Source organism: Myotis myotis, unplaced genomic scaffold (genome assembly GCF_014108235.1).
Source record: "Myotis myotis isolate mMyoMyo1 unplaced genomic scaffold, mMyoMyo1.p scaffold_m19_p_7, whole genome shotgun sequence".
Classification (NCBI taxonomy): domain Eukaryota; kingdom Metazoa; phylum Chordata; class Mammalia; order Chiroptera; family Vespertilionidae; genus Myotis; species Myotis myotis.
The window spans coordinates 54,305,602-54,364,100 of NW_023416379.1; the positions used below are offsets into that span (position 1 = coordinate 54,305,602).

Consider the following 58,499-nt stretch of genomic DNA (forward strand, 5'->3'; position numbering starts at 1 on the left):
TAGTTTGGGGCACTCATTTGCTTATGCCTGAGTCTTGTAATATCTCAGACTCTGGCCCTGTCATTACCTATGCCCTGGGACAAGTTATTAAACCTCCCTGGGCCTTGGTTTCTTACCCTACAAATTGGGGGCAATAATAATTACCTTCAAAAGTTGTTGTGAGGATTAAATATTAATGTTTTTTAAGTCCTTCACACATGTAAATACCTTAGTATGTGGTAATTGTTATCATCTTTCAACAATGGGGTAACAATAACCGCTATCCTATCTCACAGGTTCTTATGAGAAGAATGTGCATGAAAACACAAAGCACTATACTAGTATAAACGTCACTTCCAGCTCCTACCTAGACAATCAATGAGTATGGATTGCAGTAGTCCCGCACTATCAGAGAGCTCAACACGGAGGAGAGTGTAGTCCATTATACAACTCTAAACAAATTGCTGCTTTCTCATTAAAATAGCCCACACTGCTCAATGGAAACAAATCCACCTAAGTCTTGCTCGAAAATGTAACTTTTCAACTTACTGGAAATTGCTTTCCAAGTTATTAATTTTAAAGCCACCAATATAGGTTAATGAGGAATAATTTAAGGATGTTATATTAGAGTGGATAGATTTTGGGAGAAGTCTTTATGGCTTGTGTTTTCTTCCATTTTAATTTAATAGATGTTGATGCATGTTGGTCCTGAGTACTGTGGTAATTAATGCTTTTCTGCATTTCCAAAGAAATCCTGGGTTTGGGTATAAACACAAGAGGACTCCCCCACCCCTGAGGCAGGGAGTCAGTCCTCTAAAGACATAGTTTTCACAACTAGCACATGCAAGTGAGTCCTTTTTGAATTATTTCATACAGGGTTCCCAGAATTTAAATTTTATCCTATTGAATTTGAGGAGAATTGCTTTTTCCCCTCCAGAGCTATTGTAGCTCACCGAGTACTCTGCTGGAAATTAGTCCACCTCTCCACAATGGGAATGATCTAAAAACATGTCCCTTTACTTGTTTTCATCTGCAACAAACACTAACATCATTACTTGTCTGATGAAAACATGAATAAAGTCAGATACAGAAGTTTGTTTAGACTTCTTCCAAGAAAACTTTTTCCCTCGTAATCAGTTTTGAGCCCTCTCACTTTTCTCTCTCAATTAGACTTGGAACTCACTGAAGCCTGGAATGTGCTTTGGAATATTTTTATTTTCCATCAAAAGGCTCAGAATAGTACCAATAACCAGGGGTCAATAAATGACTTTTGCGTGAATTTATTTAGTCTTTGGAACAATGTCTTTGGTAGTGAAGTCTCAGTTGAAGAGGATTACTTACGAGTTGTTTCCCTCGGAATAATAAGATTGGAAGGTGTTTTCTTTCTTTCTGGAAGAATAAAATCTGCTTGTCCAGGTGCAAGTTTAGGAAATGTAAAATTGATGTATTTTTGAAATGCCATTCTCGTTTCTTGTAATTCCTCCTCCAAGAAATCTTTCCAATTTGTCATAATTCCCAGTTGTTGTGCTACCGACACCAGCTCGTCCTGAGTGTTCACCAGTTTATTCATCACATTTCCAAGTGTGGCCTGATGGGCTTTCTCTGCTTCTTGAAGCACTTCCTGGACTTCTTCCTGCTTCTGCCTCTGAGCCATGCAATAGTAGATGTTCATTTCATGTTCTTTTTCCTTTACCAATTTGCTCACACTCTTCCTCTCATCCTTAACAACGGTCATACCAGCATTTATAAATTCATCCATGACCTTCCTACAAAAGATAATATGGGTTTTTAAGTTAGACGGACTAGCCACTAAAAACAGAAAGATTTTGTCTTTTCAGCACGGTTGTATGAGAATTTATTGCATTGTTTAGGTGAGACACCAGGCTGAGACAGGCTGGTAGAGATGGGCTTCTGGATTCCATTAGCTGTTAACAATCAAAAAACATTTTTCAGAGTAGGGAGGTCGTCTATGGACTTCCCCCACTGTGGGCAAAGGAGAGGTCACCGTTCTAGTGTCTGGCAGTAACTTTAGGAACCCAAGTCCACCTTGGCCAGAAAAATATGAGTGCAGCGTGCTTGAAAATGAAGATACAGCCTTAGCCAGTTTGGCTCATCGGCCTGCAGACTGAAGGGTCATGGGTTTGATTCCTGTCAAGGGCATGTACCTTGGTTGCAGGCTTGATCCCTGGCCCCAGTTGGGGCATGTGCAGGAGGCAACCAATCCATGTATCTCACTCACATTGATGTTTCTCTCTCTCTGTCTCTCCCCCTTCCGCTCTCCTCCCTTCCACTCTCTCTAAAAATCAATGGGAAAAATACCCTCGGATGAGGATTAACAGAAAAGAAGAGGAGAAGGAGGAGAAGGAGGAGGAGGAAGAGGAGGAAGAGGAGGAGCTGGGTCAAAGTTCCAAATCCCTGGAGAAAGTATTTCTCTTTTTAAAAAAATGTATTTTTTAATTAATTTCAGAAAGGAAGGGAGAGGGAGAGAGATAGAAACATCAATGATGAGAAAGAATCATTGACTGGCTGCCTCCTGCACGCCCCACACTGTGGATCGAGCCCACAACCCAGGCGTGTGCCCTGACTGGGAATTGAACCGTGACCTCCTGGTTCAAAGGATGATGCTCAACCACTGAGCCCTGGTGGTCGGGCGAGAAAGTATTTCTGTATATCAATCCAGCTATCTCCCTTTAGCCAGAAGGGAAACACTGTACTCACAAGTCAGGTGGAGCTCTGATTTTTATTTTATCTGAGCAATACTCTCTGACAGCTGACTCAAACCTTTTGGTCTTGAAATCTCTTTGTTCTTCAAATGACCAAGGAACTTTTGTTTATATGGGTTATATCTAGTGACACTAACAGTATTAGAAATTAAGAGTAAGACGAAAATATTTATAAATTCATATAAAGTATTAGTAAATCCATTCAATATTAACATAACTTTTCTGAAAAGTATATTTTCCAAATCATAACAACTTTTGGTAAGAAAAGTGACATAATTTTACATTTTTTAAAAAACTCTTTACTGTCTGGCTTAGTAGAAAAAAAGCTGGATTTTCATTTACAATCTGTTGTGATATCTTACATCAGAAAATCCTGGAAAATGCCCCTATAAATTCTGTAGATAATGAGAGTAAAAAGGTAAATAACACCTTAGTATTATTAAGAAAGTAGCTTTAACCTCATGGACCCCCAAAAGGGTCTGGGGACCACACTTTGAGAACTACTGCTGAATGAATTCACAGACCTGTAGCTACAATGTATGTAATTAGATATAATTTATAGCAGCCTACTGTACTGAATTCTTACCATGTGCCAGGCAGGTTAATGAGCGTCCTGTGCATATATATTGAGTTAATGATTCCTCAAAACAACCCCATGAGGTGGGCCTATTGTTATACCTACTTTACTGATCAGGAAACAGGCTCAGAGAGACCAAGTAACTTGCCCAATTTCATGTAATTAGTCAAAGTGGCAAAATGAGCACCGAGACCCAGGCAGTCTGAGCGGCTCCTAGCCACTGTGAAGTACTTCCAATGGGTGTCTCTGGATAACCTCGTTTGGTAGAACCACTAAAGATTTGAAAATTTAAAAACACCTATAAATTTGGATTTAAATATTAATGGTTGTTACTAAAAACCCTCCCCCTCTGTCTCCTAGACTAATACAGTCTTTCCAAGATTTTCATATTGTTTCAACCACCTCGCCTTTCTTCTAAAGTCGATCCCCCAAGATACAATTAGTTCTCATTATCTCTGATCTTTAAACTTGACTTTCAAACCTGACAGACTTCCCTAGTCTTGAGGTAAGAGGTTAAGGACAAATGGCTTAGTAGAAAAAAAGCTGTCCTTAACCTCTCTAGCTGCTATGCTATTTCTCCTTTTCCCAGCAACTAAGCTATATCCATCATTACTAACAAGGATTAACATTAACTGAGTATTTACTATGTCCCAGGGACAATGCTATATATTTTACATTCATTCCATTCCATTTAATTTTAACAATAACCCACTGAAGCTGGTATGATTTTTATTTATTATCTCTTATTAGTCCCATGTAACAGGTGAGAAAATTAAGGCTTAGAGATCTAGTTATTGTTCAATGTCACACAATTGAGAAGGTGGGATAGTTCCTGCCCTTCACCATTACCTGCTTCAATCATGTAAGAGGCCACTATAAATTTTATATAAGGGGAAGGGTAATACAATAATAATGTTTTAGAATTGTGATTCTAGCAATATCAGGTAAATCGAATCTTACATAGGATAAAGAGACCAATTTATACTACTATTTTGTAATATTCTGAGAGTGCAAAGTTAGGGTCTGAATGCATGGTGAAAGAGAAAGAAATAGGAAGAAAGAAAAGGATAAATCCAAGAAATAATACACAGTCGTTAAGTGCCAGAAGTTATGACTGCTATGGGATAGTGGAGGCAGAAAGAGGAGGAATCAAAACCACCTTCCCGATTCTCAGCTGGGTCACAGGAGAGCACGAGGCACTGTTATGGAAGGGACAGCACGACAGAGGTGGGAGTGTGCATCTGCCCACACCTTAGGGCAGTGGATCTCAACCTTCTGGCCCTTTAAATAGTTCTTCATGTTGTGACCCAACCATAAAATTATTTTCGTTGCTACTTCATAACTGTAATGTTGCTACTGTTATAAATTGTAAGGTAAATATCTGATAGGCAGGATGGTCTTAGTTCAACCGCCAAAGGTGTCGCGACCCACAGGTTGAGAGTCACTGCCTTAGAGTCTGATGTTTGATGAAATCTGCAGTATGGTGGGAGATTGTGAAGGTGATGACCAGGCCCTGGGGCTCAGACAGAAGGAACTAGAGCAGTGGTTCTCAACCTTCCTAATGCCGCGACCCTTTAATACAGTTCCTCATGTTGTGGTGACCCCCAATTTCATTGTTACAAATTGAACATAATTAAAGCATAGTGATTAATCACAAAAACAGTATGTAATGATATATGTGTTTTCCGATGGTCTTAGGTGACCCCTGTGAAAGGGTCATTTGACCCCCAAAGGGGTCGTGATGCACAGGTTGAGAACCGCTGAACTAGAGGAAGCTTCCTTGAGCCAGCCCCAAATCCCCAAGGAGGAAGCTGTGCTCTGTGGCCAGCAGGCCTGGCTGTCTCCTGGCCCCACAGAGGAGGTGTTCATCTATGAGGTTGACTCGAGGGCTCCACCAGAGATGATCTCAGGTAAAACTGCTCAAATACAGTGCATCTTAGGCGACTCCGACTCCTACCCTCCATGCTATAACCCACTTTAAATGACTTACTATCAAAATCTGTTCTTGCTACGAGGATCTGGTCTCTCTCTATTTTTTGGAATGCCCTTCTCAACTTTCCCAGCCTGCCTTAGAGCCTGAATTTTTGACCCTTTGGGATTCACACCTTTTGGTTTAAGGTCAGGAAGTGTCTGGCTTTAATTCTGAGGACTTCTTTGAAGTTGTGGAATGGAAGCCAGGAGGGAGGAGGGTTCAGGGCATGGAGAGGGGGAGGCAGAAGACCTGGAGTGTCCATTTATCTTTGTATCTCTCCTGCCTGGCATGGTGCCCAGTGTGTATACAACAGGCAACCAATAAATGTGTGAAATGGGTAATATAGGTGTCGTTCCCTCAATACTTTTTTGTATGCCAAATAACACCACATTTTAAAAGAGCTAAATTAGAGTATTACAAAAGCCTAAACAATTCATGCTTAAAAAGGATTCTCAGCATAAGCAAAATACTCACCATAAGAAAATAGTCAGTTCTTGTCATATATATATAAAATGGTTTTTTGGTTGTTTTTTTAAAAATATATTTTATTGATTTTTTACAGAGAGGAAGGGAGAGAGATAGAGAGTTAGAAACATCGATGAGAGAGAAACATCGATCAGCTGCCTCCTGCACATCTCCCACTGGGGATGTGCCCGCAACCCAGGTACATGCCCTTGACCGGAATCGAACCTGGGACCTTTCAGTCCACAGGCTGACGCTCCATCCACTGAGCCAAACCAGTTTCGGCTAAAAATTTTTTTTTTTTAATTTATATAATTTATCCACATTTTCCCCCTAAAAGTGGGCCTGGAAATCATACCATATGAGGAAGGACTGAAGCAGCTGGTTTACAAACACTTTTTGGCTTTTCCTTCCCTTCACACTAAAGCTTAGACAGTATCTCTCTCCTCAAGCATCTGAAGGCTCACCGTGCACTCAGGGAAGACTCGGCATATTTTGGATCCACTTTAGGAAGAGGTGTTCAGCATTGGAACCAACCACCTCCACCAGCCATAGCATTCCTATCGCAGAAGCACTTAGGGGGCTCCCCACGCCTGGCAGGCAGCCAGCAGGAAGGATGGCAGCTCAACTCAATGACCTCCAACGCTCCTCCCCAGGGGAAGGGAATGTCTATGCTTCTTTGTGTAGAACCTTTCCAAGCAAAGGTTCTTTCTTGTTTTTCCTTTTTTTTTTTTTTTTTTTTTTTTTTTTTTAGTATCTCCTAGATAATCTGTTTAGAATCTAATCACCTCAACCCACAAAAAAGTTTTCTGTGCATTTAACAGGTTTGTCATAATATGTACGAATTCTGAATCCTTACGTCTTAAGTGAAAGTTTACAGACAAATTAAAGGTCTACGGGCAGAATCCTAAACAGTGGATCTTCTGTCTATACTAATTTCTGCAATGCTCTAAAGAACACTGGAATCTGGAGTGGGTTCAGCTGACTGGAACATATCTGAACCTTTGCTTGATAAATATTTAAAGAATGCCTATCACATGCCAGGCTCTCTTCCAGGCATTTGGACACAGCAATGAACAAAATGGGCCTTCCAGTTGGTTATACTTAACAGGCATGGAAGTTCCCTAATCCTTGTCAACTGATTTAATAAAAGGGGGCCATTGAAAATCTTTCATTCAAACCTCACAGCGAAAATGGAGGGGGTGAAAGCAGCGGAGAGAGGGAAGGAGCGGAAGCTGCCGGTGTGAGGAGTGGGCCCGGAGGCTCCTGCAGGACGGGCAGGGCTCCTGTAGATGGAGGGTGGGAGGGACAGGGGGAAGAGGACGTCACTTTCCACGGCACGGGGCCACGCTCACTTGGGAGTTACCACCTTCCCTAACTTTCTCCTGAAATCTCTTTCACCTTCCTCGTCTCTCTCAACAATGATCCACGATGATTTATCGCCGAGGCAAGAAATGGCCACAGCTGCAGCCCTCAGTCCTATTGACCTGCAGAATAATAATCCTACAGGATTTTACCTTTGGCCCTGTTCTAAACAGTCCTAACAAGGAAGACTTTACCTGTTAATCATGTACAAATGGATCTATTTGTTAACTCAAGGAGCAAAGCCAAAGAGATAAGTCTGAGTCTAGGAAGCCAGATACAGAGGTTTCAGGCTTGTTCTGCTGCTACAGTTAAGTGATTTTGGGCAGGTCACTTAACATGAGGAAACTGGTTTTCTTGGTCCTGATAATCACTAGGGCTCTTTACTGCTGTCTTGTTTTAGCTCATTCCACCAAATATTCTTTTAAAAAATATATGCTATCTGATTTACGTAAAAACTATTTGTGATTGTGCACATATATAATAAGGCTGCAAACACATTAAAAGGGCATGGAAAGCCCAGCTGGCATGGCTCAGTGGTTAAGCATCGACCTATGAACCAGGAAGTCATGGTTCAATTCCCAGTCAGAGTACATGCCTGGGGTTGTGGGCTTGATCCCCGATAGGAGGTGTGCAGGAGGCAACCTTTCAATGATTCTCTCTCATCATTGATGTTTCTACCTACCTCTCCTTCTCCCTTCCTCTCTGAAATCAATAAAAATATTTTTTAAAATACAGGGCATGGAAAGACACAGACCCAATTATTTAAAATGATTGTCTCTGGAAGACAGGGAGAGTTGGGAAGCAGTGAGTCAGAACTTAGCAAATTTGCTCTATATATTTTCATAATGTCAGTTTCATCTACAATGTGCAATAAGATAAAAAAATGAACACATCCATAATAGTATACATTATAGGCTAAAAAATGTGAAGATTGACTTCTATGTGTTGTGAAAAAAATATTTCTCAATTCCTCTCCTCAGCCTCTTAAAACCGAGTATACAGAATGAAAAACAGTATTTAGGACAGTAGTTATCTTTTGAGAGGGAGGAGAGGAAGTGTTACCAATTTCCAACCCCTTCAGAGGGGTGGTTGGTCTTTGAGTATTCATGTTGTTATTTTTTAAACCACGCGCGTGCGCACCCTTTCTCCAAGTTGGTTTGGACAGAACAAGATACTAATTTGCAAATGTGATCTCTGGAATACCTTTTCTGGGCCAGGATGGCTTCCTGGGCCAGCTGCCTCTCTTCGTCCCTGGCTTTCGCCACAGCCTCGATCTTTTCCTTGTGGCACTCTATCATGATCCTTTGGATTCTATGGACCATGCGCTGTTCTGCAGCCAAGTTTTCTCTCTGTAGTTCGTCTTCTATGCTTTGATGCATCTCTAACTTGGTTTGAGATGTTATATTCTTAAACAACAGTAAAACTAGGTTTAGAGGCTACAGCTTTGATGTTTAAAAATGCACACTAAGAAGTTATTTGAATCATAGTTCAACAACCTGATGAAATATGTACTGAGAACACTGATGGTTTAAAAAATAGTGGGTATAATAAGGAAAGCTTTCAGTTATATGGCACTATATAAAAACCAGAATCATGCAAACTATATAGCATAAATATTTGTATAGACCGCTTTGGAAGGGAATATGCAGAAAGAGAAAATAATTGAATACAGGTATCCTTTTCCTTGATTGTATAAATATTCGACAGTGTCATTTTATCTTTACACACAATTAGAAATACATACTATGATTCTCCTTTAGGAAGTAAGTCCTGGGAAGTGGCAGAAATAATAACTATGTCTCCTGGGCATCTCATGTGGCTAATGCTGAACATCACTGTAGTTGCAGGAACCTGCCTGCCAATCCCACTGCCACAGGCGGAAGGACAGGAACAAGTTTGCACTGCTCTGTGGTAGAAGGACCTATGGACGCCTCTGACCTTACTTCATAAAGAGGACGGAGAGCACACTTGAACATTTCTCGATGATCCAGGCTAGTAAAGGTGAGTGATCGCACTCGGCTAAATACTTGATACTGCACTTAGTCATTTTCAATATGAGTTCACAGGGCTATCTGTCTCTGTTGTAAATGACCCCAGACTGCTTTGCTTTCTTAGATTTGATATCTCATTATTGTAATTTTTCTTGTCCTTCACATGCCATTGGGCTAAGTACTCCCTGTTCTAACTGGTGTTAGTGAGCTCCTTTTTGCCATTCTAGTTTCTGGCATTTAATCTATTTTGGAATTGCAAAAGCAAACAAACCACACCTATTGAGATCAAGTTGTTGAGAAAGTGTAAATACCCTTTGAATTAGAAATGGAGAGCTTCTGCTATGCGTAATAAATCTGATGTCTATCTTACAGTCGGAGGACATCACTAACACCTTAGAGGATATTTTAAATTATTTCTGGGTTTCCCCAGAAATAATATTTTTAGTAATTGAGATTGTTGAGTAGTTGAGCCTTACATGAAATATTATTAGAATGCATTTCTACTTGAATCACAGAATTTGAAAATGACATCCCAGGCCTTTATTTTGGCTGGGTTCTGAATTAGGATTCAGAGAATTAAACCCATTCCATCTTTTATACAATAACTTAGTCAAACCAAAATCATTTATTTCACTGCCTCGCAGAGCATGCAAAATATATATTTAAAGTTACAAAAAGAATTCAAGGAACTACTGCTTGACAGTGATCTTATTCAGTGGAAAGTCCCCTGATTAAATTACCTTTACTGAAATGCATTTAGAATACATTTAAAGAGATATTATAATTTTGACATATTGTAAGAAATGGCCTCACGAGATCCATCATATTGACTGTACAGATGTTTGACAGACACACAACGTCTCTCTCAGCAGTCTCTCTTATGTATCACACATAGGAATACCTGGGCCTCTCCGAGTGCCTGGTTTCTTTCTACCTCAGGGATGTAGGGATTCATGGCATTGTCCTCCTTGCACTGATTGCCGGAAAGCTCAAGGCCCAATTCCAGGACCTCATGGAATATGCACATTTTTTAAGTTTTAAATTCACCCGACTTCATTGTAATTCCTACTCTAATTTTTCTTTTCTCATTTTCTCTTAGCTCCCACTCTCTTTTACTTTTTGATATTAGTGTATTTGACTAAGAGAATATAAACATCTCTTCAACATACTATCTCCATTGAATCAGATCTTGAAGTTTTATTTAACATCAAGGATTTGAGACTTATCCAAATCCTTTACATCCTATTAGAGCAATACCTGGTGGTCTTATTCTTACAGATAAGAATTTAATGGTATTTAGTTCTAAAGAACTCGGTTTTCTGCTCTATTTATTGATAACCTCAAATTTTAATATGTGAGAATCACACAAGCTGCTGGTTCATAGCACTGCCAGTGAGTCTGTAGGTCAGGGGCCCAGGAATCTGCACACTAAGCTCCCAGGTGAGTAGGTTCTAAGGCAGGGGGTTCATGGACGCCCCTGAGCAGTACTGACATCTATGACAGATGAATAACCCTACACATCCCTCTTAGACAAATCACGCCTGCGTGATATAAAAACACCCCTGAGACAGCAGTGTAAATGTAAATTCCTAAACCCTCCTAGACGAATATTTTAGAAAGGTCAGTCTTTAACTTTTCCCTTTTAAATCTTCTTAGGACTTCTATTTTAACATTAAGTGCACCAACTCTACCCATAGGCTATATGGAGTACAATCTTTTACTTGAAGAACAGACATCACATTTAACTTATCTTTGTGTCTTTGCAACCTAATGCCAGGAGAGATACTCAAAATGTGTATCCTCTCGCTGCGCACTGGGGCGGCAGGGCCCTAGAGCCCCCTTCCACGTTAAAGCGCTGCCCCTTTAAACTGCAGGATTTGGGGAGATCCAGGGCCTAGTGGGGAACCACCAGGGTGATCGAAGCATTAGGGGGTCTGAGGGGTGGTCATCAACCAACAGAGAAGTATTTCAATACTTTAAGAGCCAGTGTGGCCGGACGGGACAGGCCAGCGGAGAAGCAGGCTTCCTAGACATGCTGTAAATGCTCTACGTGTTGAACTGAAAGAGGGGACGGACAGTGGACCAGCAGCAGCCAACTCCGCAGGGGCCCTGGCCCTGGAGCCAAGCCAGGAGGGAGGGCCCCACACCTTTAGGAACCGTGGAGCAGACGGCCCTCTCTCCTGGCAAGTTTTCTGAGGACAAGGACAGTCTATGTAATCTCACCTAGTACAGATCCGATACCTAGTAAGGTACAGCTGCCCAACAATGAATAAACGGGCCCCATGCCCCAAACTTATCAGTTATGTTCTTATTAACTTTGGCCAAACCTGGAGCCAGACCTCTGCCACTTTCCCTCCCGCCTCTGCCCACGAGTCACCGCATCTGTGCTGGGTCCTGTCCTGTCCCTCCTGGCCATATGTGAGAACAGTTCTATACCTTTTCCTCCAGCAGGCTTTGTAGCTGAGGTACCGAACTAAACAACCAGTCCCTGGGCCTCTGCTGGACATTTGCTTATTACCTACAGTCCTGTGCTTGAACAAGCTAGAAAGGGTATCTCCCCCCCCCCCCCCCCCCCCCCGCACTGTATGACCTCTGGTCTTGAAGAAAATACTTGAGAAACAGCTCAGTGCAGACTTAGGTAAAAGGATAGGATCAGAGAGTCCAGGAGAAGAAAGGGAACAGCCCATTTCCTTCGTTTAACCCTGTCTGAGCACTAAGTCAGACACAGTGCTGGTCACTGGGCCAGATGGTAACGAGATAGGCATGCCCTTGTGGAGGCTGCAGTCAAGTGGGGATCAGACACTTAACAAGTGGTCACACAATCCAATTACAACAGTGACCAGTGGCAACTGCTGTGAAAGCGGACGGGGTGTCAAGGACAGTATATAGGGGGGTAGGGGGCGAGGGGGCGACAGAGCTGGTGGGCAAAGCTTCCTGTGCGTAGTGATGTTTGAGCTAAATCTGAGGGAGCGCAGGGAGCACAACCCAGCAGGCACTAAGGTGAGAGGTGCACGATGTGTTCCAGTCCGAGGACCCACAGAAGGGCAGTGAGAGGAGGGAAAGAACAAGTGGTAAGAGATGTGGTAGGTCAGGGGGGCAGGGGCGGCTCTTTGGGGCCTGGAAACCCCTAAAGGTTTGGATTTATGACCCCAAAGGTTGTGAGATTCTGCACCAATGGAGTGTTCAGCATCTCTTCTGTGACAGTCCGGGACCTCCCAGCCAACTTCCAGAGACACCCGTCTAGATCTTACACATTATTCCCTTGCCGGAGCTTTTAGTCATTTCAGTACTTTTAAAAAGACAACAAGCCACTATAAAAACCTGTAATTTTTTTCGATGTTCCTCTTCCAGAATCTGAATGCTGATGTTATGTTTGTCATTTGCTTCTTCAAGTGCTTTCTCCACTGCTTGCTTTTGGCGTTCATCAGCCTTTGAAAGAAAGAGTCCATTTATTTATTAGTATAACTAGAGGCCCGGTGCACAAAAATTTGTGCACTCGAGGGGGAGGGGGGGTCCCTCAGCCCGGCCTGTGCCCTCTCGCAGTCTGGGACCCCTCGTGAGATAATGCCCTGCTGGCTTAGGCCTGCTCCCGGGTGGCAGAGGGTAGGCCCAATCCCTAGGTGCAGCCCCTGGTCGGGCTCAGAGCAGGGCCGATTGGGGAGTTGGGGCGCCGCCCCCTGTCACGCACAGAGCAGGGCCGATCAGGGGGTTGGGGCGCCGCCACTCTCACACTCAGGGCAGGGCCAATGGGGAGGTTATGGCTCTACCCCGTCACACACAGAGCAGGGGCCGTGGGGTTGGGGGTTGGGGCGCCGCACCCTGTCACACACAGAGCCGCAGGGCAATCAGGGGGTTGGGGATCTCCCCCCTATGAGGCACAGAGCAGGGCTGATCAGGGGGTTGGGGTGCCTTCCCCTGTCACGAACAGAGCAGGGCCAATAGGGAGGTTGTGGCCCCGCCCCCTGTCACACACAGAGCTGCAGGGCGATCAGGGGGTTTGGGCGCTGCCCCCTGTCACGCTGATCCCGGTGCCAGGAGGCCTCTCAACTCCGCTGATCCCGGTGCTGGGAGGCATATTACCCTTTTACTATATAGAATAGAGGCCTGGTGCATGGGTGGGGGCCGGCTGGTTTTCCCTGAAGGGTGTCCTGGATCAGGGTGGGGGTCCCTACTGGGGTGCCTGGCCAGCCTGGGTGAGGGGATGATGGCTGTTTGCAGCTGGTCACACACCCTTCAGGGTGGGGGTTCCCACTGGGGTGCCTGGCCAGCCTGGATGAGGGGATGATGGCTGTTTGCAGCTGGTCACACACCCTTCAGGGTGGGGGTCCCCACTGGGGTGCCTGGCCAGTCTGGGTGAGGGGCTGAGGGCTGTTTTCAGGCTGGGACTCAAGCTCCCAACTGCTCCTTTTTTTCTTTTTATTCTGGGCCAGCTTTAGCTCTGAGGCTTGGCTCCAGCTCTGAGGCCTCAGCTGCTGAAAACAGGTATCTGGTTTGTTTCGGTTCTATAATCGAAACTCTGTATCAACTCCAGCTCTGAGATCCCAGCTCTCTGAAAGCTGGTTTTTGGGGTTTTGTTTAGCTTCTATATTTGTTACAATGTTTTTTAAACTGCAAGCTCAGAGGCTGGCAAGGCAGGCAGGGAACGTTGCAGTCCTCTGTCACTGAAGCAAGCAAGCCTCATGTTCAGTTTAAGCTGCCTGGCTGCCGGCCGCCATCTTGGCTGGCAGTTAATTTTCATATCGCCCTGATTAGCCAATGGGAAGGGTAGTGGTCGTATGCCAATTACCATGTTTCTCTTTTATTAGATAGGATAGCTTTTTATGTTTACTGAAAACTAACTAACACCATGGGCCTCTAATTACTTGCCCTGTTCCCATCTCTCACTTCCCACAGCAAACTGTCAGTGTGGGCCAGATGCCCTCACACATCCCAACAGTGGTAACCTTGCAGTTTCAGGAACTTGCCAAAGGTCCCACAGGTAGCCAGGATTTAACACCAGTTCTGCCTGACTATATTGTTTCCAACAAATCCAAACAGTGAAAGAAAGGTTAACTTAGCTTGATTTGCAACTTTTTACCTGAGCCCACAAATCAGCTTCTGCTAGTGCAACACGTTCTCTGAGTACAGCCTCTTGAAATAGTTCTTCTTTATACAAAAGATCTGCCCCGATATCTGTGTATTTGAAGAGAAATAATTACAAGTGCCCACGGACATTTCTTGGCTTCCCTTTTCACTCTGATCGCGTTATTAGAGTCATCTCAGAGATACATATATATCACATCCTTTTGAGAGATGTCAATCTTTTCTTTAAAGATACTGATGAAAGGGGTAAGGTGCTTCCTAGTTGACTGGGAGGGAATGCATAGCACTGTTAGGCCTGGATGGAGTCCATGATGTGATGTCAGTCCACATGGTGGGCACCTGGAGAAGGAAAGTGGCAAAAAGGTGCCCATTTTGTACTCCTACAGAAGAATGGCAAGTGAATATTCAAGATTACCCAGCTCCTCTCTCCCTGCTCATATCTGGGTGTTGGTGTTTCCTCCACCCAGGCAGTGGCAGCAGAACGCCTTAATACGTCACATGCCTTTCTTCAGTGTTTTCTTGGGTTTAGCTGCTTCAGCTGTGGAGTGAGTTACGGGGCAGTAGTTTAGAGCTTCTCCATCAATGATCTAACTTAATTTCCAAATAATAATATTCTCACAATAACACCCTCCCTCCCCAAACAAGGAAATGAAAGCCTAAAGAGGTGAGAGGACCACACAGTATTAGATAGCTGGACCTCGAGCCACACCCCGATCACAGCGCTGGGCACAGCTTCTCTTCGTCTTCTCCTACCCGACTGTGTTGTCAGAGGTGATGACGAATCCTACAAGCGCTGAAATCACACACAGTGATCTTTCTCTCCAACCCAAACTCTTAGTGTTTATTCTTTATTCCGCTCATTTCTCACACCTAAGATTTGCTGAATTATTAGCTTTTCATGTGATTAGGTCTTGATGATCAACTTCCTAAAATGACAAAGCACACCCTACACTGCGGTATTCTCTTTCATCATGCCTAGCTTGGCAGTAAGCACAGATAAGACATTGCGGGCTCATGTGTTTGTCTGCCCGACATCTCCTCTCTACCTCTGGTAACAGGTTCCATTTCTCTCAAGAACTTCCCTCTCTCACTTCAGGATAGCTACATGATCAATTTCATGAAACTATACGGGGGGGGGGGGGGGGAGGCAAAGGGGGAAGGGGTGGCGGGTAGTGGGGAAGAGTGCATGGCGGGTAGTGGGGAAGAGTGCATACAAGACCCGTGCCTGCGTTAAATTTAAATGTATTGTCCCAATACCAATTTCCCAGTTTTGACAATGTACTAGTGTTATGTAAGATATCAGCAAGAGAATCTAGACAAGGAAGCATTTGGAAAAAACAGGCATGTGTTACACACTGCACAAATGGAAGGTGCACATGTTAGATATTAAGCATTAATAAATAATTATCATCAAGGATTTTTAAAAAATTTTAATCCACTGGTGGAGTTATTTTATTACAAACAGCACAGCAAACAAAACTGGTATAATTTGAATTTCTGATCATAATTACTATTTTTTTTATTTATTGCTTAAAGTATTACAAAGGGTATTACATATGTGTCCATTTTACCCCCCCGCCCTAGACAGTCCCCTAGCCTCCCCTATCCCCCAGTGTCTTATGTCATAATTACTATTTTTAAAATTTGTGAGTCTTAAACTATTTCTAAATAAAAGGCTATTAAAATATGTAAAAATATTTTTAAAAATATGCCCTGGCTGGGTAGGTCAGTTGGTTAGAGCATCATCCTGATAAGGTTGCGGGTTCAATCTCCAGTCAGGGCACATACAAGAAGCAATCAATGAATGCATAAATAAATGGAACAACAAATTGTTTCTCTTTTTCTCTCTTTTCCCCTTCTTCTTTCTCTAAAATCAGTAAATAAATAAATAAATAAATAAAATAATTAAAAATAAAAACAACACATGCTGAGGCCTGATTCTAAAGGTTCTAATTTAGTGGGTCTGTGTTAGATTAGTATTAAATCCAATGAGTCTATGTTTGGATTTCGTAGTAAAAACAAATTTTTTAAAACTTCTGTATTGTACTGCTAGGCTTGAGAACGACTGCCCTATGCAATACTCATTAGCATTTATACAGACATTTCAACATGCCTTTGCATTTACTTATAAAGAACATAGAATATTGACTCTTTTGACTTTAGTCAATGACAAATGCAGGTCAGGTCGCTGAAAATAAAAGATTAATTTCTAACTAGTTAGATTTAATGTATCCACTTAATGTTTGGATTTGATATCCCAGAAGGTATAAGGAATCAATCAATAAAAGCTTATCTAAGAATGGCTATCCACTGTCTTGGGTGTAAAAAGTAAAATAATTTTAGAGGTTATAGTTAATAAGTCATATTAAACATTTACTAAAATTAATCAGTTTTGGTATTGATATTTTTAGAGGATGATTCCAATTTGATCTCCCCCTACAATTTAGTTTTTTCAAAACACCCTCCATTCTCTAGCGTTTATATTTTCAAAAATCAGGAGTAAAATTAAATCGCCACTGGTTTACCATGTTAAAGGAAAAAAAAATCAGAGGAGTATTTTGAGAGTCCTTAGGAAAACATTTCAAAGGCCCAAAGTCAGACTGAAAACTCTGATGGGAATAAGGAGAGGGAAACCCGTTAATTACAATTTGATTTATTACAAGTGTATATGTAGTTAATATTCTCATGTTATCCACATGCATCTACCGTTATGTCACTGGCTACTAATATAGTTTCTTCAACCCATTTATTGAGGTATTAGGGATATTTCCTCTCCCATGTGTGTAGCAGGTGCCCAAGTATGGGTGGGCAAGGACATAAAGAGCTCCCACTTACTAGTATGTGCCAGGCTTAATAAGAGGTTTCAAATACAGGGTGGAGGGAAAGTGGGTCTACAGTTATTCATATGGAAAATGATATAATTAATTAAAAAATAATACAAGAATAAACTCTGTTTCACGGACTCACAACTATGAAACTACTTTTGCCCATAAACACTGTATTTCTTAAAAGCCTCATAATAAACCTGTAAGATACCTATTAACATCCCTATTTACATATAAGTTTACAGATTGAGAAGCTAAGTATCCTGTCCGAGACACACAAATGGTAAATGGAGAAGCTAGATTTCAACCTGTGTTCTCATGACAAACAGATACCCCTATAGGACAAGCAACTTTGATCAAGAAAGCTGACAAAAGTATATATAACAACAGGAAGACATACAATGCTATAAACATTAGAACAAAAGCAAACAGCGAAGTCACTTACCCAATATATCTTTGTGAGTGTAAAAGCGTGTCTTAAATGGCTTGTATTCATGGATCCGTTTGAAGACTTCCCCAAAAGGAGCTGGTGGAATTATTTTATTACAAACAGCGCAGCAAACAAAATTGGTGTAATCTGAATTTCGGATCATATTTAAATTTCAGATGTCTTTTACTAATGTACAGTTATAATACTCTTAGGAGCATAAAAAGTAGTGTTGAGAAAAGCTAGATGTTTAGAGAGGCCCAAGATTCTCGGACAATGCTAGAGGCTGGTAAGGCTTAAATGATTCACCATGACTAGGTAGTGGGTATGTGCCTGATGTGAAAAAATGCTACTGAAAGCCTCTGCATGTGAGATTGAGAAGACTTAAGCTGCTGCTCCCTCCCAGACACTAGCATTAAATTGTTAACTTACTTAGCAACTGTTGCTAGGTCAGACAAGCTTTGCTCATAAAAGCAACTAGAAATGACAAAAAGTGTAGCATGGTACAGCCATTCATTTCCCAAATACTTTCTGTATTAGTTTCTTATTGCTGCTGTAAAAAATTACCACATATTTGGTGGTTTAAAACAACACAAATTTATTCTCTTTGGTCAGAAGTTCAAAATGAATCTTATGAGCCTAAAATTAAGGTGTCAGCAGGGCTTTAGGGAAAATGTTTCCTTACTTTTTCCAACTTCTGTAGACCACCCACATTCCTTGGCTCGTGGCCTTGCATCCTTTAGCCTTTTCTCCCCATTTGCACGGTGACATCACCTCCTCCTTGGATCTTCTGCCTCCCTTTCATAAGGACCTGTGTGAGTATATCAGGCCTCCCCAGATAATAAAACCCTTAACTTAATCACATCTGCCAAGCCTCCTTTGCTATATAAGATAACAGACTCACAGGTTCCAGGGATTAGGACATGGACATCTTCAGAGGTGGGTGGAGAAGGGGAGCATTATTCAGCCCACCACATTTTAAGTGATAAAAGAATTGATTCCTTTTAGACCAGCAAAGGAGGGAGTTTAATTCCCCCCCCCCCAGAAGATCTATAATGTAGTTTTGATGCCATGGCAATAAAACTGGGAAATATCACAGTATTTTAAAGAAAAAATTACTTTCATTAAGTCAGCACTCAAAATTACTAAGCCTGGTTTTTGAAATCACATCCTATCTAATAATAGACAAGCATGGTAATTGATGATACCTTTGCTACGCCTCCCATTGGCTAATCAACACGATATGCAAATTATCCACCAACAAAGATGGCAGCTAATTTGCATACTGCAGGCAGGGCGGGCCAGGGCAAGCCGCCATCCGGGCCCCCTGTGCCGCCTAAGCCCCGCCCCAGCCAGGACCCCCATGTGCGGCCCTGGGAGGGCGGGACCCCCAGGACCCAGAAGCCGCCTTGCCTGCAGCCCATGATTGTGATCGTGATCGGAAAGCCGGGCTGCAGGCAAGGCAGCACCCCGGGACCCAGGAGCCCATCGGCGAGGTCTGCAGGTGAAGCAGCAATCAAGCTATGAGGGGGAGGGTGGGGGGAGGAAGGAGCTACAGGAGCAGCTCTGGCCGGAAACTGAAGACTCCTGCAGGAGCGAGGAGCAAAGACTGAAGGCTCCAGCCACAGAGAAGACTGTATCCAGAGCGAAGATGGAAGGCGGTGGCCAGAGTGAAGGTCTGGTTCCCGGGTGCCAGAGGAAAACTGGTGCTGGCAGCCAGGAGAAAGAAGGCCTATTGCACAAATCTTCGTGCAATGGGCCTCTAGTCTATATATATTCTATATATATAAAAGCCTAATATGCAAATTATCCCAACAGGAGTTCGACCAGGATACCGATCGCTCGCTATGACGTGCTCTGATCACCAGGGGGCGGCACAGAACAAAGGAAGGTCCCAGCCATCAGCTGGAGAAGGGAGGCCCCAGCCGGCAGCGGCAGCTGGGGAAGGGAAGCCCCGGCCAGCAGTCAGGAAAGGGAGGCCCCAGCCAGCAGCTGGAAGGAAGGCCCAGGCTGGCAGCTGGAAGGCCCTGATCGGGCCTGATTGCTGGCCAGACCTAGGGACCCTACCCGTGCACAAATTTTGTGCACCAGACCTCTAGTAGTTAAGTAATTTATGTAGTTAAATAATTTGTTGCCCTTGTTTTAAAATGTAAAGTCTGCATTCTAAGAACCCCCCTGGTGCCTGAAAAACTGGGACAGATTGGTTAACTATGAAAGATAAGTCTATAAACCAATAAATAATTTAACTATTTGCTTCAGGGAATTGTTGAAAGCTTGCTCCTCTGGGCAAATAACTCCTCTATCAGAACAGATTGATTCCCCAGGCAAAAAGGTCACTTGCCCTTTATTAATCAATAGTCTACTTACCAAGACTTGCTTCAAGACCTAATCTATTAGGTCTTGCCCAATCTCAGACAGATTCCCACATTAAAAGACCTCCTTTAACTGCTTGAACCCACACTCCAAAATGCTGTCAATATCTTGCCGTAACCATCCCCTTCTTGGACATGACTGACTTTGACAAAGTGGCATTTTCCCTTAGAGAATGAATAAAAACATCAACACATAGCCAGTCAGTCTTTGACACTCTACACACACAGACTGTGCTATAACTATAACCATCCTGTAAAAAGTATCATAGTTAGGTACTTGTTCCTAAAATTCAATGTGACTTTTATCTCACACTATTTTTCTTTCACAACCATGTGCCTCACCAAATCTACTGCCACCTTAGTTCATTCATGTGGACATCCACATGGCTCAAGGCTGTAGCCTGTGCAGTTCCTGCTACGATCTCTCTTGACTGTTCACCTAACTAATATCTCCCCCACCAAATATCAACTTATTTTGCTGAATACTAGAAGAATTCTAATAGATGTGATACTAAATATGTAAGTTGAAAACAGAATTCAAGTTCATTAATAACCGAAGTCTATAGGGAAACCATAATTATTAAGCAAAACATAGTACTTTACATTAAAAGGCATTTTGCCCTGGCCCATGTGGCTCAGTGGTCAGAGCGTCAGCCCTCGCACCAAAGGGTCCATTCCTGGTCAATGGCACGTACCTGGGTTGCCTGTTCCATTCCCAGCCTGGTTGGGGTGCGTGCAGGAGGCAACCAATGGATGTGTCTCTTTCACATTGATGTTTCTCTCTCTCTCTCCTTCTCTCTCTCTTGCTCCATCCCTACCTTCCACTCTCTAAAAATCAATGGAAAAAATATCCTCTATGAGGATTAAAAAAATGAAAAGGCATTTTATACCACCTAAGTGCAATTTAAACTACATAAAGTGTACCATATAGAGAAACATAGCAAAAAAATATTTTATTTAGGGCTCAGTAGTAAAGATTTAATTTAGTTGCATATAGATAACTCAATTAGCTAAGTTCTTTAATATCTACAAATCAGACATAATTGCATTTTCATGTGTCTTTACAAAAACCACAATAAAGTTTTGGAAATTAAAAATTTACATTATGATAAACTCTGCTTGTACAGCTGTTATTACTTCATAATACTAAATGAAACAAAATTTCAGAGATGAGATTTATTACTGAGCCCTAATTACAATGATTTAGAGAATGGGGTAAATGTCTAGAAATAGAACAGGTCCAGAACCCTTGTCAGAAAGATTTAAATTATATCAGGTAAACCCAGGACAGTGAGGAGACCTTCTTATCTATTGAGTAGTTCTAGTTTTTAAATAACTATAAGAACACCTGGTCTTATGTTTATCATATCATTGTAACATTAATTTACAAAAATTAGATAACTGTGGAGAGCAGCTACAGCGTTAGGACAGGATCAAGCCTCGACTGACTTGTGGCAAAGCCACATCCAAGTCCCAGCTTGGAGGGCAAAGCCCTCCCAGCACAATTATAGCCAAAAGGCTATGGTTGTAATCTTGACCTTACAGTCCGACCCTGCAGTCCTAGGTAGCTAAGGGATGTAGGCTGCAGGGGGCGCAGAAAGTGCTGCCTAAACAAAGCTTGATAGAGTTCAGAGAATGGTAACAACAGGAAAGAAGCAGATTTGAAACTCGCAAGAACATTGTAAACATCTTGCCCTTGTTTTGCTTTGTGTGATCTGACTGTAAAATAAAGCTTCTGCTTACAGGCTGTGTCACTGTTTCCTCATCCAGGCAGTGATCCACCTGGTCCCAACTGTATTCTCTTGTCTGTTTTCTTTAATCCTTCACCGCCCCTCCTCAGGTTCACCCCTGGCCGTGCTGGACGCAGTTCAGAAAACAGTTGTAGTAAAAAACACCACCATACCTCATTATAACATAGCTAAAACGAAAAGCCAAAGTATATGAACCATCTGTGACTCCGTAAAAACTATTTGTCTATAACACTGACAATAATATAAGACTTGACAATAATTTACAATTACTTCTTTTTCTTCACAAATATAGATTCTATGCCAGGTGGAAAATAAATATTTCCGTTGCAAATAGCAAAACAAAACTAAACCCTCAAAACAATTGCAAATGCACAACTCATCTTAAAATATTAAAAATACTGTGGAAATTTAACAATACTAGGTACTTTATTATATAGACCTTAATAATTAATAAAAATGACTTCCATTCTCATGGTACTTTTATAAGAGGATTTAATTTAAAAAATACATTGAGACGTTTCCTGTGGAAAAAGAATAAGATAATGGCTGCAGCTTTGAAAAGAAAAATTTTTACTATAGTGATTTGGTTGCAACTGTACAAGAAACATGATATTGTGTATTTATAAAGTCGTATCACTTGATGATTCCAGAGCCCTTATTTAGCTCCATCCATAGTAACCAGCACTATTAGTCCCATTTAGATGTCTTCCTCCTCATATAGCTGTGCCCCTCACTATCAATAGCTTCATAGAGGTCCTTTTTATTCTCTTGTGTTGCATGTAGATAACCGATATAAGCCACGCATAGTGAAAGGGTTATTAATCCGAAAGCCATTACCGGTTTGTTCTGTCAAAGAAAAAAATTAAAAAACCTCGTTAAGACTAAGGATTTGAGGAGACCCAAATATCTGTTGCATTTTCCTCTTGACAAAACAAGTTTTTATTACCACACTAGCATTCCTATGATATTCTGAATTAGAATAACTTTTCTAGTTCTTTATTCAATTAACCCAACTCCTGATAATTTAGAGATTGTAGAAGACTGTTGCTTCTCTTCTCCAGTCTTTCTTCTGTCTGTAGCCGGGACATCTCAGACCTCCACCTTCAGGAGGGTGATGTCTGGGCAAGGAGCAGAGGAGACAAGAGGCATGGAAATGGTCCGGTGCTCAAGTTCCCAGTGTTATCTGTGTGACATGGAGAAGTTGCTTAACTTCATTTTATTAGGAAGTGAGGGATGAAGTATACACGCTATTCTCTCCTGAGTGCCGGGGTCCTGCCCCAGCAGGTCCAGGGGTCCCCAAAGGCGTAGACGGAGTTGGCAAAGTAGGAAGGACACGGAGACAGTGTTCAGTTGATCAGCAGCCTAGCCAGGATCTCCAGCCAAGTTCTGGTCTGGATCTCCAGCGAAGTTCTGGTTAGGATCTCCAGCCAGGTTCTGTGTCCATGTTCTCTTGCTAGGTTCTCCAGGTTCTCCAGCCAGGTTCTGTAGCCATGTTCCCTCGCTAGGTTCTCCAGCCAGGTTCTGTGTCCATGTTCTCTTGCTAGGTTCTCCAGGTTCTCTAGCCAGGTTCTGTAACCATGTTCCCTCGCTAGGTTCTCCAGCCAGGTTCTGTCCAGGTTCTCCAGCCAGGTTCAGTCACCAGGTTCTAGTCAGGTTCTCTTGCCAATTTCTGTAGTCAGGTTCAGTCCAGGATCTTTTGCCATGTTCTCTCCAGCGAAGTTCTTCTGTCTCTAGGTTCTGTGTAGGTTCTGTCTTCTGAGTTCTGTGTCTTGCTGTCTTGTTGCATCTGTATTTATACCAGTTGATTCCAATCCTATCAATCTCTATTCCAAAGGTTAGGGCGTTTCTTATCTCCATTCCAGGGAGTAAAGATTATGTAGCTTAAGCATGATTGTTCGTAGTTAAAATGATTAATTACCCGCCTGGCACTTAGTTAAGAGGTTTTATTCCCTCCCTAACTTCAGGGGAAAATCCCTACCTGGGGATTCAACCTTTCTCGGAGAGGTGACCTTGGTTAAAACACAGCGCCAAGAAGGTGAGCAAACATATTAAGAACAGTATGCCATATATGCCAGGTCCCTTGAAACAGCAAGGATGGACCGGCTCCCGGCACTGAGTTCATCAACAACTGGCAAAAAGCCTTTTATGTCATACGTCAGGTAGAGCAAAAATGGCCATGTATATGCTCTCCTCTCGGAACCTATTCTAGCACCTCAGAAATTTAGTCACTGGAACAGATAGGATTCTGTTATAATGACCTTGATCTTCTACTGGGAAATCCGAGACCCTAAGAGGCAAATCAACTAGCTCTGAATTTTTAACAAGTGTTTAAATGTAGGAAAGATGTTCACATTTCCATAGAAGTGTTTATCTTTATTACTCAACTCAGGTGCTCGCATTTGTGTTCAATAAATGGGCCTTTCCTAGGTCAATGTGAGGGCAGAGTTGCTACACAAGTTTCAGTTTGTATTGTTCCTGTCACCATACCTGCTGTTTATACTATTTCAAATCTTAATCCAAAGAATAAAGGTCAAACTTTTTCACTTGGATAGACATCTAAGAAAGGCCACAAACTCAGAGTAGTTTATATCTGCAATTCTTAAAATGCATTTGACAATTAAAAAACACATTAAAGTTTTTAAAACATTCTACCTTGATTTAATGATTTGATTGTTAAATTGATCTATTTAACTGTCAGTGTACACTGGCAACTATGTTACTAAAATTCCAATTATTAAAATTCTAATCAAATTCAATACATTTCAATATTCTATAATAATAAAAGCATAGTAATATGCTAATTAGATCAGATGACCTTCCGGACGAAGCCGGGGCTGCGAGGGAAGCCTGGATCTTGGGTGCCAGAGGGAAGCTGGTGCTGGCAGCCAGGGGAAGGAAGGCCTACTCTTGCACACATTTCGTGAATCGGGCCTCTAGTATTTTACAATAATTTAAGTTACATTTATTTAAAGATAAAATTTATAGCTCTAGCTGGATGGCTCAATTGGTTGGAGAGTGTCCCATATACCAAAAGGTTTTGGGTTCAATCCCCAGTCGGGCATATGGGAGGCGACCAATTGATGTTTCTCTCTCACATCCATGTTTCTCTCTCCCCTTCCTCTTGCTCTAATTGGGCATGTGCCAGGGGGTGGAGGTGGGGGTGGGGGTGGGGGTAGGAGAGGCCGAGGGAGGTTAATGGGGGAAAAAGGACATATGTACTACTATTTGTAATACTTTAAATAATTTTTCAAAAAGGCAAAATAATAAAATAAAAATAAAACAATAATATAAAAATCAATAAACATATCCTTGAGTGAGGATTAAAACAAAAAAAATAGCCCTAGCCAGTTTGGCTCAGCGGACCTAAGAGTCCCAGGTTCTATTCTAGCCAAGGGTACATACCTCAGTTGCAGGCTCCTCCCCGGCCCAGGCCCTGGTCAGGGCTTGTGCAGGAGGCAACCAATCAATGTGTTTCTCTTACATCAGTGTTTCTCTCTGTCTTTCCCCCTCTCTCTTCCACTCTCTGAATATCAATGGAAAAATATCCTCAGGTGAGGATTAAAAAAATACTAATAATAATAATAAAATAAATAAAATAAAAATTTATATCTATTTAAAAAGTAAAATGTATTATATCAAATATATTCAATAATTTTCATCAAGAATATAAATGATTAGCTGACTGACTCCCTAACAGTGTACAAATGTATGTTTTGAAAGCTTTCACAAAATGTTTGCAATATACCTTAGGTAAAAACATTATTAAAAGAAGCTGGAATTGTCTATAATAAGGATGAGATTTTTCGTTTTGCTCTGTTTCATCAGAAAGTCCAATTTACATAATAGAACCTGATCAAACATTAAGAATGTCCTTCAAATTAATACAGCTATTAAAATTTTAAATAGAAATTTGAGTTGATCCATGAAAATAATCACTTTCCATTAAAATTCTCAAATGTCCTTAAAATAATTCATTTTATATGTGTATTTAGTGAAACAGCATTTAAGATTTTCCTTCCAACTGCATTTATTCAGAGAGATATTAATAGTCAACACAAAATTTCCATGATAAAATTAAATGTCACAGGAAATAAGAGCTTTCTATTGATGACAGGCTCATTAAACTAAACATGAAAGCTTATCCTGCGTGTATCTCTTACAGGTTTAATGAAGAGCTCCGGATTCACAGCCCGAAATAACGTTGTCGTTTGGACCCCTCTGAGCCCTGGGTTTCGAAAGTCTTTCTCTTTGGGTGGCTCCTTTTTAAAGGCTGGAGGCTCAGGTGCTGAAGACATCTTGACTGAGGATGATTTATTACCTAAAAATAAAAAAGAGGCCTTTTTCCTTTGTGATTGTTTTTTATAATGCTCTGTAAAACGCTATACTAATTTTTTTAAATTACAGTCCAGATATATACCAAAAGTGACTGTCAATTATTTTATTACTTTGTAAAACACATGCTTTGTCAATAGTGCTCTAAGTTTGTTTGACAAAATGGTTATTTTTCATCTCTCAGAACCAGTGAGGTGAGCAAAAGTTGTTCCTTACAGAAGCCTGGAGCATTATTTGTTGGTCTGAGTCGCATTGTATCTTGCTATATGAAGGAGGTACTAGGCTAGGAGTGGCCATTGGTTATCCACAACCTTCTCTATTTCCTTCCACTTCCACTCTTTCTCGCCTTCCACAGCCCTCTCAGGACACCAATCTGAGAGAAAACTAGCATTCTTTTGCTCAATTTCTCCTACAGTTCCTCCCCTGTCCCACTTTCCCTTCAGGCTCCCCCCTCTTCCCCATTGGCCCAAGCAAGCATTAGTACTAAGCAGTAAGGGTAAGTAGCTGTTTGTCCTCACTCCCCCTTTGCCTATAGCTATTCCTTGGAACACTCATTGGGGCTTTGTTTATACAAGTATTCTTTAAGTCTCCCATTTTATAGACTTTACTAGAGTCCTGGTGCATGAATTCGTGCCCGCGGGGGAGGGGGGTATTGGGGGGAAGAGAGGGGACGTGGGAGGTTGGCTGGCCCTGCCTCCAATCGGGGTGGGAGGGGCTGATCAGGGGCGGGCCAGCCAGGGGGAGGAGCCGCAGGCAGTAGGCTGGCTGGCCCTGCCCCCTGATGGGGCTCCCGGTTGAGTTCCCGGTAGAGGGGACAATTCGTATATTAGGTTTTTATTATATAGAATAAAAGCAATATTTTTGCAACTTTATTAGTTATAGCAGTTCAGTTTTTTCAAACATCTTTGTTGCAGTAGTCACTAAATATTGATCTATCCCACTTAATTGGGTAAACACTTCATCAGGAACATCCGCTTTAAGGGAAAGGATAAAGGATAGTCAACACTTTCTACATTTGCAAGGACTTCTGAAACGTTCACTGTAGGCGGTTCCATCACGTGTTCCCCTTAGATGTTATGGTTATCATTGTCGTCATCATACTCCCATCATCACTTTCTGGTTCCATTTTGACATTACTTAGCACTCCTGCAGCAACTGCAGGATTTGCAAAGTCTTTGGAAATAGTTAAACTGATACCTGCAGCCACGATCTTCAAAATCAAACTGATCTGGGAGACCAGTAACTAGCAATTGAGTACCAGACTAGTTCAAATACCACATTTGGTTTTTGGTCTTCTTCCAATTTAACCTTGGGGGATTCCACAGGAGTCATGCCTGTTTTCTGCAAACATTTCACTACTGTGGATGGCTCTACCGATCACCAGGTCTCAGCAACCATGCCAATGGCTTGCTTCATTTATTTTCTGTTTTCCCTTCATCATTTAAATTTACAGTTGTTTCTGCAGTGAGCTCTCACCATACAAATTATAACCTAACCAGATGGCTGTATAATTCAGTGGGAAAACTCAACACATGCATGACCCAAGCATAGGAGAATGTTGTGGGCAGAGCAACTACTTACCAGCAAGAGGATGTTGCATTTTGCTCCTTTCATTCTCTTGCCAACCTTCCTCAGCCATTCATTAAAAATTTAGAGTTGCATATTAGCTTGGTAATCACAGGGGAGTTAGTGAACATTTCTGAAGCCCTGAGGGTTAACTGACTTGCCAATGACAAGTGGTCTCATGTTTTCGGTGTAGGATGCATTACAGAAGAACAGCAATCAATCTGTTTACCTCCTTTTGCAAAGTCCACCGACTAGGGCATGAAGTATATGAGGTAACAACTCGTAAATTTCATCAGCATTTAAAACATCGCTCAAGCTGTAACTAGTAATTGCTTTTTAAATTCCTTCTGCATGTGAGTTACTAATTTTCTCTACTGGAACAGTTTTCTTTTCACTACAGACAACTTCTTAAACAACTCTCTAACATGCCTAAAATTTCTTCAGCGGGCACACAGTAGCTTGAAACTCATCATGCCCAAGGCTGGCAAAAAATCCAATGCTTTCTGCTGAATCAATGGTCAACTCACATGCCAAATTCTTGTATAAACCTCGCAATAACATGCAAAAACAGCTATAAAAGGGATTTCAAATTCAATTCTGCTCTAGTCCCAGAATCCCTTTAACTTCCAAGTCAGTTTTGGCTCAATATTTCAAAAATGTAGAAGGAGTGATGCTAAATTCCTTTGTTACTTCTCCTTTCTTGTGGCAACCATGTACTGCTTCTATTGCTTTCATTTTCTTCTATAAAATCTGCGGGCATGTCACCTTTCCCTCTTAGCCATGGGAGTAGGATAAATGGCATGTACAAATGTATTTCGAATTTAAGTCAAAATGTTGGTCAATTGGTGGCTTAGGCTAGGTGCCAGTGATATTTCTACTTATGCTAATAACGTGTTTGAATGTAATGTGGGAAGAGAAAATTCAGAAAGAAGCAATCATTAAAGGGGAAGCAGTATTACAGTCTGTAAACAGACCCTGCCTATTAGAAACGTAAAGCAAGAAACCGTTAACATGATAGCCACGTAGCTGGGACTGAATCACAGTCTCAGAGTACACCACTAAGTGAAAGTGGGCATTATGTAAAAATACTAACAAGGCCTCAAAAAGCAAACATACAAAGGTAAAAGTCATGCTCAGCAGAAACTGACAAAAGCAGCATTTTCCTTTAATCACTGAGAACTAGCTGTGTATAATTAAAACAAAGCTACCTGGCTTTAAACTGTTTACTGGAAAGAAAAACAAGGTAATGGGGGAGGTGGGTATAGAGAGCACAGTTATCATACACTTTCTGTTGATGATAATGTGTCAAGAATTGAGGATAATTAACTCACTACTAACCTCAAGTCCAAAAATATATATATTCATATATATATATATTTATGTATATATAAACAATATGCATACTGTGTGGAGAGAGAGAGAGAGAGAGAGAGAGAAGAGAAGAATACTTACAGCCAACAAACATTTCACTATTTTAAAATTAAAGGGATGTAGTGGTGTTGAATGTCATGAAATTCAACTTATATCAGGTGTCTGTAAAAACTATGCATTCAGAATGTTCTAACATGAATTGTAATGACTTAATTTTAATTGTAAAATTCATTGGTCTCCTCTTTTCCTTAGCAACCCTACATTTCCTTTGTAATGAATCAAAGAAATAACTCAGCAAGGTAGTAAACATACTGCAACCCCCAGACAGCCACAGTCACCTTAATAATGCACTGTATGTGTTAAACTCTTTATCAAAAATAACAAAGAATACCTGGGCTGGAAACCACTGCAGATGTTTACTGAAAGGACACTTACAAATTTAGGGATTACCTACTATACACTCTTTTGGGGGGGGGGGGCGCAAAAGTAGGTCTACAATAAATAATAAATAACAATACAAGAATAAACTGAGTTTCGCGTACTCACAACAAATTTTCATATCTACCTACAAAGAAGATCTAAACTAAATTGCATTTACTTCCTATGTCCCTCTCTGGTAAAGAGTTCTATACTTTTTTCTCTTCTTGTGAAGGAAATATGCAATGATGGGAAAAGGAAGCAGCAGAGATAAAGGACTGCCTCTCTGCACGGCTTCATGGGGGACAATCACACCTCAAAGTGTTAGTGGGAATGGTGCCCCCATTGACTTAATGCACAATTTTTGAGGATGTACAAGATGATCTGAGATAGAGACAGGACTGGTCATTTCTGAATGATGTTCCCTCCTTCAGTAAAATTCTTGCTTAGAGGGATGATCCATAATGTATTTGGCAACAGACATTAAATCATTCACTGGCATAAAATTGGCCTATCTATATTATATCCTGCATGACAATTAGACCATGATATAAGAACATGAATTACTTTGGGGGAAAATTTAATCTTCAGATATTCAGTTTTGAAATAAGCATCTCAATAGAAGATATAGCAAAAGAAAATTATCACAATCCTAGAATGTTAGTGAGAAGGAACCTTAGCAATAATCAAACCCTTTCTTATAAAAGACTTAGGGAATTATAAAATGGACGAAATATTTTAATCAGATACACAGTTGTTATTTTAGTTTCACATACCACACTATCTTCTAATTTGAGAAAATAACTCAAAGTCTGAGGCAGAACACCTTAAAAATAATTTAAATTAGAACAAATTTGAGATAGAATCAAAGGACTTGATATCTTGAGGGAATCCAGCATATCCTCAAATTCCTGCTTTGCTATTTATAAGCTGTCTGTGTGTAAGTGACAACCTCTCCTGGCCTCAGTTTCTCCTTTAGAAAAGGGGTAATATGAACCACTGCGTAGAATTACTGTGTGCATTAAATAACATTTCTAAAAGGATATGTCCAATAAATGGTAGCTACTGTCATCCTCACCAACATATCCAATAAATGGTAGGTAGCTATTATCCTCACCATCTGGTCTAATCTCCTTTAAAAAATATATATATATACATATATATATATATATACTAGAGGCCCGGTGCACAAAAATTTGTGCACTCGGAGGGGGGGTGGGGGGAGGGAGGGAAGCTCCCTCAGCCCGGCCTGTACCTCTTGCAGTCTGGGACCCCTTGGGAGATAACGACCTGCTGGCTTAGGCCTGCTCCCAGGTGGCAGAGGGCAGGCCCAATCCCTAGGTGCAGCCCCTGGTTGGGCTCAGAGCAGGGCCGATTGGGGAGTTCGGGCGCCGCCCCCTGTCATGCACAGATCAGGGCGGATTGGGAGGTTTCGATGCCACCCTCAGTCACGCTCAGGGTAGGGCCGATTGGGGGGTTGGGGCACCGCCCCCTGTCACACTCAAGGCAGAGTCGATGGGGAGGTTGTGGCACCACCCCCTGTCACGCACAGAGCAGGGCCAATCCGGGGGTTGGGGCGCTCCCCCCTGTCATGCACAGAGCAGGGCCAATCGGGGGTTGTGGCACCACCCCCTGTCACGCACAGAGCAGGGCCCATCAGGGGCTTGGGGAGCTCCCCCCTGTCAATCACAGAGTAGGGGCGATAGGGGAGTTGTGGCCCTGCCCCCTGTCACACACAGAGCCGCAGGGCAATCAGGGGGTTTGGGCGCTGCCCCCTGTCACGCTGATCCTAGTGCTGGGAGGCCTCTCAGCTCCACTGATCCCGGTGCTGGGAGGCATATTACCCTTTTACTATATAGGATAGAGGCCTGGTGCACAGGTGGGGGCCGGCTGGTTTGCCCTGAAGGGTGTCCTGGATCAGGGTGGGGGTCCCCACTGGGGTGCCTGGCCAGCCTGGGTGAGGGGATGATGGCTGTTTGCAGCTGGTCACACACCCTTCAGGGTGGGGGTCCCCACTGGGGTGCCTGGCCAGCCTGGGTGAGGGGCTGAGGGCTGTTTTCAGGCTGGGACTCAAGCTCCCAACTGCTCCTTTTTTTCTTTTTTTTTTTATTCTGGGCCAGCTTTAGCTCTGAGGCTCCATTTCTTAGGCCTCCGCTCTGGAAAGCAGGTATCTGGTTTGTTTTGGTTCTCGAAACTCTGTATCAACTCCAGCTCTGAGATCCCAGCTGGCTGAAAGCTGGTGTCTGGGGTTTTGTTTAGCGTCTGTATTTGTTACAATGTTTGAAACTGCAGGCTCAGAGGCCTGCAGTGGCAGGTGGGGAACATTGGAGTCCTCCGTCACTGAAGCAAGCAAGCCTCATGTTAGTTTCAAGCTGCCTGGCTGCCGGCGGCCATCTTGGCTGGCAGTTAATTTGCATAGCACCCTGATTAGCCAATGGGAAGGGTAGCGGTCGTACGCCAATTACCATGTTTCTCTTTTATTAGTGTAGATATATATATATATATATACACACACACACACACACACTAGAGGCCCGGTGCACAAAAATTTGTGTACTCCGGGGGGAGGGGGGTCGCTCAGCCCGGCCTGTGCCCTCTCAGTCTGGGACCCCTCGGGAGATAACGCCCTGCTGGCTTAGGCCTGCTCCCGGGTGGCAGAGGGCAGGCCCAATCCCTAGGTGCAGCCCCTGGTCAGGCTCAGAGCAGGGCTGATTGGGGAGTTGGGGCACCACCCCCTGTCATGCACAGAGCAGGGAGATTGGGAGGTTGTGATGCCACCCTCAGTCACGATCAGGGTAGGGCTGATTGGGGGGTTGGGGCACCGTCCCGTCACACTCAAGGCAGGGTCGATGGGGAGGTTGCGGCGCCACCCTCGGTCACGCACAGAGCAGGGCCAATCAGGGGGTTGGGGTGCTGCCCCCGTCACACACAGAGCAGGGCCGATCAGGGGGTTGGGGCGCCGCCACTCTCACACTCAGGGCAGGGCCGATGGGGAGGTTATGGCTCTACCCCATCACACACAGAGCAGGGCCCGTGGGGGGCGGGGGGAGCTCCCCCCATCAGGCACAGAGCAGGGCTGATCAGGGGGTTGGGGCACCTTCCCCTGTCACAAACAGAGCAGGGCGGATAGGGAGGTTGTGGCCCCGCGCCCTGTCACACACAGAGCCGCAGGGCGATCAGGGGGTTTGGGCGCTGCCCCCTGTCACGCTTATCCCGGTGCCGGGAGGTCTCTCGGCTCCACTGATCCCGGTGCTGGGAGGCATATTTCCCTTTTGCTATATAGGGTAGAGGCCTGGTGCACAGTTGGGTGCCGGCTGGTTTGCCCTGAAGGGTGTCCTGGATCAGGGTGGGGGTCCCCACTGGGGTGCCTGGCCAGCCTGGGTGAGGGGCTGAGGGCTGTTTTCAGGCTGTGGGTGACTGAAGCTCCCAACCGCTCCTTTTTTTCTTTTTTTTTTTTTATTCTGGGCCAGCTTTAGCTTGAGGCTTGGCTCCAGCTCTTAGGCCTCCGCTGCTGAAAGTAGGTTTCTGGCCTTTGCTTACAATGTTGCGAATCTGCTGGCTGAAGTCCGGCGGTATTTGTTACGTTTCTTAAACTGCCCGCTCAGAGGCCTGCAGCCGCAGGCGGGGAACGTTGGAGTCCTCTGTCACTGAGGCAACCAAGCCTCATGTTAGTTTCAAGCTGCCTGGCTGCCCGTGGCCATCTTGGCTGGCAGTTAATTTGCATATCTCGCTGATTAGCCAATGAAAAGGGTAGCAGTCCTACGCCAATTACCATGTTTCTTTTATTAGTGTAGATATTATTGATTTTTTACAGAGAGGAAGGGAGAGGGATAGAGAGTTAGAAACATCGATCAGCTGCCTCCTGCACACTTCCTACTGGGGATGTGCCCACAACCAAGGTACATGCCCTTAGCCGGAATCCAAACTGGGACCCTTGAGTCCGCAGGTGGACGCTCTATCCACCGAGCCAAACCGGCCAGGGCCAATCTCCTTCTTTAAACAATGAGAAACTTAAACCCAGAGAGGTTGTGCCTTTGGCTATGGGAGAATGAGATAATCCTGTCTCTCAATCTCCTGCCCACCCCCATGCCCCCATTTTACTCCTAAATCGACAGGACTGGGCATTTATGTTATTACAAGAGATAAGAAACATAAACTTGTCATCACTTAAATTTTTAAAAATGGATTCTGTATTGTTTCTAATGTAAAAAACACGAGTAAGAAGAACCTCTCCATCTTTGGATTTACTGCCCCTGAAGTAAGGTTCTGCCAGTGGCTGTGGCAGGCCCTCTGAGGCTGTCGGTACCATCCGGGCGCACTCGCCTCCCTACGCTGTGGTCCCTACTCTGCCGCTGGCCGGGACTCAGAGGACAGGTGCGTCCCAGCCTCCAGAAAAAGACACGGCCCTCGGCGGGGTGCAGGCATTGTCCTGCGGGGGACACAGGGCTGCTGACAGCTACAGAGAGAGAGGCACCGCAGGTGCAAACAAGGGCATATCCATCTTCCCGAAAGAGAGCCTGGTGAGCTAGGGCACCAGGAAACTGCCCAGGAAACGGGAGGGTTTCTTAATTAAGGTGGAGGTGTCCACGGAAGCGTCACGGACCCGTGTCAGGCTCCCGGTGCGAGGGGCGGGCAAGGGCCCCCGTGGGTCAGTAATGTCCGAGACCTGGCTCAGGGCACCCCGCAGTGGCGGGAATCTTGGGTGCTCGACAGAGCCCCACGCACCTAGGAGTGAGGCCCGCAGGGCGGCAGGGCCCGCGAAGGCCAGGAACGAGCGTGCGGCGGGGCGACCGCCCAGTCCCCGCCACCCCGCCACCCCCGGCGCTCACCTGCCGCAGGGTCACCTCTTCTCGGGGCCCGCGACATTCCGCCCCGTCTCCGCCTGCGGGAAAGAGCGTCCTGCCGCGCCCGCCGGCTCTGCCCCACAGCGACCCCTACAGTTTGGAGGCTGCGGCGCGGGCGCTGCAGGCACGAGACTCCCGTGACTCCCGGGCCCTCCTGCCCGCCCCAGATGATTGGCTGGCTGGAGTTTGCAAGGGGTGTGTTTTGATTTCTTACATTTTTACCGTTCGTTTCCAGCCTCCCAGGTTCAAATAACCTTCCAACTTTGTGTGTGTGTTGTAAAAATAAAAGAAGAAGAACGAAAGAAAGAAAAGAAGAAGAAATAAAAAGAATTATATAAATTTATATAATGGAAGGAGAAAGCATTATCTCTTGGGAAAGAAGGCTTAGATATGGTCTCTTCCTACCCACATATTCACATGTACAGTTAATACTCTGCCATTCTATTAGTGCCCTGAGATGCCAAGATGCAAGCTATGTGTGTAGCTGTGGTTATCATAAGAATAGCTATGGATCCCTGTTTGCAAATACTTTCCTGATTTAAATTTGTGGGGATACAAGTTATATTAAAATAAACACAATACAATATCAGGTGCCCAGATCTTGACATGGATTTATGTAAAGCTTTGGCAAGTGGATTTTGGATTTAAAAGTTGTTCTCTCAAGCCAAATTATCTTTATATTTGATTAGAGGTTTCATTTTTTAAAAATATATTTTATTGATTTTTTTACAGAGAGGAAGGGGGAGGGATAGAGAGTTAGAAACATTGATGAGAGAGAGAGACATCGATCAACTGCCTCCTGCACATTCCCTACTAGGGATGTGTGCCCGCAACCAAGGTACATGCCCTTGACCGGAATCGAACCCGGGACCCTTGAGTCTGCAGGCGGATGCTCTATCCACTGAGCCAAACCAGTTAGGGTGAGGTTTCATTTTTTAAAGTTCATTGGTATCTGCTATTATTAGGCAATCTGAAAAAATAAGTTAAACTTAAAACCTGTTTGCGACATGAAAAGGTGCTAAACATTACTTATCAGGGAAATGCATATCAAAACCACAATGAGATATCACTTCACACCTGGTAGAATGGCTATTATAAAAAAGACAGGGTCTTTTGCAAAGCAAACATTTTGAACTTTGATGAAGTCCAAATTATCCACTTTTCTTTATTTTTGGCTTGTGCTTTTTCTATCATTTCTAAGAACTCTTTCCTATCCCTAGTTTTCAAAGAGTTTTTCCTATGTTCTTTTCTAAAATTTTATAGCAATGTTTTACATTTAGCTCTATAATATATTTTGAGTTAATTTTTTATAAAGTACAAGATTTAAGTTGAGATTTAATTTTGAGGGGGTCAATTGCTACCCATTCATATACTTATTTTTCATTTGGGCATCCTCTTTCCCAAAAATATCTATTCTTTGCTTGCTTTTCTATTGGATTTTCTAAGTTGTTCTTATTGATTTGCATAAGTTCTAAAAAAAAAAAATACTGGCTATGAGTCTCTTTGCAGATGTATTGCAAATATCTTCTCCCAATTGTGATTGCCTTTTCACTCCCTTAATGGTATCTTCTGATGTTAATGAAATTCGATGATCAAGTCCTTGAAAAATTGAAATTCACTTTACTAACCCTTATGATTACTGTTTTTAGTATCGTTTAATAAATCATTTTCTACATCAAAGTCATGAAAATATTCTTTGTTATCTTCTAGAATCTGAGACTCTTTATTGTTTTCTCTTTCTTGTTTACATCTACAATTCTTCTAGAGTTATGTTTGTGTAATGTGTGAGGTAGGAATTAACATTCATTATTTTCCATACATATTTCCACTTGACCAGCACTGTCTATTGTAAAGAGGGTCCTTTCCCCATTGCACTGCAGTACCACCATGGTGAAAAAATTAAGGGGTTGTCTCTGGACTTCCAAGGGATTGGTTTATGTAATTGTGGCAGCTGGTTAAGTTGGTCCTATAAGGCTGTCACCTCCTGGTCTGATGCTGGAGTTCAAAGTCCAGAGTTGGTAGTCAGGAAGGGAAGATCATGAAGCGAGCTGGAACTCAGAATCCTGAGTTGGAAACCCACAAGGAGGGACTGAAACCTTTGTTCTTGTTGCCTCTGACCTTGGTGACAGGAGTACCCTACAGAAGCCCCCAGTTGTAGAGCTAAACACACACCTGGACCAGGAGTCAGGGGAGATGAAGAGGATCCTGGAGAAGGTAGAGTGATTGCAGGTCCAGCTGCCGCTTCCCAACAGCTCAGTGCATCAGCAGATCAGCAACAACATGCAGCACCTACTGTAGCTGCTGCTCCCCCTTTACCTTCCAAATCTCCCAAGTTTCCCCCTGCTGCCCCCCCCCCCCACCCTTATCAGGAACATACAAGAAACGGAATTCTAGGATGTGTAGTTCAGCCTCGACAAGTGGTCACTTTACAAAGCCATCATGAAGTTATTATGTCGCTGTCTTTTCTTTGAGGAAAAGGAGGTGGAGATGTGTTTCTTATAAGATTATTTTCACTGCCCAGTGAAACATAGAATTTTATGTTTCACTTCTTTCAGCACTTCCATAAGTCATTGAATTGTTTTCTGGAATCTATTGTTAATCAGCAGTCTTATTTTGTTCTTTGAAAGTAATGCATCTTTTTACCTGGTCTTTGTCTTTGGATTTCAGTACTCTTATGTTTTCCTTTGTATTTAATCCTGCTTGGGATTCATAAAGCTTCTTGAATTTGCCTTGATGATTTTCATATGATTTAGGAGATTCTTAGCCAATAATTAAATATTATTTCTTCCTATTTTCTCTCACCTCTTTTTTCAGGACTCTAATTACTCATATATTAAAACTTTTCTCTGGGTTCCAAATGTCTTTTTTTTTTTTTTTTTTTTTCATCCTATTTTCTCTCTGCACTTCAATCTGGATATTTTCTGTCTTCCAGATTGCTAACTCTCTCTTCAGCTAAGGTGAGATAATAAAAAAGGCAGAAACCTTTATTGTCTGAATATTCTTCTGTTGTCTCTTTATATGGCAATAACTTTACTGAATTTTCTCTAGAGAATAAACAAAACCAAATCCAGTCATTTCTCTAGCATGGCTGTTCAAAATTTTCCGTGTTACTAATAATTTACAATAATATGTTTCGATTTCTTTTTGGTAATAGCATATAAATTGGAGATTACTATCAATTTGGGGAAAGTCTCCATTAAGTTTCTTCATATTTGGAAGAATTTTCCCAACTAAAATCTCCTTGATATATTTCAAACCTCAGTTCTCCTCTACAACACATATCCTTCTGATGTTGCATTTCTTTGGACACATACAAATTGCAATGAGACTTCACTCTCTGCACCTTTGGTAAAGGCAATGAGTGAGGGGGCACAAGGGGGAATGTGAACCACACAAATATCTTCACTAAACCCAAAACTAAACCTGCAACAACTTTCCCTTAGCTGGATCCTCAAGATGCCCATGGCCATTCCACTCTATCTGACAGGAGGGGAAATGCAAGGAAGGCGAAACTGGAGTAGAGACAGCAGTCTCAAGGGATTATCTTGACAGTGAAAATATCTTATATTCTCAAATTTTATAGAAACATAAAACTATGAGAACACACTGCGAGGGCCCCTTCCACACCTTAGAGGGGTCTGTGCAGGTGAGGGGCCTTGAAGCTTAATCTTCATTCGTTTCAGGGTAAATTTATCTTGTATTAAAATATTAAAGACCCTTCAAAGAGTTAGCTCACCTGGGATCGTGATAGACCAAGAAAGGAAAGCTCAGCCCTGCCCTTTATATAAATTCATATACATGGTCTTGGAGAGATTCAGTTACCACATCAAACCCTATCCCCTAACAGTCTTGTTTCAGTAGGACTTTCTGGAGGGAGGGGTAAGAGCAATAGTTATTACCCAAATTCCTTCTCTCTCTCCAAGCCTCATGTAATGTCAAATATACTGTATCTCCCCAGTTAAATATACTGCTCCCAGCTCCCCTGTTCTCACCTCAACGTTCTTAGAGGACAGAAGTGGCGAGGGTGTTCTGAAACACACTATCCTTACAGAAGACTGGAATGAATAAAGCCTTGCCTACCTCCACTCTCCATTCCCCCCAAACCCACTGCAATAGTCTTTAAAAGGAAAGGCCATTACACATGCTGGGTTTACTCTCAGCTTTTCCAGTAGGCTAAAGATGCTGAACAAACAGACTTGGGGATTTAGGGTCTGGCCGCAGAGTATCAGCTTTGGGTGCCATAATCTTAAATCTACTAGTATGTACAGCCATATGCAAGCTGTGTGCAGTTAACTGTGTTTATTATACCACAAGGAGCAAAATGTAAACATACTTAGGCCATTAAAACTTCGAAGAACGGATGGCTATTTTATGTCCGTGTTTACTTTGCAGAACACCATCTGCTCGGCTGTTATGGCAACATGCAGAGTGGCACAATCCACAGACCTGAAAGGGATTTGAAATGTGTGCTTCTCCTCTGAAACACAAAAGAAGACGTGTAAGGTGCTTTTTAAATGTTTTTGTGTATTTCTTGTTTTTAGTTTAGTCAAGCACTGGGGGAAGCATTTTACCAAATTATTTCATCTTCTGTAATTATCTATGTATGTATGTATTAACATTTTTGCCCGTCTGTTCTGTTGGAATAAGCAATCACCTGAAGAAATAATGCTTCTACTTTTAACATATTGAAATTCCTTTACATATGGGAATCTCAGATTGCTTCATCAAATGTTATTCATTACTTTACTTTTTCAACCTTAAATTGAACTACCTTTTATCAAATGCCTATAATACAGCAGAAACTGTTACCCAATACGTTCACATTACTGCCAGGGAATCAGAGCTAATAGTTCCCAAGCACATATGAAGTTAAAGTTGCAATGTTTATTCCAACCATCCTGGAGTGGAAGATCCTTACTCATGTATGTATTTATATTTTATATTGTTAACCTCCAGCTTACCTTCACAGACTTGTAGATTTTCTATATGAATGGGATTGTGCTGCCTATACTTATGTCTCCATCTAAAATGTAACTATTCTTTTGTAGGGAGAGCATGCAAGTGATTAAATTAAGAACTGATTATCTGGGAAAAGTTGATGGAGGAGAAGTAAATGTGTTGTTTTTCTCTCCAATATCTGCATTAACATCTATATGCACACAAAGCCATTCATATTATTATTTCTTTAAGCAAGTTCAAATAATACAGGGAGAGAGATAAAAACCTAGGCTTATCTGTCGCACAAGTGAAATGACTGTTACACTGTACACACTGTGACCATAAGTTGTATCTAAATGCTTTCTGATACTCTGCACTGGTTTCCTGAGTAAAGGTGCACAGAATGTTCATGAGGAAAATATGACTTTTTGTTTGTTGACTCAACAACAAAAATTAAGTGGAGCCAGAGGCACATGCTTCTGTCAACGTTAATGCCCTGTCAAACCCTGAACAGTTTGAGAAAGTGGAAGCGGAACAGATACTAGGTAATACGTGAGTTCCTTGTTCTTAGGAAAACAAGATTTCAAACATTTCTTGGATGTGGAAAATGCCCAGATAAATTGATGCTTTGGTCACAAATACTGAAAATGCGAGTCCTGCCCAGCCCGTGCGGCTCAGCAGTTGAGTATCAACCCAGGAATCAAGAGGTCACAGTTGGATTCCTGGTCAGGGCACATGCCCGGGGTTGCGAGCTCGATCCCCACTAGGGGGCGTGCAGGAGGCAACTGATGAATGATTCTCTCTCATCATTGATGTTTCTATCTCTCTCCCTCTCCTTTCCTCTCTGAAATCAATAAAAAAATTTTTAAAAAATAAAAAAGAGTGCTTAAAATCAAAGAGACAGTGCTTCCCTCTTCATATAAAAATGTTGAAAACTCATTGTAGATATAGAAATTGTGCTTGAATGTGGCCTCTCCTACACCCCTCAGATATTCTGCACCCAGGGAGCACTTTTGCTCCAGCCTTTCCTGCATCAGCCAGAAGAGGGACTGGTCACCTGTGGCAGCAGAGTAAGAGGCAGTGGCTCAAGGCAGTTTTGCAACCCATTCTTACCAGACGTGAAACCTCAGAAGCACTTGATGTTACAAATATCATATTATTAAGGGTTATTTACTGTGTTCCTGGAGTTGTTCTAGATGCTACAGATCTCCTACAAGCTCCTGGTGTCACTGAGAATCGCTGTTATAAGGAGATGGGTTCTTCCTTCGTCATGTAGATATCTTGTGTTCACAGATTGTACTGAGAAGCAATTGATCTGAGATGCTGGGGCAAGTTCCTCGCATATGTGCTTTGTTGCCCAGCACAAAAGGTACATTTTTTTGTTTGTTTTTGATGTCTATGCCTACTTCTCTCATTTCTGGTGCCATTTGTATGACAGAAATCTCACAACCCAAGGTCAGTGTTGCTTTCAATAGGCAAAGTTAATGACAGCTACCACTGTTGAGCAGCTGTGCTGAAGTAGGGACTGCCTCTTCCATTTTGCACACAAGGAAATGCAGGCTAAGAGGACGCCAGCATCTTGAGCAAGGACACAGAGTAAAGTAAGAAACAGGTCCAGGATTCCATCCCTGGTTGGTCTGAACTCAGAGTCAGTGAGATCTCTACTATTGAAAAAAAAAATCTTGAAATATAATTGACACCAATTCTGACAAATAACTTCCTTGGACCTTGTCTCTTCAGGCTAAACATCTCCAGTTGCTCTGACCCTTTTTTTTTTAATGATGTTAAAGACACCCTCTCTACCCTGGTCACTGTCTTTTAGTCCTACTTGAGTTTGTCAAAGGTCCCACCGAGGCCAGGACAAAACACAGTGCCCCAGCTGTGACTGAGCTGAGCAGAAAAGCTCCCTGAGCCCCTGGAAGAGACATTACGCTGAAAAACAGTACGGACTAGCTTCAGAGCACAGGCTCCGCGCACGATGGTTCCCGGTGCACAGCGCCAATACCTCACTGCAGCCAGCTGTGATGTTACTTGCAGAATCTTAGTCATATTCTTCTGATATGGCATCTGCATTCAACTCGCCTCTGTCATCTTTCTGACCAGAGTGATCACTAAGACAGGCCTTCCTGCAGCCCCCACCCTTGTGCAGCTGGTCCAGGGGGACGCCTCGGACATTCGAAGGCTCCGGCGCGCACTGCCTGTCTGCTCTGGGCGCTGCCTCTTGCTGACATGCTCCAGGGCCACATTTCACTCTGAAAAGAAAGCTATCCAAATCCAAATCTTAAAAGAGAATAGGGTTTCCAGCATTCATTCCATTCTTTGTCCAGGTCTGTCTTCTCTTATTTCTCCCTATCCCTAGCTTTCTGACTTCATTCTGATAGTTTTACTACCATATTCCATGTTTTGTAGGCTTTATTATGTTTGTTTCTCCAAACAAAAAATAGAGGTATAAGAATTAAATCTTGTTGTCAAAAGCATAGAAGGAATCGTGAGTACACTTGAGAGGATGTAGGATTCAGCAGAGGGACTTTGCCCAGAACACACCCATGATTCTGCCTGTCAGTAAAATCAAAGATCCAACCCATACTCTATTTCCTCTACACAGCCTTTCCGGGTTGCCCCAGCCCTTGGCAATTTCGCTCCCCACTAGCTTCTGTGCAAGGTGCTGCAAGATCCTTGAGAACAGGGAGCTTTGTCTAGAAAATGATGCCTCTACCTCCTGGGTCATGGAATGCTACCTTTGTTTGGGTTATTGCTGACATTATTGGGAAGCCTGGGTCGTCTCAATCTCAGCACTCGGGGATCCAGTAAGGCCACCCTGAAGGTTGCCCTAACAACAAACTACCTGAGTTCAACCACTCCTGGCGGAAGGTCTCTCAGTGCAAACAGGTAATGCTTTAAGACCATGGCTAAAATCTGCTAAGTGCTCATTCAAAACAATGGAGTGGAAACTGAAAGTGATGAGCAGTTGCAGAGACAAGGCCTTGGGATCTTATCATGGTAATAGCCCTTTGGAAACCGGGTCACCATTCTGGGACCCTGGAATCTCTGTAAAAACCAAAACAAACCAAACCAAACAAGGTTTGCTTTACTGGGTATGGAGAAGTTTCATCCAGTAATAAAATGAAAAGTGATGATTTCTCTAAATAAACGGCACTCTTCTTTGAATATTGGATTGGAAACCTGAACACAGGAATACTTTTAAAGGCCCTGAGTGCTAAGAGAAGGATGAGAACCTGCACTGAGATTCGCGGGCCTGGAGAGCCGGCTATCGCAGCGGGAAGGAAGGAGCCCTGGGACTTGGGTCTCCTGTCCTTTCCTACTTTCGGTTCTGACTCTAGGACCTGAGGCAGGCTGCTCTCTGCAGTTTTGTTTTCTCATCTTTAAAATAAAGACATTAAATTTTATGAGCTCTAGTCTCATTTCCAATGGTAAAATTCTGTTTCTAAGCTATTCTTAGTCTCAGAGAAACATGATAAGCTATTCTTATTCTAAGAGATACATGATTTCATTTTAATTTTTACATAACTTTAGTTTTAGCCAAAACTCCCACCTAGAAATGGGTCCATAAAAAAATAACTACTTGCCCTAACCGGTTTGGCTCGGTGGATAGAGCGTCGGCCTGCGGACTGAAGGGTCCCAGGTTCGATTCTGGTCAAGGGCATGTACCTGGGTTGCGGGCACATCCCCATTAGGGAGTGTGCAGGAGGCAGCTGATCCATGTTTCTCTCTCACTGATGTTTCTAACTCTCTATACCTCTCCCTTCCTCTCTGTAAAAAAATCAATAAAAATATATTTTTAAAAAAAGATAACTACTTTCTCTCTCTCCTCTCCCTCCCTCTCTCTCTCTCTCTCTCTCTCTCTCTCTCCTCTCTCTCTCTCTCTCTCTCTCTCTCTCTCTCTCTCTCCTCTCTCTCTCTCTCTCTCTCTCTCTCTCTCTCTCTCTCTCTCTCTCTCTCTCTCTCTCTCTCTCTCTCTCTCTCTCTCTCTCTCTCTCTCTCTCTCTCTCTTTTCTATTCTATCACTATTGTATGCATAGGAAATGTCTGTTATCAATGTTTCCTGGGGTTGGGAAAATGATTTTTACAATGCCTTTTACCTCCTGGATTTCTAAGAAGAGGGCATATGAAGTAAAGTTAAAATAACCTCATCAAGGTAGACTGAATTAAATTGCTCTTTTGCCTATTGGTTTTTTTAAATTTGTTTTGTTGGTTTTTTTTTTTTTGTAGAAAGGCTTTAATAAATAACCTTGGAAAATCATTTAAAGAGATGAAACAGTCATTGTTCTAGCTTCTTTGTGTAAATGCTGACAAGGTTTTATAAAAAGAAATGTTCAATGAACTGTGTACATGAGTGGCTTTGAATTCATTTACCCCAGTTCAGTTCTCTTTTAATGTATATTGTAAACAGCAGAGACACAAGAATTCTCATCTAGATTATGAGCCAAAACAAATGATCAGGTTACCCTGTTTGGCTTGCACTACCTTGGAAACCACTGGGCTCCATTTTCCTGAGTGTAGAGCACTAGTTCCCTCTCAGGGAAATGATACAACCAACTCATGGTTTTTTAAATTGAACGAGCAGCCAACTGGATCTCTTCTTAATCTCCACATCTGTGTCATGAGGTAAGCTTATTTCTCTTGTGATAGGATTTATTTAATAGGAAAATAAGAGGTGAGCCTCTAAAAATGACAGTGCCTTTAAATTGTGAAGGAATTTAAGTATGAGAACTAACTTAAATTGTCTGTCATTTTCACATGAAAAAGCATAGTTGGAAACTATTGGGAAAAAGTTAACTTAATTATTGGACCTTTTACATTACATTTACCTTCAAGAAGTGGTATATGTATGCATGTGTTGGCCTATGCAGGTGCATTCTACTCAGCATTGTTCATGGAAACCTCAGTGTTGAAAATTTATTTTTTTCAGCATACTGTTTTTACATGCATAAAACTGAAAATGAGATGTAAAATAATTTTACGCCAACAGGCTAATCCTTAGACTTATGGTTCTTATGCAATTATATTTACAAAAGTAAAAGCAAACATCACAAAACCAATAAAATTAAAAGTAATTAAAATTTAGTGGACAAACAATGTTTTGCTGAAATTAAATCACTGCTCACTAAGAGAATAAGATACTGAGCACAGGAGCCCAGGTTTGGGTAACGGCTTGTTCTTCCACCACTTGTCTCCCCTCAAACTACTCACTTCACTCATGCTGCAATCTCAACATGGCTTCCTTTGGCTTTCTCTTGAGCACAAACCAACATGTGTTCTTTAGCCCAGATAATTAAAAGTTCTGTAATGTTCTATGAATTTAAATATGATGTAAATATCAGATGTCAGCCAACGTTTTCTGCAAAGGGTGAGATAGTAAATATTTTATGGTTTGAGGGCCATACATGCTAGCTCCATTGCAACTACTCAACTCTGCTATTTTAACATGAAAGCAAATATAGACAATAAGAAGTGAATGGGCATGGCTGTTTCCCAAAACACAACCCTGTATTTAAAACAGGTGGTAAACTTAATTTGGCTTGTAGGCTATGGAGTTTGCCAAATTCATTTGGGATTGTTAATAAAATTATTAAACAGTTGAATCAACATTGGTGCCAATCATGAAGACTACTGTTGCTATCAGTTTAAGACTTGAATTATTTGAGTAAATAGAAATGAATAGATATTTCCTAATCATCAATGTTAATATTAGATATGACAACCAAGTGATATGAAAATAACTTCAATTTCTCATTTTTTAGCTGAATCTCTTAGTGTGGTCAGTGGGAAGAATTAAGGTTCTTGAAGACTATATGAGTAGTTAGTTATTTTATAGGAAAGAGGAAAGAAGTTTGAGACAGAATACTTCACCTGAGATTCAAATTTGCTTTTTTTTTTTAGTTAAATGTAGCTAATAAGTATTTATTAAACAGCTACTTTATGCTATGCACTTTGGAGGATACAAAACAAGTAGAAAATATGGTTTTCAACTCCAAACAACATATAAGGTTCTTTGGGGAGAAACAATCTATATAAAACTAGTTAAGATGTTATATCATCAAATGCTAAAATATGTTCTGAGGCTTAGTAGGAGCTACAAAATCTGAAGAGAGAAAAGTCACAACTTGAAAGGCTATGAGGAGGAGGTAGGGCAGAGAGGAGGAAGGAGCATGAAGATGAAAATGACCTGTGGGCTTGAGATGGGAGACAGGAGTAGGCAGAGCCGGGAGGATGAACCATCTGACCAAAGTGGGTGTTGGCCAGTGTTGGTAGACAAGATGCTGGGGACATCTCCCACTTGCTTTTCTTACAGAGATGGAGCAGGATGGTCTGGATCTCAAGTCCAACTAGGAGTTAGAGGAAATGGGGTCCTCAGAACAGGAATGCCGAGTTTAATGGGAAATGGAGTGACACTTAATTCAGGTAGAGGTAGAAAGGCTGGGTACAAGGAGAAAAATGGTTGAGGTCCCCAAGTGTTCCTGGAGAAGTTTCTAAGATCTAGAGAGGCTGTGTTCCCATTCATTATTTAGGCACGGGGTGTGCCATAGTGGACAATGAGGATACTTGCTTATGTTGCCAAATAAAATATATGCGATTGCCCAGTTAAATTTAATTTCCAATGAATACTTATTTAGTATAAGTAATCCCAAATATTGGATAGCAGGCATACTTACACTAGAAAATTATTCATTGTTTATCTAAAACTCAAATTTAACTGGATATCCTATGTCTTTATTCACTCAATTTGACAACCCTAGTCCCTCTCTCAGAGAACACACAGTCTATACAGATATTGCTCATATAAATAAGTTTAAGTGGAATGAAGGAAAGAAGGCCAATATTATAAACAAGAATACCAAGGAAGACCTAAGTTAGATTGGTGGAGTCAGGGAAGACCTCTCTGATCCAGGTGAAGGAACAAGTGGATCTAGGTCTAAAGGGGAAGTGAAGGAGGAGGAGCATGCCCGAATTCAGCGTATCCTGGAGATGTGCAAGATGGGGTGGACAGACAGGCAAGGGCACCACTATGCAGGGCTTTGCCTTCCAGTGAAGTATTTGGCCTTTTTCCTACCTTAACTGCAATGGGAAACCCTGTTACAGCTTTAAGCAGAGAAATGAGACCATACAACCTCCATTTAAAATGTTAATCTGGTTATAAAGTGAAGAATGAGTTGGAAGAGGTCAAGAACGAGAAAAGGGGAGATAGATAAGAAGCTATTATGGTGTACCAGGCAGGAACTGAGGGTGGCTTGGATTAGGGTGGTGGTAGTGCAGACAAAAAGAGTGAGCAGAAGTTTTGGGATACGTTTCAAAGGTAGAAACTTTCAACTTGAATAGAGATTGGATGTGGGGTTTGGAGCAGAGAGGAGGTGAAGAACAAATTCCACGTTTCAACATGTGGGTGGGTACTGGTGTAATCTACTGAGGTAGAGAGCACTGGAGGCAGAGCAGTGCTCTGGGGGAGGTGGAAAGTAGAGGAGCAATAGCAAGGGTTCACTTTGGGACATTTTCAGTTTATGAGATGACACCCTAGGACAGATAACAAGGAGGCAGCTGTAGCTCAGAGGTGAGAGGTCTGGACTGGACATTTGGGGAGTCACTGACATATCTGTGCAGGCAAGGAAGATTGAAAATGATTCAGCACATAATTTTCCTACCTGGTAACCTTCCTGATATATATTAATAAGCTGGCTTTGTAAACGTTTATTCTCTAAACAGCCTTGCTCAACCGTCACAAACACCTACATGCAGAGAATAGTAATAGCTCTGATATTGTATGGTTCATTTTTATTAAGTTTATTTTCTTCAAGTGTATGTTCTTTTTGTAAAAAACATTGGCACCACAAAAAATTGTGAAAAGGAGATATAAGAACTTTTTTTTCATTGATAAGGATTAATATTTTGTTATTTCTCCTTTTCTCCCTATTTTCATTTTCTATATAAACAGTTCTCCATAAATGTTCAGGTCATTTAAACCACTATTGTTCCCTTATATTCCAAATAGGCATCTTCCCACCCACATTTTTGGGGAACTTATTTGAAATTATATATATATACAGTGGGGCCTTGACTTACGAGTTTAATTCATTCCGTGACGGAGCTCGTAACTCAAATTACTTGTATGTCAAATCAACAATGAACGAGTGAGACACGTGATGCTGGGCTGATGTTGTGGCGTTCACTGTGACGTTCGCGCGCCAACTAGCGGTGGGGTATCTGAAGCTGGCTCATAACCCAAATTTTAGCTCGCAACTCAAAGCAAAAAATCGGCTGAGAGACAGCTCATATCTTGAAAAACTCGTTAGTTGGGACACTCCTAAGTCAAGGCCCCACTGTATTGGTAAAAATATATACATAACAAAATTTATTTTGATCATTTTAAGTGTACAATTCAGTAACATCAATTATAGTATTGTGCAACCATCACTACTATCTATTTCCAAAAAATTTTCAACCCCAACCTGAAACTCTGTAATCATTAAGCAATAACTATCCATTTTTTTCTTCCTTCTGGTACCTGTAATGTCTAATCTAGTTTCTAGCTCTAGGAGTTTGCTAGATACTTCATATAAGTGGAATCATACAATAGTTATCCTTTTGTGTCTTATTTCACTTACCATAATGTCTTCTTTAAGATTCATACTTGCTGTAGCATGTAGCAGAACTTCCTTTTTCTGACTGAATAATTTTGTTTATCCATTCATCTGTTGATGTAACAAGTCGTGTTTACCTGTTGGCTACTGGAAATAATGCTGTAATAAATCTTGGCATACAAATATCTCTTTGAGAGCCTGTTTTCAAAAAACATTTTTTGATATTTATCCAGAAGTGGAATTGCTGGGTCATAAGGTAATTCTATGTTTAGCTTTTTGAGGAACCGCCAAATTGTTTTTCACAGTGGCAGCACCATTTTACATTTCCACCAGTTTTGTACAGGATTCCAATTTCTCCACCATCCTTGCCCACACTTGTTAGTTTACCTTTTAAAGATTATACCCATCCCGCCGAAACCGGTTTGGCTCAGTGGATAGAGCGTCGGCCTGCGGACTGAAGGGTCCCAGGTTCGATTCCAGTCAAGGGCATGTACCTGGGTTGCAGGCACATCCCCAGTGGGAGATGTGCAGGAGGCGGCTGATCGATGTTTCTCTCCCATCGATGTTTCTAACTATCTCTCTCCCTTCCTCTCTGTAAAAAAATCAATGAAATATATTAAAAAAAAAAAAAAGATTATACCCATCCTAGTAAGTGTGAAATGGTATCTCATGCAGTTTTGATTTCATTTCCATAGTGACTAATGATGTTGGATCTTTTCCTGGGTGGACTGGTCATTTGCATATTTTCTTTGGAGAAATGTTTATCCAGGTTTTGCCCATTTTTAAATTGAGTTGTCTTTTTGTAATTGAGTTTTAGCCATTTTAAAATATATTCTAAATATTAAGCCCTTACCAGATATATGACTTAAATATTTTTTCTCATTTTGTAGGTTGCTGTTTTTTACTTTCCTGATAATGTTCTTTGATGAACAAGTTTTATTGTTGTTATTAATCCTCACCTGAGGATATTGTTGTTTTTTCCAATTGCTTTTCAGAGACAGTGGAAAGGAGGGAGGAGGGAAGGGCAGGCGGGCGGGGGTGGGGGAGAGAGAAGCACTGTTGTGAGAGAGACATGTCGATTGGTTGCCTCCAGAACATGCCCTGACTGGGGCTGGGAATTGAACCTGCAACCCAGTTGAACCCAGGACCCTTCCGTGTGCAGGCCAATGCTCTAACCACTTAGTAACACTTCTCAGGGCAGAACAAAAGTTTTTTATGAAGTCCAATTTATCTATATGTTGTTGTTGCTCACGCTTTTGGTGTCATATCTAAGAATCCTTTACCAAATCCAAGATCATAAATATTTACCACTATGTGTTCTTTGAAAACTTTTATGGTTTTAGCTCTTATATTTAGATTATTGATCCATTTTTGAGTTGAAATTTTTTTAAATGGTGAGGTAGGAATCCAACTTTATTTTTTTGCATGTGAAAATCTGCTTGTCCCAGCACCGGCTTCTCACCCCTACTTTTAATTTACATAAAATGTTTGGGGGAATTTTGCAACTTTCCAAAATTATTCCTGATATCAAGAATTGAATGTTTACTTTCTGAAAGTATTTGATTAACCGAATTTTCCAGATTGAATTCCTGGGCAGTAAACTGCTACTTCTTAAGAGGAGAAAATCATAGAATTGCTTCACTAGAACTGGTAAGTGGAAACTCTTTTAAAAATTGGGAGTAATCCTTGATGATTTAATGAAAGGGAAAACTAAAGATCTTTATTAAAATATCTTGTGCATTCAGAGAAAGATAAATACCACATGATCTCACTCATTTGTGGATTATAGAGAACAACATAGACTGATGAAAAGGGACAGACCCAAAGACTGAGAAACAGCAATCAGGCTATCAATCCCCAGAAGGAAAGTAGGGGAGGGCGGGGGTAAGGGGAAGAGATCAACCGAAGGACTTGTATACATGTATATAAGCCATACCAATGGACATGGACAACAGGGGGATGGGAGCATGAGTTTGTGTGTGGGGGGGAGGTTGGGGGTTAATGGGGGGGATGAGGACACATTTGTAATACCTTAATAAAAAAAAAAATATCTTGTGCATTAAAATACAAAAATATTTGAGCTAATGACTTCACTTACTGCTTTCAAATGCTTAACAGGCTATTAAATAGAGATTCCTATTTTTCACCTTCACAGGAACAGAGCTAGAGAAAAAAACCCCACAAATTTAACTTGCAATTGAAAAGACTTTACTTTGACATCAAGGAAGGTTTTAATGAAAAAAAGCACATATTGCTTATTGAGCACCCACAGACACAGTGTCAGACTCTGTTTTGAGGCCCAGGAGGTAGGTACTATTATCACAGATGAACGTGGACTTGAACCCAAGGAGTTCAACCCTGTGCCCAGGCTTATTTCACTTATGCTAAACAGCTGTTAAAAGTGAGCTGACATTAGAACACCCCTCCCCCCTGAGAAAAACCATTGCCTCTTCAGCAGAGAATTTCAAAATAGGTTGGACATTTATCAGTCCAATGAAACTCATAATCCTGACACATTTAACAATATCAACCTTTGGATTTTGTTCAAATATTTTTTTTTAACTGCTTTTCTTTTAGCAGAATAGTCTGTATCCACTCTTACCGTCCTCCCTTTTCTAACATGCCCAACAGAGTACTTTCAAATGTTTTGGAACATTACATAAATATCCACTTGAGTAATATGGACAAATGCCCAATGACACGCCATGAGGAAACATAATACTTTTTTATTCCTTTGTAACCTTTGGGGCTTTGTTTTAATAATTCACGGAGACATTAACCTTTCAGGTGGATTTGAGAATCCTTTTTATTTAATACAATTTTGTTTGTGTTCTGAAACCAAGGACATTCGAGTATTAATTCCCTACTGAATAGAGCATTGTGTACATGTACCTTTGTTTTCTCTGAAAACAGCTCTTAACCTTCATACATCTCCTTGGGGCTGTAGCGTGTGGGCTGCTACTTATTGTTCCCTCAGGAGATAATGTGATGTGCTCCAACAGGTGTGCTGTTATAACAATACCCCAAATTTCTTAACCCCCACGTTCCCTTCACAGCATCATTTCCATGGTACTCTTTTGGCTGAGTCTATGAAGAAAGTAAGATGTAATTATTTCTGTAATAGGAAACAGGACCTGAAATGGCAAGATTTTCACCTGAGACATAACAGAGTGTGTTAGTGGCAGACCAGGAGCTCTAACACACATCGTCTGATTATAGTAGCAAGTTAAGAGCAGCAGTTTTCAACTGCAGAGATTTTGCCTCATTTCTCCAGGGTACATTTGGAAATGTCTAGAGACATTTTTGGTTGTCACAGTGGGAACAGGAGGTGGCAGAGGCCAGGAATTCTGCTCAACCCTCCACAATGCACAGGACAGCTGCTAGAATGAAATTTCCAGCCCAAAATATCAATGGTGCAACTGTTGAGAAACCCTGTTTTAAAATAATGAAAATTACTTTGTGAGGTATGTGATTGTCTGGCCACAGTGCTGTACACCTGAAACCAATGTGGAATAATGCTGAAGGTGGACTGTGGTTGAAAAATAATAAAAAAAAAAAGATTGCATTGCAGTCTGTCACTTCTACCCAACCTTCATTTCTTCCTTTCCTGGGGTCAGACTTGCATCATGGTCTGATGGTTTTCCAAGCCTTTCCCAGCTTCCTCCCTGTTCTCTTTCACAGGCATTTTACCTAATACATTTCTTGCACCTGTAACTGAAAATAATGGAGATTGGATTTGAACCCTGCTCTGCACCTTATTGTGTGACCTTGGGAAAGCAGCATTTTTCAGAGTCTGCTTTCTCATCTGAAAAATATTAACAACCAAAACCAACACCACCATAAACAAACCCCACTTTCTAGAGTGGTTGGGAGAAACCAACTCAAAAGCACTGGACAGACAGCGCTGAGCATATGATGGGCCCAACAAACACAAACCAGGGCCCAGCCCACAAGTTCAATTATGAACAAGACAGAAGCAGAGAGTGCCAGAAAGTAAATGTGACTGAAATGAAAAAGGCTTTTTATAGGGAATAAAAGCAAAACAGATGGAGAGAAGCACAGGGCTGTACAGATCAGAAAGATTTCAGCAGTGACTTGGAGATAAATTTGAGAAATAACTAGGAAGAATCAGAACTTGGTGAGCAATTAAAAAAGGGTCATGAGAGGAGTCTAGAATGGTTATGAGATTCCTGACTTGGGTGCTTGGTTGTTGGTAATGATAGTCAACCAGCTAAGGAAATCAAAGGGCAGGGAAAGTGGACAGATCAATAATGGATGAAGAGCTGGAATGATCATTTTGAGGCAAGAGGAGACTGACCTCTCCCTCCAAACTCGGTAAAGAAGATAAGTTGGGCATGGATGTAAATAGGTCTGGAGGGATGAGGAAGCATGGGTCTGAGAAAGTTGATATTCACTAGGTGAGCTCTGTCAGAACATGAGGGGAAGTAGGGGCAGGGAATAACCTTTAAGGGTTGGGGAAGTACTTTGACAAATTAGGGAAAGTGAGTAGAGACAACAACTTCAAGAAGCTGGCATGCAAGAGACATCTCAAAGTACCAAGGTAACCTAGAGATTTATATCCAATTCTTTCCAGGTCAGCCACAGAACCCATTCTTAGAGAGAAGCAATCAACTAAAAGGATTTGTTTGAAAGCAGGTAGTATGTGTGGGATGATCAACCATATTCCCAATTAAACTGGGCATGGGATCAGTTACAAATGTGGGTCAGTTATGTCATCCCCTTGTATGAGAGCATATCCTTAGGGATTCTTAGGGAGCCCTCAACATCCAAAGTTGTTGTAATGCAGAAGTTTGAGTTTACTTCCCACAATTCCATAATCAGGTAAGACAGTAGAAATAAATGATCAGTAGAATAAAAATAAATGAATCATGATGAAATTTTCTTTTTCAGAATCTTGTCTTCTTTTGAGCCTACGCTATGAGTTGGATATTCCTCAGAGACCTCCTAAGTGGAGTAAATAAACACTCAACTGGGATTGGGCGGATTTGGCTGGCTGTTGTGTTCATCTTCCGTTTGCTGGTCTACATGGTGGCAGCAGAGCATGTGTGGAAAGATGAGCAGAAAGAGTTTGAGTGCAACATTAGACAGCCTGGTTGTGAAAACGTGTGTTTTGACTACTTCTTCCCCATCTCCCAGGTCAGACTTTGGGCCTTACAACTGATCATGGTCTCCACGCCTTCACTTCTGGTGGTTCTACATGTAGCCTATCGTGAGGGTAGAGAGAAAAGGCACAGAAAGAAACTATATGTTAGCCTAGGTACGATGGATGGGGGCCTGTGGTACACTTACCTTATCAGCCTCATTGTTAAACTTGGTTTTGAAATTGGCTTCTTGGTTTTATTTTACAAGCTGTATGATGGCTTCAGTGTTCCTTACCTTATGAAGTGTGATCTGAAGCCTTGTCCCAACACTGTGGACTGCTTCATGTCCAGACCCACCGAGAAAACCATCTTCATCCTCTTCATGGTGGTTACCTCATGCCTGTGTATTGTGTTGAATTTCACTGAACTGAGCTTTTTGATTCTCAAGTGCCTTCTTAAGTGCTGCCTCCAAAAATACTCTTTAAAAGACCCAAGTTCTCAGTGTGTGAGTGCCCCAACCTCAGATATGTTGAATGTGGTGAGGTAGGGGCCCCTCCGCTACTCCAGAATCACCATTCAGCCTCTGCCATAAGCACAACTCGGGAAAGTGAAACAAAGCTACTTTGCAACACACTAGAAGATTAAACAAAGAAAACCTGCATCCATCCTAAGCAAGAACTAGGCTGGGATGGGAAACAAAGCGTATCAGCCTTCATGTAATTTGGGAGGAATTAATAAAATTTTCAGTATGTGCTCGATTACGTACACCAAACAGAGGTCTCGTTGTTTTGCTGCAGGGTTCATGAATTGTTTTTGAATAGTTAATTGCCAATTAGTCTGAAGAAACCCAGCTAACAGCATCCTTCTAAGTGCTTCGGTCTGTCAAGTGGAAAGTATAAGTGACACTTCTGACAAACGTGATGTCCTCCAAGGTGCAGTTGAGGCACCGGCAAGCTTTCCAAAGCAGCAGCCACAGCTCCACTCACGCAGCCCCACCCAATCCTCCCAGAGAAAGGCTGGGGAGGGCGGGGTGGCTGCTAACTAGGGGCACAGGAGCCTATTTAAGCAAGAAGGCCCAGCCTGGGGAAAAGACCACAGAGCCCACGACTCTGCAGTTTAGGTGTCCCTGGACATCGGAAAGGGTCACCCTAGAGCAGTGGTTTTCAACCTTCTGGCCCTTTAAAAACAGTTCCTCATGTTGTGACCCCAACCATAAAATTATTTTCGTTGCTACTTCATAACTGTAATGTTGCTACTGTTATAAATCATAATGTAAATATCTGATATGCAGGATGGTCTTAGGCGACCCCTGTGAAAGGGTCATTTGACCACCAAAGGGGTCGCAACCCACAGGTTGAGAACCACTGCCCTAGAGTCATGATGGACGGCAGGTCCCACAGAAAAAGCACATTTATAGGGAGTGGGGGAGGATCCAGAAAAAGAATATGCCCATTTGATTTAACACTTCTAACCATAGAACTTGAAAATACGTTATACATTTCCATATTATTGGACCTTTTATGATCAGGGATTCACAATGTTATCATACAATGTCACAGCTTGCCTGCAATTTATTAATACATCTCCCCTCCCTCTAGAATGGAAAATTGTGTGCTATGGGCCTCCAATCAGAGCAGAAATAGACAGAATGGCATAGAATTGGAGATGAACCCACTTGTTTGTACAGAATAATAGGAAGTTGAAGAAGTGGACTCCAGATTCCTATCCTTCAGCAAAAGTCACTGTGCAATAGATTGGGTCAAGATGAGACAAATATTAAGCAATACAATTTCCAAATTTTTGCTACAAAAATGTCATTAACTAAATTGATGATCATTAACCCCACTACTAAAAAAAGTATTAACCACTAGGTTAGCAAGTCGTTTCATTGATAAAGCATTTATCATTTACCTCAAAGGAAGTAAATGCAGTAATTTGAGATCTTTCTGTGAAAGATTAGCAAATGTGAAAAGCCAATCTTCTTAGAGAAGATTGCCTCTAATTACATTAGTTTGGTGACATTAAAGACTACTGACTGTAGCTAGGTCAAAGATTTTATCTTATTCACCTCTTTGTATCCTTGTATCCCCACAACTTAGGTCTCTGTACTTAAAAACTCAATCCTTCTAATATTTTTGTCCCTGTTGCCTCTTCCCATCTTTTGTCTACCCAGTATTTACTCCTTTTCACCTAAGAGAATTCTGATTTTGTTGGGGATGGCAATGTGCCAGCTAAAAAGCAGGTTTCCAAATCTCCTTTGCATGTAGGCAATGATGTAATTACCCTATCAAAACTACCAGATTGACAGTATTCTCTGAGAAAAAATAAAAGGGAGGCTGACCTAGCTTGCATGCATCTTTTCACTCCCCCACTCCTTCCTGCCTGAGACATCATAGCTAGAACTGCAGTGAACATCTTTCTACCACGAAGTGATTTTGAGGATGGAAGCTAGACCTGGATGGAGCAAAAAACTTCTGGGACATTGAAGCCATGATGAAATTGCCCTATCAGCCTGAACCACCTATCTTCACGGTTTTGTTTTCATTATAAGAAACCTTAACTTTCACCCGGTGTCTTTTCCTTGTTTCTCTCTTCCTCTCTCTCCCCCCTACCCCGCACCCCCCCACTCTCTCATTAGTCTCTTACTTGTGGCCAAAACCAGTTCCTGACTACATTCACATTAGTGATTCAGAAGACACAGAAGCCATATCTACTAAAGACAAAATAAATGACAAGTATGTTGGGTGCCGAAACAAAACAGGATTAAAAATCTCAGTAGAATTCAGGTGAAATGGAACCAGTAATCATTCTGCATCAAGATTTAAAATCTTAATATGAGACTAGGATTGATATTAGTTCATGACATAAATAAATCCCTGAGTTTTAGCTGTCTGTCATTTTCACATGAAAAAGCATAGTAGGAAACTATTGGGAAAAAATTAACTTAATCCTGTGTTAGTAGATGTTTGTGTGCAGACTATAGGGAATGATTTTCCCAACACTTGAAAGACAAACAGCTTATCAATTCCCAAGGCTTCAGAACTAGAACCAATAGCTGAAAATCAGAGATAAAGATGCTTCCCTAATACAGAAATGTTAAACTGAACTGCCTCACAACAAAATGATTGCCTGATGTAGTAGATCCCTAACACTGAAAGAGGAAATTAAGAATATTCCTGGATTTAGCCCTAACTGGTTTGGCTCAGTGGATAGAGTGTCGGCCCATGGACCAATGGATCCTGGGTTCGATTCCGGTCAAGGGCATGTACCTTGGTTACAGGCTCCTCGCAACGTGTTTTTCTCACATTGTTGTTTCTCTCTGTCTTTCCCTCTCTCTTCCACTCTCTAAAAGATCAATGGAAAAATATCCTTGGGTGAGGATTAACAACAATAACAAAAATCCTGGATTTATATGGGAGGTATAGCTTGATGACCTCCAAATTTCCTTTTAGCTCTTCAACATCCTATGGTTTTCATAACTAGAACATATATATTGGGTAATGGCAAAATGAGACTTTGTATTGGCTATAGCACTATATAACCTGATACCACAGGAAGATCTGTTTAATAGAGAATCACCTTAAAAAAAATTTCATGTACATAAATAGCAACATACCTCATTACAATGAACACTTTAGGCAGTTCCACAGAACTGGTTATAGTAAGATTTATCTTCTTTAAAATCATGACATTATAGTGATATGTAAGGTACTTATGTATGATTTCATTCTTTTCTCCACCTTGAGAAATTCTAATTTCATTTCAAGGCTTGGATCAAATATTTCTACCAGAGAGCAAACTTTTGATATAAAATGGAGATAAATAATACCTATCACATAGGGTTGTTAAAGAGAGTATATGAGATGATCCACGCAAAACCCTGGCACATAAAGGTTATTTAAAATGTCAGATATTATAATTCACAAAATGGCTTCATTATATCACTTGCCCCTATATTATTGGCTTATACACTTGTATCCCAATCTAAATTATGAACATCTTACATGCAGGCAAGAGCCACATCCTTCATCATACCTTCAGAGTTCACCCGCAGTAGATGTGCAGCAATAATTAACATCTTCATAAATCTTACAGCAAAACTATGTTGTGCAAACTAAAAAGTCATAGCATTCTGAAATTGGAAGAAATCTTTACAATACTTACAAATCAGAAGACTACAACTCAAAATGATATAGCAACTTGCCTAATGTTACACAAAGTAACAGCAAGATTTCATTTTTTTAAAACTCCAAATCGAATCTTCCAGAGATTTCCTGTATAAAATTGTTTCAAATATATTTGAAATACTGGTATCCCATGTAATGATTAACTGTGTCACACCCATTTTTAAAAACCGTATTAGACAACTAGGTACTAACTGATTTTGTTGGAGGTGGCAATATGTCCACCTGAGCAAAGGCACATTTCCAAGTCTCCTTTGCATGTAGAGGTAGTAGAGTGACTACCGTTTAGTCAAAACAAAACAAGACTTTTGACTGGTGCTTCGGAAAAAGTTAAAAATACCTATAATCCATACAAAGTGGCTTTAGCCTGTATCCATTATAAACAGTCGTCTAGTCATCTCCCGATTTTTAAAACTATACTTCAGTAACTGTTCAGCTAGTATATTTTAAGTATTCAAAAATACAGATGACCACATTATTAGCCCACATCTCTATAGAATAGAAATAAAAAAATGGAAAGGTAATTTCTCTTCCAATGTCCAGAACTTAGCTATACACCCATTTCCAGTGTTAGCTTGCCATCTTGTGGCCTCTTATTCCTGTGCAGCTCAATATCTAAGCAACACCTATGGTAAGGCCTATGAAATTGATGAGCTTTATACACACTCACATCCACTTTTATTTTTATTTATTAAATATATTTTTATTGATGTCAGAGAGGGAGAGGGAGAGAAACATCAAATGATGAGAATCATTGATCAGCTACCTCCTGTACCTCCCACATGGGAATGGAGACTGCAACCCGGGCATGTGCCCTGGACTGGAATCGAACCTGGAACCCTTCAGTCCACAGGCCAACGTTCTAACCATTGAGCCAAACTGGCTAGGGCCACACTTTTAAACTTACTTTATATGCAGCATGTAAGTTAATCACACCTGCAATGTCAATCAAGACCAACTTTCTTCCAGCAAAGGCTGACAAGCCTTAAGTCAGAAAGCAGATGCTGGCTAGCTACACATGAATTACCTAATTTTAAACAAATGCTCTGTGAGACAAGTGCTCAAAAAACATCTGAATACTTATTAAATAGAACATTCATACGTTTCCTGAAAAGGAGTGCATTTAACTTCTTTTGTTGAAGCCAATGTGATGGGAAAGTAAGGTAATAACAGGATTTACATGTAGATTTTACCAAGTCCAAATAATGACATGGTCTTTCTTTCACTCTGACATTATGAAATTGAGAACAATGTCTGCTTTCTCTGCTGAAGATACACACGCACATACACACAAAGTATTGTGACTACTATATAAAATTTCCTTCAAGCAGTTTTCTAAGGATTGCTAGCTTAAGAATACATGGATTTCTTAGATGAGCCAGGCACGTAAATTAAAACTGACAATAAACTCTCATGTCAGCTACTTCCCTTTTGTGGTTGATTGAATGAGTTAACATGTGAGGAGCTCAAAGTAGTGTCTGACACATGGCTATTTATTATTATGCAGTGTCTTTTCTAGAGAGAGCCAGAATTCAGTCTTGGGCTTCCTATGACCTGCCCCAGGATATTGGGAGTTCAGCAATTTGTAACTGCTGCTCTACTGAGCACACAATTCAATGTACATA

The 58,499-nt window shown here is 41.7% G+C and overlaps 2 protein-coding genes across 4 annotated transcripts; one reads left to right on the forward strand and one right to left on the reverse strand.

Moving 5' to 3' along the window:
- Positions 1–1,157: 1,157 nt before the first annotated feature.
- LOC118660425 (small integral membrane protein 8) lies at positions 1,158–34,133 on the reverse strand. Of its 3 annotated transcripts, none has more exons than XM_036317836.1 (5): positions 34,042–34,130; positions 14,147–14,241; positions 12,391–12,498; positions 8,282–8,484; positions 1,158–1,745 (listed from the first exon to the last, which is right to left on the reverse strand). In XM_036317836.1, exons 1-5 carry the CDS (start codon positions 34,076–34,078, stop codon positions 1,313–1,315), a joined length of 876 nt encoding a protein of 291 aa, XP_036173729.1. In that variant the 5' UTR covers positions 34,079–34,130; the 3' UTR covers positions 1,158–1,312. The 3 variants fall into 3 exon arrangements, with proteins under 3 accessions (XP_036173729.1, XP_036173728.1, XP_036173730.1); XM_036317835.1 differs by lacking the exon at positions 34,042–34,130 and adding an exon at positions 17,422–17,569; XM_036317837.1 differs by lacking the exons at positions 1,158–1,745; positions 8,282–8,484; positions 12,391–12,498; positions 14,147–14,241 and adding exons at positions 22,001–22,372; positions 25,687–25,844 and having other exon boundaries at positions 34,042–34,133.
- Positions 34,134–52,526: 18,393 nt separating this feature from the next.
- Positions 52,527–53,335, forward strand: GJB7 (gap junction protein beta 7). The gene is given in 2 exon segments (XM_036318409.1): positions 52,527–53,171; positions 53,174–53,335. Coding segments are annotated over 2 exon segments (807 nt in total).
- Positions 53,336–58,499: the final 5,164 nt, after the last annotated feature.

Excerpts from the sequence above, each read along its gene's own strand:
- LOC118660425 (XM_036317835.1), bottom strand. The coding sequence starts at position 17,569 with ATGATCCGAAATTCAGATTACACCAATTTTGTTTGCTGCGCTGTTTGT. Across the intron at positions 12,499-14,146 it reads AAGCTGATTTGTGGGCTCAG|GCTGATGAACGCCAAAAGCA; the intron begins GTAAAAAGTTGC and ends TTTCTTTCAAAG. Across the intron at positions 8,485-12,390 it reads AACATCGAAAAAAATTACAG|AATATAACATCTCAAACCAA; the intron begins GTTTTTATAGTG and ends CTGTTGTTTAAG.